This window comes from Dipteris shenzhenensis, chromosome 31 (assembly GCF_047967505.1).
Source record: "Dipteris shenzhenensis isolate YYH24624 ecotype China chromosome 31, Dip_SZ_1.0, whole genome shotgun sequence".
Taxonomy (NCBI): domain Eukaryota; kingdom Viridiplantae; phylum Streptophyta; class Polypodiopsida; order Gleicheniales; family Dipteridaceae; genus Dipteris; species Dipteris shenzhenensis.
In genome coordinates, this window is record NC_141626.1 from 46,167,977 (window position 1) to 46,240,065 (window position 72,089).

The following is a 72,089-nucleotide window of genomic DNA, read 5'->3' on the forward strand; positions in this document are numbered from 1 at the left end:
GAGCATATGCATCAACAAAATCTCATCCAAAAGATCATAGCACAACCTGTACATCCCACTGCAATATGTCAAAGCTGTCCCTCAGCATAAAATAGCATTTGTATGCTAAACGTCCATTAATAAAGCATCCTACAAGGCAACCTGGTCCTATTAGCACATCCAACAAGGATCACAATGCATCTAAATGGCCTTTAAAGCATCCACTGCAACCCAAAGCAAACCACAAATGAGAACACATGGCTCAGACTGGCAACCAAAGTGATTTGCATAAGGTATATCCAAAAATAACAACCCTATGGCAATGATTGCTAGAGAAAATAGAACCTGAGATGCCTCAAACATGGGTGTCACTGCATAATTGGACTCAACAAGACAATCTACAAATATCTCTCTTCTGTTGGAACTCCAAAATCCCAACCAATGAATGGGAAACAGAAAGTTAACCCTTGCAATTGACCTATAATCCAAAAATCAAAGGTTTGAACCTTTGAATGGACTTTTAATAGAGAAATAGACGATTTGGTGCCTAGAAAGACGAAACTTCTCCAAATCTCCATGGAATCGTGCAAGAACTGGTAGGTAGGGGTTTTTGGGCCTTCGAAATGCAATGGAATAAATGGTTTTGAAAACCGTGGTCCCAATCATCGGGTCCAACACACAGACCAAAAAATGTTTTTGCAAATAGAACTGTTTATAAATACCATGGAGTGCGAATGATGAGCAACGCAAAAGTTTTAGGACCTCTTGAGTCCACCGGAGCTGGCAGGTCTATGAATGGAACCGCTTCTAACCCGAGTTCTAACACAATGGTAGAAAAACGTTGAAGCACAGACAATGAGTCAAAAATCCAACAAAATGATGCCAAATTCAAGAATGAAGGTGTTTTCTAACTCCCAAAGTGCAATGGACACCAAAAGCAAGCAATGGTTGCCTCTACAGGTCATTCCAAACTCTCAATAGTCGAAAGGAACACGAGAATCATCAAAAAACGTCTTTTTTGCTATTAAACCACTCAGAGAACTTTCCAAAGGTTTCTGCACACCAAGATGCAGGTAAAGTCATCCAATAGACCTTCTCCTTCCTCCCACAGAGCTGCACCAACAGACTTCGGGCTCCAGGCTCACACCTGGGCTCAACTAGAACACCCACGCTCTAATACCAGATGAGAGATCTCAGCAACAATGGAAGTAGAATGGAAGAAGGTGAGAGAGAGGAGAGTTAGAAGAGAGAGCCACACAAGTTTTGGTGGGTGCAAAACACCCTAATCTTCTATGTCATCCATATATATATATATGTGTGTGTGTGTGTGTGTGTGTTTGAGTATTGTACATAGTCGAGGTTAAGGTGCAGTGGCCTTTAACCCCCACAATAGGGTCATCGTGTTGGGTAGCTCATCATAATGAGCAATGGGTGTATGCATGATTAGGTGGTACACTAGCTACCACTTTTTGTGGGGGTTGCAAGGATGGCTTGCTACCACACTTAGTGACTGGTAGTTAACTTGTCTTAATTTGAACATGATACTCTAATTTGAAAACTACTCTAGGATTCAATGCTGGTTGCCAGATTTAGTCTTATTCCCTACTGAAAATCCTATTGTGGGGGCTGGCAGAAGCTACATACAGCCAAGGCAAAATGAAGATGCACGGGAAGGAGGTTTCCTCCCCCATCCACTCTGCCTCTCCAAAGAAAGCAGGGAGCGGAAAACGGAAGGCAGCAACTCCCTCTTCATCTTCACCTTCATCGTCACCTTCTCCTCCGCAGAAAAAAAAGGAAAACCATTGAGGTTGCCCAAGGTTGATAGTCTAGCGTTTGCTTCTACTCCGCACAACAAAAAGAAAGGAACACCATCGAGAGTGCTTGAGGTTGATAGTCCAGCGACTCCGGTGAGGTTTCAAATTTAGATTGCAAGTTTGTCGATTTTCTTCGTGCATGATAACATCTTTCTTTAAGAGAAAATGCATGCACCTTCTCACAGCATGCCTTCTTCTCCCACTATGTGTTTGAGAAACTGAATTGGTGGCATCCTCTATACATGGCATTCGAGAGGAAAAAAGTATTCTGCATGACTAAAACCCAAGCGCATGAGGTATACAACCTCTGCGATAGCAGCCAAGATGCACGACTCCTTGGCGAGGACAATTTCACTGCGCAAGATTGGTTGGTTTCTTTCGACATTGTGTCCAAGAGAGGTGCCAAGGTTAAGTGCAAGACTGTGAGGCTAGAGTTTTGGGCAAAATTATATACTTTATTTACATCTATGTACCAAGAACCTCTTGGGAATTATGGTTTGGAGGTCACAAAATCATTTGCAATGGGGTTTCTCTTTGAACATCTAAAGGGGCCAGTTGATTGGGCATCTTTCTTTAAGAGTGTAATTGCAAATATGGAACCCGACAAGCTGAAGCGATAGAGGTGGGTAGCTTTCCACTCTGTGGAGGCACCTCCTAACTCTCGTTGAATGAAGGGTATGCCAGTTGAGGTAGGGGATACACCCACCTCATCAGATTTCCAAAGGTCGAAGAATAATTTTTTTGCTTCCCTATCTCTTGCAGACTTGGATAGTGTGTTGGTCCAAGTTTCCAAAATGCATTCCTCAGCATTATTAATGAAATCAGGTGGCAAAGGCACTTGAGGCACACAAGGCAGATATGCATCATGGTGAGGGTGCGAGAGCACTGGTAGATACTTTTATGGCACAACTGGAGCTGCCTTGCCAAAGCGGAGGAGAGTGCTATGACAGTTGATGTAATCAAGATGGACCAACTGAAGCACACAATTGGGCGGTTGACATTGATCATTGAGACACTTGACGATTCTTTGGTAGACGCAAAATCTGTTGATGCTATGGCTAGGGCTCAAGTAGAGTTCGACTTGAAAGACATAACAACAATAATGTGTGCAGAAGCCCAGATGGAGTTTGTAAAAAACATGCGGGAGAACAAAAGTCCTATTTTGTTGAGTGTTCCACCACCTAAGGTGCCATTTGCTGATGCTTACACATCTGATTCATGTTATATTTGTACAGCTTGTGGGTTGCTGATGTATGATGCCGAAGCATTAGGCATGTTTTGGCTTCCATGCAAGCATGCATACCACATCTATTGTTTTGTACACCTTGCTAGCTCGAACCGGTGTATGGACAAACAATGCAACCAGATAATTACACCAAAGATACGGTTCTTGGTGCTCTTCGATAGTTGTGATGCATCGTATAAAAGCTTTCATTAGGGTATGTTCACAAATCATCCAACTTGAATTTTTATTTTGTATCTTGCATGCTCTCATTATGTCTGTGGTACCTATCTACCTATGAAGTGCAAGGTGCATGCCCATGAAGTTGTAGCTATCTAATTATCCGACATGTGCTACCTAAAAGGCCTTTCCATTTTTATAGTAGCTTCCAAGCACTGGAGGGTCGCTACCTACCCACCAAATGATACCTACCAGGCCATACCACAAATGTTGAATTTCCCATACTAGGTGGTAGGTACTTAGCAATTTGTTGATGGCACCTAGTATGTGGAATTCAACATAGTACATGCTGGCACCTGTTGGCACCATGTGGAAGTTGCCAGACACAAATTGGTAGCTACAACATAGCTACCACTAGTACATGGTGCATAGATAGCTACAACACAATGTATGGTAGTAGCGAAGATCTGGGGGTTGGCTGCCCACCAAATGCTACCTACCAGGCCCTCCCACAAATGCTAGCTAACACATATTAGATGGCTACAACACAGGGGTAGCTACCTCATGCTCAATACATAGCTATGACTTGACGTATGATAAGTTCCATGGTGCATAGATAGCTACGACTTAATGATTGAGTAGTGGTCACCATGGTGGCTAAAACACCATGCTAGGTACTACTACATAGCTATGACAGTGGATAACTACTCCATGGAATAGGTAGCTACCTGTTGTCCACCACATGATGGACAACAGGTAGCTACCTATTGTCCACCACATGGTAGATAGATGGCTACAACACAATGGTAGCTACCTCGTGGTGGATACATAGCTATAACTTGATGTCTGGTACCTTCCACATGGTGCATAGATAGCTACGACTTAAGGAGTAGTGGTCACCATGCTAGCTACCTCATGGTGGTGACAACACTATGGTAGGTACTACATGGTGGATAGATAGCTATGACAGTGGATAGCTACTCCATGTAATAGGTAGCTACCTGCTGTCCACCACATGGTGGATAGATGGCTACAACATAGTGGTAGCTACCTCATGGTGGCTACAACACCATGGTAGGTACTACGTGGTGGATAGATAGCTATGTCACAGTGGTAGCTACTCCATGGAATAGGTAGCTACCTCTACTGTCCACCACATGGTGGATAGATGGCTACAACACAGTGGTAGCTACCTCATGGTGGATAGATAGCTATGACTTGACGTCTGGTACCTTCCACATGGTGCATAGATAGCTACAACTTAAGGAGTAGTGGTCACCATGGTAGCTACCTCATGGTGGCTACAACACCATGGTGGGTACTACATGGTGGATAGATAGCTACAACACAGTGGTAGCTACTCCATGGAATAGGTAGCTACTTGCTATCCACCACATGCTGGATAGATGGCTACAACATAGTGGTAGATACCTCATGGTGTATACATAGCTATGACTTAACATCTCGTACCTTCCACATGGTGCATAGATAGCTACGACTTAAGTAGTGGTCACCATGGTAGCTACCTCATGGTGGCTACAACACCATGGTAGGTACTACATGGTGGATAGATAGCTATGTCACAATGGTAGCTACCTATTGTCCACCACATGGTGGATAGATGGCTACAACATAGTGGTAGCTAAATTTTCTTTTGTAGGTACCTCTTCACGGTGTTGGATTCTGTATATAGCTATAGATGCCTATAATGACATTGTTACATTCATACTTTTGATTTGGTTGGCAAGTAGATTTGTGTCTGACTGGTACCTTGTGTGATACTTTGTCATTCCATATCTCACAACTATCTTTGTGATTGCTAAAAAAGAAAGTCGAGAGCCGAAACCAGCTACTGTTGATGAGGGTCCTCAAAATGGTATAAGACATGACTGGTTATTCCTTCTTTTTTGACAACATGATTGACTGTATACATATGTTACTTGAAGTAGTCCTTACATCTTTTGTTTTTGGCTGTTTGGCAGTGGGTGAATCGATCAATACTACTATTGTTAATTGAGATTTGCTTGATTTTCTCAAAAACTTGTGAAATGACATCCCTTCAATTGAGCCGGATTCTTTGGGCAAGGCAGATGGAAGTCGTACTTCTAGTGAAATGGAGCGAGTAGAAGCGGATGCACTTTCTCCTACCGATAGCATGGGGGTGTTGGGAGACAATGTGACAAAGACACTTGGTGGTTCAAATTTGGGAGATATAAGTGACAGGGTCCCTCAGCTTTTTGAGAAGACACCTGCTGGTTCAAAATCAAGAAATGGAAGCGAGGGGAGGCCGACACTTGCAGAGACACTGACGTTGTTGCAAAAAACAATGAAACGAAAGTTTGGAAGAGGTGAATTCAGTTGGCCTTTTACTTTCTTTGGTAATGATGGACGCATCTTCTGTCCATTTACTAATTAATTGTTCTTGTAGGAGAAACTACCATGACAATTGAACCTACCACAAAGAATGACATTGGTCAAGATGCAAGGGAAGTTGTTGCTATTTCCAAGGCCAAAAAACGCTTGCCTTCCTAGTTGTTTCTGTTGGAAGTTAGTGTTGTTTTAAAAAATCTCTATCAAAAGACTTTGGCTACTTTTGGCTTTGTAATATCCCACCGACAATCATTTTCAATGGAATTTTGTGTTCTTCAATGTCTTTTCTTCTAGCCAATTATCCAATAAAGTTGTCTTGTGCATTGTAATGTAGCACTTTGACATATGTTCCTCATACTCCCTGTAAAGTTATCTTGTACAAGTAGTTATAAAATAATGTCGTGTGTCCTGATACAAAGATTTATGTTACAGACTATTGCCGGAAATTGCCATGGGGAGTGAAGGGCATGGCACTGTTCCTAGATGCTTGCAAGGACAATGGTTTTGGCTTGGACTTGCATCGTGCAACTAGAGATGTATTGTGTGCCATAAAAGCTATAGCAGTAGGGTGTGATACACATGGCTCACGAGAGGAAGGCATGGATGCATATCAGCAAAGCAATGAACAAGAGGGGAGTGTTGAGGATTGCTCACAAGGCGTAAAGTCTTTTGCGCCATAATTTTCCTGGAAGTTGCCATGGGGATAGAGAGGCATGGCAGTGGTCCTAGACTCTTGCAAGGACCAAGGTTTTGGCTTACACATGCTGCATGAATGCAGGGATGTACTCAGTGCCATAAAAGGTGTGGTTGTTGGGTGTGATCCACCATGCACACAAGAGGAAGGCACAGCTGCATATCAGCCAAAGAATGAACTTGAAGCAATTATTGTGGATTCCCCAAAACTTTCACCAAAGAGTAAACGAGAAGCAAGTGATCAGGATTCCCCACAAGGCACACTTGCAGTTGTGGAAAGGAGACTTGCTCATATCGTGAATGCCGATGAAATTCAGGAGCAGAGTGTGGTAGCACTTACTTCTCTCAAAAAGGCTATTCACATTGCAGCCCCTAAAGTGCTAGTTCTAGATATGAATGTTTTACTTTTGCTAAGGTACATACAAATTTGGGGCGTGAAGGAGAATGTTGATTTCAAGGCAGTTGCACTTAAATACAGGGTTCACCATGTAGAAAAGTAATTATGCACAAGCCATTCCTTCACTTACATCGCCCGGCCTGACGGAGCAGTTTGTTCGTTCTTGCTCTAGCGAGTTTATTCTATGCTTATGGTCATCTGCATGAAAAATAATATTCAACACACACTGGAAGATTGCTTTGAGAACTTGCGTGCGAGTATTTGGAGTGATATCCTATCACAAGAGAATTGCATGGAGGCATCTTTCACACTCACGCAAGTGCCAGGCTTGGATCAAAAAGACCACAACAAGCCAATCTTCATGAAACATGTGAAGGACTTGATTGTGAGGCATCCTGAGTGGAGAACATACGAGGTGTTTCTAGTTGATGACACCAAGTACAAGAACATGCTGAATTTGTCTTGGTCAATGATTTGTCTGACATCGCTCGACCCAACAGATGATAAGCAGGACCCTTTCTTCCTCACTAATTCTCTATTGCCATGGTGGCTTAAATGGAAAGAAGTAGAATATCCAAGAGCATATGTGCAGCAAAATATGCTATGTAATGAAAAGGATATGGAATCCATGTATGTAATGAAGCATTGGAAGGACTTGGAGTCATGTCACAATGTAACAAAAAAGCTTGCAATCTATCGATACTTTTTGTAATTGCTTTTGATACACCCTTCTGGGGACTGTGTGATCCAAGGCAATGTATTTCAATTATACACGAATAAATGGTGCTTTTTTAGTATTCTATCAACATGTGGTATTTAATATTCTCTTGAAGAAAGTGTGTGTTGCATGGTTATGCACAACCGATTGAAAGATTGAGAATTCTAGAATCTTAGGATTGTTTGTGTATATGCTTTTTTTGGAAGGGGTTTGAGTTAGTCAATCAGTTAACTAACTAGTAGATACCATCATAACAGAGAGCTGAATTTATGCCAGGTGGTTGCTAGTGGTCTAGTTGTAGGTAGCTACCATCATAACAGTGAGCATAATCAAGGCAATGTATTTCACTTATACATGAATAAATGGTGCTTTTTTAGTATTCTATCAACATGTGGTATTTAATATTCTCTTGAAGAAAGTTTGTGTTGCATGGTTATGCACAACTGATTGAAAGATTAGACTCTTAGGATTGTTTGTGTACGTGCTTTTTTTGGAAGAGGTTTGAGTTAGTCAATCAGTTAATTAGCTAGTAGATACCATCATAACAGAGAGTTCCCAGGTGGTTGCTAGCGGTCGAGTTATAGGTAGCTACCATCATAACATGTGGTATTTAATATTCTCTTGAAGAAAGTTTGTGTTGCATGGTTATGCACAAGTGATTGAAAGATTAGAATCTTAGGATTGTTTGTGTACATGCTTTTTTTGGAAGAGGTTTTAGTTAGTCAATCAGTTAATTAGCTAGTAGATATCATCATAACAGAGAGTTCCCAGGTGGTTGCTAGTGGTCGAGTTGTAGGTAGCTACCATCATAACAGTGAGCATAATTTTTGCCAGGTGGTAGCTACCACCATAACAGAGAGCATAACTTTTGCCAGGTGGTAACTATCAACATAACAGGTGGTAGCTACGACCACACCTACACCACTTCCTTTGCACATTGGGGCTTTGCACCATTTGGCTATAGCTACTCATGAGTGAGATGCCTTTTAAGAATAGCCCCTACACCATCGTGTTCACCCTTTCCATGTCCTGAACCAAAAAAATTATGTGTCATTTTCATTCCTGTCATTGTGTCATATCGAGCAACGAAGTAAAAAGGCCTCTTTGCTTTGAACTGTGAGGTTGCTCCATCTGACCACACCCAATGTTCATTGACCTGAATGCCTTGACCTTTTAGCCATTTATAATGTTGCATAAAGCAGTGCTGAACAAAAAGAGTGGCATGCATCCTATCATCAGATATATAAAAATGATAGTATTTGTGGACGATGCCTACAATATGCACATGCGTAATTTGGACAAAGATTGTAACTTGGTTGGAGTGCCAATGCATTGATTGGATCTCATTTTGTTCTTTGAAAGTGTAGTTTTCTGCAAAATCCATGACAAATACCACCACTTCTTTGGGGAAGTGAACAAGACACTCCTTGAATTGCTCTGCCTACCATCTGGAGACAAAGTTATGCTTTATAAACTTGTTCAAGTGGTCCTTAAACATTACCAAAAGCTCCCTGCATTACATCTCTTTGAATGAAAGAACTTTCCTTTTTTTCTTTTTTCCATCAATTGTGGTTCCAACTTGGACATCCTCAAATATCTTTACGGACACTATACGTGAACTAAATGGTTCCTCCCTTTTTCCTGCTCCACATGAAGAGCATTGTCCCATCAAGCACTTAAGGGCATGGTAGCTGGCACAAATTGCTTTTGGGCAAAGGATAGATTCCTAAAGCAGAGTTATGCCTGCGAAAGTTTTCACACGTGCATTGCAACTATCACCTGAACCACAAATTTTAGTGAGAGCTAGGTGTGAAATTAGATTAATTATATAAATAAATGTATGAATGAGACAAAGATGAAACCTAAAGTATAAATAAAAGAGAACTCTGCAAGTGCACTCTGCTCCATGCACACCAAAAGAGACCTGTCGTAAGTGGTTTACAACATCCTTTAAAAAAGACATCTGCACATGTGTGATGCAGCAACAAGTGCACCGATCCTTAAGCTTGCGCACAAAGTAAGGCTTCAACTTCTCAAAGGCCTTTTGGTGAATCTGAACCTCTAGGTGGCTCTACTTGAAGGCAAGAAAGAACTCCACCAGATAGGGAAGTACCACTATGCTAGTGCCACCAACAAGCACACGAGTAGCTATTGTTCTATCATGCAAATTGAATATTTGTAACTTGAATTAAGTGCCATGTATTGAGTGAAAACGTGTACTCAATCAATGTAGCTGATGAAAGCATCTCGTAAGTTACATTTTTTAATAAGCGTTGAATCTTGAGTGCAGTGTGTTCCATCCAATGTTGTTTAATCTGGTCACCTTTGGAGATGTACAGATAAAACCTTTGGTCACCATACTTTAAAGCTTAATTTGTTCTTGATTACCAAATAAATTGTCTTTCTGAGTTATGGGTTCTCTCACTCAATGGTGGCAGCAAGTAGTAGCTTCCACTCAAATAATTGCCTGGCTTAATAGGGCAGCAAGTGGTAGCTTTTACTAAAATAATTGCCTTGCTTAGTGGAAGCAAGTGGTAGCTTCCACTCAAATAATCAATGTAGCTAATGAAAGCATCTCCAAATTTACATTTTTTTATAGGCTTTCAATCTTAAGCACAACATGTTCCCTCCGATGATGATTAATCTGGAAACCTTTGGAGATATACAGATAAACCCTTTAATCACCACACTTCAAAGGTGACTTTGTTTCTGATTGCCAACTAAATTGTATTCCTGAGTTATGGATGCTCTCGCTCTGTGGAAACCAGTGGTGGCTTCCACTGAAAAAATTACCTCGCTTAATGGCAGCAAGTGGTAGCTTCCACTCAAATAATTGCCTCGCTTAGGGGCAATAAGTGGTAGCTTCCACTAAAATAATTGCCTACTACATGGTAGCTACCACATAATCATTCAGTAGCTACCACATATGGGATTCAATGGACTAGTAGCTCTCTTCAAATTGTTGCTAGTGGTAGCAAACTGATAGCTACTTGTGGCAATTGGTAGCAAGTGCTACCAAGGGCTGCAGTTCTGTTGCTCTAGCTTAATGGTAGCAAGTGGTAGCAAGTGCTACGTTTCTGTTGCTCCCGCTAAGTGGCAGCAATTGGTAGCTTGAAGTTAAATAATTGCCTACTCTTTGTTTGTCTAGCACAGAATCTTCATGCAAAGACCAAACACATTGAGGTCAGGTACCATTTTATTAGGGAGATACTTGAGGACAAGCGCATAGAGCTTGTCAAGGTTCATGCAGATGATAACCCTTCAAATATGCTGATGAAGAATCTACCTAGTCAGTGGTTTGAGTATTGTCATGTATTGATGGGCATTAGATAGTATGTCCATTGGTTGTTCTCCCTTAAAGGCACATTGGCCTTTAAGTGGGAGGTTGTGGGGGTTAAAGGCCATTGCACCTTAGCCCTGATTATGTACAATACTCAAACACATATATATATGGATGACATAGAAGATTAGGGTGTCTGCACCCACCAAAACTTGTGTGGCTCTCTCTTCTGGCTCTCCCATGGCTCAACACATCATCAGTAAGGTAAACCACCATTGCCTATTGCAATGACTCTATCACCCAGTAAATGAGCCAGTTACTTGGAAATCATACCTAGACCCCAAAGACTCTCAAGGAAGGGTCAATTCTATGAGTTTTATAAATTTATGGAGAGGAAGCACATCGTGTCTCTCTATGTGGTCATACTTAGGTGCCTATTTAATTTTAAAAAATGAATGTGTGCAAGTACTTGCACGATAGGATTTGGGGGGGGGGGGAAGTTTAAACATAAGTAGTTTGTTATAAAAAGTGATTGAGGTTTTAAGAAGCAGCCCTATCTTTTGATGCATGTTCATGAGATCGCAAGGGAGATGACAACAGAAAGTCTACTTGATCATATATTACAAGTTCTATCAATGGTGAGTTTGATGTAATAAGCTCATGTGGGAAATGCAAAGTATGCAACTTAGGGAGCCGACATACAAAGTATGCCACTTAGGGAGCTAGTACATGTGCATTTTACAAAAGGTATTCCGATGTTTCCTAAGGGGTATTCCAAAAGGACAACTTGAAAGAATGCCCCCATGTATAACATGAAAACATCATCGATGTCAATAGGAGAAATAAATAAGATTGACAAATATAGTCCATGCATATTCAATTCCTATATATGACACACTTTGAAGTTATATGGGAAACTCCCATCCCATTGCTAGTGCTAGAGTAACAACATATGTATGTGGTGGTAATGCAAAGCCACCATCTTGTGTGTACTTGTTGATAATATGGAGATAACTCAGGTCTCAATCTAAGGAATCAAGAGATGAGGCCTAAAACAACTAAATATAGTACTAATGGCCTGAGCCTTTGTAGGCATGTACTAATACGTGCATGAGTTTCAATTGAACTATGTATATCCTCACAATGAGGGCGATAGAGGAAAAAGATGCAAACAAAAATAGATATGGAGGGTGAAGGAGAGATGGAGGAAAAGTGTGGAGATAGAGGACAAGGGTATAAACAGAGGTAGAGACAAGGGTGGAGATGATGACATTTAAGCCATAGGACAATGATGGGTGACTATAGTTTTGAATTTCTTGCATAGTCGATGTTAAGTAGAAGTGCATGTTTACTCTGTGTGCCAGCAACGATCAAGAGGGGGAGTGTGAGAGAATGTGGGGTGCATGGTCGATGGAAAAAAGAGAGAGGATGACAAGAAAATGAGAGGGGGGGAGGGGGGGGGTGTGATGGGAAGGAGAGGAGAAGAGAGGGGATGATATACCTTAAGAGCTTGATAGAATGGTCAAAGAAGTTGTCAAATGGAGGATGGAGGTTGATGGAAAATTGGGAGGTAGTGGGGATGGAAATGGACAAAAAAAGTGGTGTGGAGGGATGGAGAAGGTGGATGGAAACTGGGTAGTGGCAAACAGAAAGTGGAAGGTGAAAGGGAGGAGATGGATGGAAAAAGTGGTTGTGGGGACGTGGAGAGGGTGGACAGAAGGTGGGGGATGAAGGGAAGGAGCTTGATGGAAAAAGCGGTGGTGGGGGAATGGAGAAGGCGGTCGGAAGTTGGGGGAGGGAGGGGAGGAGCTTGATGAAAAAAGTGGTACTGGGCGAGATGGAGAAGGTGGACGAAAGGTGGGGGATGGAGGGGAGGAGCTTGATGGAAAAAGTGGTAGTGGAGATGGTAGACTAGAGGTTCACATATACCCAGACAAGAAGCATAAATGGATCACTATACCATGTTACATTCATAGATGACCATAACAAATGTGGTTGAGCGTATTTCATAAAAGAAAAGCTAGACTACTTGAGAAGTTTAGGTAGTTCAAAGAAATGGTAGCAAAGTAAACATGTAGAACCAAGATGTAGCTAAGATTAGAGAAGTAAATAGATGTCACCAATGTTTCTCGAATTTCATCAAGAGAAATAAATTAGAAGGTACTACACATGAAAACAAAACATAATATATTAATAGAAAGAAATAGTCAGATAGTAAGAGGAAGCACCATAGCAATGCTTTAATGACAAGAATCCATTTTTGTGTGGAACAAATTACTAACATTATTAATACATGGTACGACACCACAAGTTACCCATTGGATACAAACTAAATTTGGATATCCCAACAATTTTGGGTGCATGTCATACTAACATAACTCATGGTCATAGAATGGAATGGGATGTTAAACCAAGGGCATGCACTATGCTAGGTAATGAGCAAATTAAAGCATACACCCAATCAACACAAAGTTTCCAAAGATATAGTTTTTGATGAGGATGCAAAACGGAAGGCACCATTATCAATGTCATAGCAAATGGTAAAGACTCAAAAGCAAATCATCTACGAGCCAACAATAGGAATAAGAACCGACACAAGGACAAGAACCAGCATCAATAAGAGCGAGGAAAGGAGCTTTAAAAATGATATATACAAGTTGAAATACCAATGTTGCTTTGATGACAATATTCATGTGAATATATGTATTGCTCTTTTTAAGAGACATAGTACAAAAACCAAGACAGCGGCAAGTAGCAATGGACGAAGAAATGAATGCGATGTACAAGAACAACACATGGGAAACATGTGAATTACCAACTGAGAAGAGGCTATCATACACAACTAGGTTGACAAACTAAAGTAACAATAATGATCAAGCGTGAGACTCTTCATCTTGACGCAAGGCCACCTTCATGATGTTGACCATGAGGGAAGGTGCTAAGAGTACAAATTGAGGTCATTCTATAAGAATAATACTATAGACCTGCTTAAAGAGGCACAAGGTTGGAGGTCTTGACCGTAACCCCGGGGAGCAACCAGATACTCAAACGGATTAATTCCTCTATAAACCCAGTGCCGCCTCCTTCTCTCTCTCTTCCTTTGTTTTGTCAACTGCCTTAGCAAACACTATGCAAGGGAAATTCGTGGCCCCTGGTCTCATCCACTTGAAACCTTTCAAGGCTGCACAACAAGGAGCGGAAGTTAATCTTTTCATCTGGCCGTTTGACTGAATTTTGGGCAGCTTTGTAGCTCATATTCCACGAATAAATGTAGCTCATATCCACAAATTAGTGGAGCATATATTGAGGTTAAGGTTTACATACAAATACACATGTATGACTGGAGAAACTGAGAGAGGTAGCATCCTCCTCATACATCTCATCTACAAGGTGGAGCTGTCCCCCAATTAGGGCTAATAGTTTTCTTATTTGAACATTCCCACGACAGACTCTGATGTCTCACCTCAAAATCCAACCTTCTGTTGCAGCTTGGTTGGTTCTGCAGTAGCTAAACGAGTCTTGCACAACTCTGCTCCCTGATGGACAAAGTGCCCATCTACTTATATGGTCATCAAGATGGCAATGGTGTCAAAATAGCCACAGACGTAACTATGCGCATCAATCTGTTTGTTCCCAAGCTTAAGATGACACCATTGCTGGAACATCAAGTTGAGCAGCATTCCATGATCCCCATGGTTGTTCGAAAGAATGTCCAGCATCTCCCCTTAAGCCCAATTCCATTAACCCTTAATGTCTCAATGTGAGAATTGAAAGATTGTCCAGCATCTCAACTGAATTCTCCTGAAGCCCAATTCCATTAACCCTTAAGGTCTCAATGTGAGAATTGAAAGAATGTCCAGCCTCTAGTATTTAAACCTCGTATTCCCATGCATTGCCTCTGAAGACCCAAGATTCTGGTTCATCGTCCAAATTCCACTAGTCTCCGATCCTGGGGTCACGGATACTGACTCCATATCACAGATTTCTTCCCTCCTTGCTTTGGTAATCGTGGCGTTGTGAAAACCTGACAGCCATTCCATCTTCCATAAGAGAAACGCAAATCGTACTCTGTAAAAACTGCATATCAAAAAATTCCAACTCCTGTGAACGATATATCAAAGAAGCTCTCCTGTGGTGACTGGCCATGTTTTCGCTCATAGACGAGGCACCGGTGTTGAAGTACCCAATTGAAACGAGAAAAAGAGGCCATTAGCCTCCACGAGTTCAAGCTTTACATCCTTGAGTCATCCCTCGTTACCGAGCAACTAAAAGCTGCATCAAGGCACTTACCTTGTTTTTTGCCCTGTCGGATCCCGTACTTAGAAGGACGGAGAGTGCCGACATACACGAACTTATTTCCGCAACCTCCTCGATAACGCCTTCCCCGCCGCTCCTGCAGAGGTTGAGCAGAACAGAGGCTGCATTTTCTTGGGTCCTTGTGCTCCCAGAATCTAGGAGATCGACTAGAATCGGGATGACGGAGGCCCTTTGGCACGCATCTACGCTTTCAGTGCAACCTGCAACCTGTGCTAGAACAGCTAGGGAATCCTCCACGACTCCTGATTTGCTCTGAAGAAGAAGGGAGACGAGGACAGGAACAGCACCTGAAACTACCATACTCGGCCTGTTGTCAGGGCAGATAGCTATGTGAAAGAGGGCCTTCAGAGCGTCCTTCCTAGCCCGCACCGATCCTGTGCGAACCAAATCGAGCAGCGCCTGGATGAGGCCTGCCTTTTGTCCAATGATGACTCGGTGATCTTCCGCCACCATGAGGCTGAATAACAAAGCTGCAGCGTTCTCCTTGGCCTCCATGGCCTTTCCCGTAATAAGGACTTCCAGGACGGCATCCAGAGAGCCCGGAGACTGCATGATGAGGTCCTTATTGGTCGGACAAATGGAGAGATTCAACAGCGTAGTAACGGCGTTCGCCTGGATCATGGCATCTGGAGAAGACAAGAGGCGGATGAGGAGAGGGACAGCACCGACGTGGGCGACGGCGAGGCGGTTATCGACGTCGTGTTTGGCGAAGAGGCGGAGCTCACAGACGCCTTGTTTTTGGAGGTCGAGGGAGGGGGAAGCGAGTTTGGAGACGAGGGAGAGGGAAGTGCGACGCTTAACTTCCATGAAAAGGGTTGAATGAGGGAGCATGGGAAGCAAAAGCAGGAAGAAGCGATGCAGAAGAAGCTATGGAACTGAGAGCAGGTTGAAGACGAAAGAAGAAGAAGAAGAAGAAGAAGAAAGTATTACGTGTGTGATTGTGTGTACAACTATTTTTACTTTGAGCACGTGCTCTTTCTTTCTTCAAAGGGCGGCCTCCACGATAAACGAAATTGTCGTGGGGTTCAGGTTTTATGCCATTTAATTACACCAAAATGTTTGATTGGGCATGGGATCATCGATGCCACTACATCAACACACCTTCTCACCGCTTTTGTAGTTTGGCCGCTCCGGTGGTGTGAACCCAGCATCACATTGGGTTCAAACAGGCGACAACCATCTCCTAAACTACTCTCCCTGTGTCATGCTCAAACAGTCTCCCTGTTCATTTAGCTTTTCGTGGTCCCCTTAGAAGGCAGTTCGTTGTTGCAGATCACCAAGGTTTGTTATTGGCTTTTCATTTCTTGATGCTTGGGTGCAGGACAAACTCTTCATCCACGGATAGGCCCTAGCTCCAATGCTCTTCTCCCAAGTCAAGCAATCCATCCCATCTAATCCATCCTTACGACAAACACATTTTTAAGGCCTTGCTAAGGCACTATATGGGATGATGGTTGGTTTTTTGGTCCAAAGGGCCTTCCATCTTATTAGAGCAGGTTCCCGTGCCATCGCTAGCACTCAGTTCCCAGCGGTTCAATGCCAGGCCAGTAGATGTTCCCGTGTGTCTGATTCTCGCCTCCACGCCAGCTGTAACCCTGTCAATGAAACCTGTGTCAGAACGAACAAACCAGTCCAGTCATTGGCTGCAAGCTCCTTTTTGCGATTGATTCCAGCGCCTGCAGTTCCATTGTGAGCACTGAAGCACCGTTGTGAGTAGTGAAGCATCGGCTAAGCAGGTAGTCCTCATCCCAGCACCGCAATGCCCAGCTAGAGAGCCTAAAATTTCGTCTCCAGCTGGGATGTGGGAAGCTTGGTTCGAGTGTGGCGGCTGGCATTTTCAAGAGTGGGAACGAGCATGGCGTCTGCAATTCTAAGCATTTTTTGGCGTTCCCGTCGGCGTGGGAATGCGCTCTTAGTTTGTTTGGTCACTAAGGAGGTCATTAGTGTTTTAGTCTTCTTGCTATCAAAGGCTATATTAAAAGAAGGCCATGGCTTGTAATTTTTTTCCCCACACATACCTATTCGCACACTCATGACCAACTAGGAGCCCATGGCCTATGCTTACATGCAGCTGAGGAGCATCCTGAGGGATTTGAACATGGGCAGCTAGCTCAACTAAGCAAATGCCCAAGTGCCTAAGCTACCCACTATTCCCGCAAAAGAACACATATTTGTGTGCACCCACATTTTTTGCCCTAATTTGGGCTAATGCCCTCTTTTCCTTCTTTTCTTTTCGTCAAGCTCACCCACTTAAAAATGTGGCTAACCAATAATGATATTTTAAACTGTCAATCATGTTTAAGCATTTCAGTGGTAGATCAACTACTCTTACTTTCATTAAAAGCAACGCCGTATTGGTTTTGTCACCTTGCTACATCGTAGCCACTATGCCCCAGTGTACCAACATGCATGTATCTACACACACACACATGCTTTTTTTTTGGGTGAAAACACACACACACACACACACACACACACATGAAGAGAGAGAGAGAGAGAGAGAGAGAGAGAGAGACTATATGAGGGTGTGTTTTCCTTGTAACCCTCTCATACTTGTTTGTGTTTGAGTGTGTAAGAGGAAATACCAGTGCATGAGCATGAGCACGAGCATGCATAAATGCACCTATCATGTGTGTATGCATGCACACACAGACATACATGCATGAATGCGTGCATGCATGGGTGGGTGCATGCATGCGTGAGTGTGCGTGTGTGCATGCGTGTGTGCGTGCATGCGTCCGTGCGTGCATGTGTGTGTGCGTGCATGCATGCGTGCGTGCATGTGTGTGTGTGTGTGAGAGAGAGAGAGAGAGAGAGAGAGGGGGGGGGGGCGGGGGGGGAGGGGGGGTAGAGACTTTGCATCATGATGATGTGCCCTCACCTAACCATCCCTTTCTACTTCCTCGCTTGACCTAACATTTAAGACCACCCCTCCTTTTCTACTGCCTCAATCAAGAATTAAATGGTTGTCTCTCTCACTCACTTAAACAATCAATTTTTCAATTTGTAAAGCATCCCCTCACTTGACTTTGCCTCTAAAGATACACTTCGTTTTTCCACACCACATTTGCATACCAACTCCACTCCTAAAAAGGACTTTCTTTTCAAAGCATTGACATCATGAATCATTTGAAAGAGCTCATTTGACTATGAGTATGTATTGAAAAAAATCCAAGCTCATGAAAAATAATACCTTATCCAAACTCCTCCAAAGCCATGCGCGTTAGTATCCACGTGTCGTAACTTGCTTTTGTAAAAAATATCTCTAGCCCCCAAAGCCTTATCATAAAGCAAAAAGTGTCAAAGGGAGAAGAGAAAGGCCAACTCATTACTACTTTAAATGCTCCACCTTATCCCCCTCAATGCAAAGGCCCTTTTTTAGTAGGTTTCGTTTTGTTTACCATTAAGCATTCTATACTTCTCCATGCCCACCTTCTAAGAGACATTCCACATCTTAGCATATGAGGTGGTTTTCTAAAGGCTTGGAGAGGAACTAAAAGGGGAGTCAAAGTTGCCTCATTCACAAAATAAAACATACATGTATCATTACCTATGCCCTTACTTTTCAAACAACATATCTTGCTTTAATATTGGCTCCTAGAGAGTCACACCCTCTGAATATGTCTCATAGGATTCAAATATTCTCTCAACATCTCAATCTAAAATACAACTCATATAGTTTGAACTCTATGAGACGTGTGCCTCCCATCGTGGCTTTAAACATCAAAAGGCCTTGTGCTTGTCTATTATCTTTTTTTCCAAAAATGTTAATAGTGCAAAACATGGAATACAGCGGTGCCAACGCTATGGATATAAGTAATTTCATAATCATTCATTCAATCAACTAATCAATTGACGTAGAAGGTGGAAGTGAGACAAACTCTCAATTCTTTTTCTTGGATATCTTCTCATCATCATGAGATCAATCCTCAAATCCATCATTGGGTCCGTAACATGATGGACATTGAGCTCATTTGATGACATTAGGACTTACACTATATCATTCTTGTATTCACCCCTCACCCCCCACCACCACCACCACTCTCGATTACTATGGCTTTGAATCAAGATTGTGCAAACAAGGTGAAGAATTATGTAGGGTCTTAGGGCCTTATGTCATCCAAGTGATATAGATCCAAATTTTCAAAGTAGGTTATTCCATGTACTGAGACCTTCCAAAATTCCCTCCCCTCATTTGAGAGAGGACTCCACCCTCCAAACCTCATTACTCTATCTCCCTTGCCCTCCTCTCCCTATTGTCCTTTACTTTTTTGCTTTCCCTTGCATTCTCCTGTCCACTTCCATTCCTCACTTCTTCTCAAGCCTTCCTTTGGTACTTGTCTCTTGCAACGCTTATCACAAGTCTCAAGATTGGATTCCTTGCCCACAAGCTATAGCTTTGATGATGACAATGACTCGAACCATCCCCCTCCCTCACAATTCCCTTCCTCTCCTCCCCCGTTCCCCAATCTTCGATCCCACCTTTCGACAATGATTTGGCAAAGCTATGGTAAAGCATGCCATGCTGAAATTGGAAAATTTGAAGATGAAATTCTTCAATTGAATGTATCCAAATGTTATCTCAAGCATCAAAGATGATATGTTGCTTGACCGCTACTAGCAATTTGATCTTCTTGTCTGCCATAGTCATGGGCGATTCCTATTGTTATAGCTCTCTCGATCGCAATTCCTCCATAATTTTGTATTGGGGTGATCTATTCGGCCAAGGGAAGTTCCTAATTGTTACCTTCCTTCTCACCATGTATGGCAATTTCAGCTATAGGAATTTCCATAGCTCCCACAACAGTCATTGTTTTGACACCCCCCCGCAATTGCTTTCCCCTCTTTGCTTCCCTCCCTATCCCAAGCTCTCAAATTATTCTATAACTTTGGTTCCTTCCCCATTCTTTTGACCAAGCCTCGCTTGACTGCATTGGAGTAAGAAACCACAAGAATAGACCAAGGTTGGCACCTCCTATGCAATTGAACGTGCCGAAAAGCAAGAGAACATCTCTTTTTAGTGCTCTCCCTCTCCCCAAAAGCACTAGATCGGTTGATCCTCCCAAAGTTTTGCATGTTATTTCAAGATCCAAGTGAGGGGTTGAGTTTAGACCTTTTGTGAACAAGGCCCTTGTTGAAGATCCCGAGGATGATGATGAAAAGAAGGCCAGTGAAGAATGTAGTTGTGTAGGGCAAGAAACCATTAGGAGTGGTAGCTATCTTACCCCAACCTAAAAACCTAGGAATGACTCTTGGAGGATGGTGAAGCACAAATATCTTATCAATGGGGGGTTTTATAGTGTTCCTCTAATCAGAATCATTCATTAGAATCTTTGCTATGAATATATGTGTCGATAGTTAAGTAGCATTGGATGAAGCTCAATGTTTCCCTAGTTTGAAGATAGATTAGTGAGTGCTTTATGGGTAGAATATTTTTTCCTTTTCTATTCAAACTAGCTATATGGATGAAGGGTGGATGGTATTCTTACTAAAGGGATATTTTAATTAGGGTATTGAAAAAAATTGTAAGTTTGTATAATAGAAAAAGGGGGGCATTTTAAAGCCTTATGATTTACACATAAGGGTTTTTAAAATACCCCTTATGCAATATATAGGCTTTTCAAGTTGTGACCCCCTGAGCCCCTCTTTTTGGTGGGGCCTAGGGGGGAAAGATTCATCGCTCTTAGAAAAGCATTGTGTTTATGGGAAAGATTAAATTTCAATAGCAAATTTGAGGACTAGTATTTCTATGCCATGGACCATCATTGGAAAAAAATTGATATATTGTATCCATGGTGACTCCTCTAGCTACATCTATGCTCCTCAAATTTCCCTACCCTATCAATATAGAGTTGTATGCTAATCCTCGAAACAAGAATAATTATGGACCTGATTTATGCCCAAAAGTTCCCATGTGTCCTAATAGCAAGAAGAATTATGGATAGGACTTCTACGACCTAGCAATTTTCCCATCAAGCAGGGAGCATATATTTACATAATCACATGCATGATTTACATACATGAATAGCTTGCATCATCATCATCATGATGAAAACCGTTTGTTAAGAATAACTTAATAGTCTACCACTTACCAGCAATAATAGACTAATTATCACCAACAAAAGGCCGGTAATCCCTAAGGATGATACCAAAGTTGCATATGGTTTTGGGTATTTGTTGGTATTAGTATCCAAATGTCCATTACTCTAGGGAATGTGAATATATAGGGTTTTGGGGCTTGGGTATTTATATGTAGATAGCCAACTATTATATGACTTATAAAATATAAGCAAAATGGCTTTAAGCATATCCAGACATCACCTTATGAATCATTGGTTTCTTTATGATGAATAACTATGTACAAAAGCATTTCCATCTATGCATCATTTTAAATAAAAATAAGAATATTGAAATACACTCCTTTGCATCGTGAATCATTCAATCTAGCACACTAGATACATGAGCTATGGACTACAATCTTGTCAAAAGAAATCAATACAACTTTTGAAGAAAAACATATAGCGGAAACCTACCATTGGATAGACTATAAAATTTTGTGAAACTTCCATTTTTACAGCTCCAATCTGAGCTAAGATGCAAAAGTTATGACCCCTTCTTTGTAGGCTCTCCAAGCTAGTTTCACCAAGGAAACATGGTGGGGACAAGCACTCCAATACTATTTTGCAAATGAAACATGGTTGATACAAGGTAACCTCACACATTATTCCCTATTTATATCTTTAAATTAAGCTTTAATCCCACCATTGGATAGATCATGAAATTTTAAGCAACTTTTCTTTTAATAGCTTCTTGATTTGAGTTAAGGTGCAAAAGTTATGATCCCTTGTTTATAGGCCCTCTAAGGTAGTTTCACTATCGAATCATGATTAGGAAAAGTTCTCCAATGGTGGTTTTTCAGCCAAACATATTTGGGAAAGCTATGTAACCATATTCCATTGAGCATCACCCATTACTACATGTTCAAAGTGGCATTCATTATCTTGTAGTTGTGGTAATACATTACCCCCATCTGCAAAACATTGGTGCAATCAACCACTTCTTTTGCAAGCACAATAAACACTACCTATCTCATTCTTTACCTCTTAGATTCCTATGACTCAATTTTGGTCAGCTTACCCCACCACACTAGGCACATGAGCTATGTACTGCAACCTTGCCAAAAGAAACCAAAAGAACTGTTGCACGTGAAGCCTGATGTTTTTGAGGCTTTTTTTTTAATGTTCTTTGAACCCAGGCATGTTTATGTTTATACCCATTCTATGAAGGGGGTGTGTGGGGGGAAATTCCCCCCTAGGACTGTTGTCCGGGGGTTCCACGGGGGACGACAATAGCTATTAGGCCCCCCTTGGCAAGGGTCTGGAGGCAACACCCCCAAGGCCAAAAATACAAGAACATTGATACATGAGTTGTGTGGTCAAAATTGTAAGATAAGGGTGTGGCTCACATAGCAGCAGAGCATTTGATATTCTGCTTTTATCTTGTATCTTCTCACTTCCTAGATAAGAAAAACGTAGGACTAGTTTTTTCTCTATGGACGTAGGGCTGGCTGTTTCTCTATGGACATAGCCCACAATGCGTGAACCATGTATATCGGTGTCTCTCTTTCTCTTCCATCCTGTGTGCTTTCTATCTTGTGTATTTTATGCATTCCACTTCTAACATTGTTGCTCCATTATCACATTGCTCCTAACAAGAACAATAAACACACTCTCTCCCTCTCTTAGATTCTTGTGAATTGTGGTTCACCTTACCCCACCACACTAGATGCAAGAGGTATGGATTCCAATTAACACTCATGCTCTTAATCTCTCAATCTTGCCAAAAGAAACCAAAAGAACTACTGATACTTATGCTCTTAATCAACCCATGATGCTCTAAACTTCTTTAGCCATAGTCCTCTCATTTTAGGGGTGTGTATGGTGTATTATTGGAATCCTCTCGATTTGATGACTCGGACAATTAAAGCTCTAGATCGCCGCAATACTTGACTGAATGATGGTCCACCTTACCCCACCACACTAATTAACTACAATCTTGTGAATGAAAAGTGCTTGTGGCTCTTGCAAGTTATTTTATACGTTATAAAAAAGCAAGAATTAGGAAATATTACCATTGGTAGTGGCCATATCAACACTGGTAGTGGGCTCTTATGGTTGATAGTGGACATATTATCATCATTAGTAGGCCTGATACAATTGATAATAAGCCATGGCTTGCTATGGCCAATAATAGGCCTTGTACTACTGGTAGTAGGCTTACTACCACCAATAATCATCCTTTTACTACCAATAATAGGCTTATTACCACCAATAATAGGTCCATTACTCACGGTAGCATTTTGTGGTTCACCAATTATTTTGTTCGGGTAACTAATGTGATGGGGGGGAAGGTGCACTCGACTAACCAATCCTATTATGCCACCATACATGGTCTAGGGGCATGTGCAATAATTGATTAGGGACTCCCATATCCTAGTAAACTCATCTTTATAGCACCATTAGTCCAAGTATGGCTTTGTCTTTTCCAGCGTAGGGGCAAACTTCATGTTTGTCAGCTCCATCTTTCTAAGGTAGCAAGTGTGAAAGCTCAAATTCATTTAGAATGGGTTTGTGGACTTCATATGAATGCTTGTATAGAGGATCCTCTAATGTAAGTTCTAGAGAGCCCTATGGTGTGCCAAGGTTGAACAATTTTGTAGGAACTATTTTGACCTTCTAATACTCTTGCTACTACACTATGATGCTGGTTTGTCCCATGGTATTATAAATATTTTCCATCCTTTGATTGCAACATTAACATCTATATCTTATCTTCAAAGGGTCCTATATGGGTATCATCAGAAACAACACACTCGCAAGCATTTGATGTGCATGATTAAGTGATGGCATTGAATGATAGATTAGAGGATAGAGAGTTCTATCAATCTATGCAGTAGATTGGCTATGTGCTTAGGTTTCTCATAGGCTAGAAAGGTCACACTCAAAAGTTTTAGCGGTAAATATTTTCCCATTTTTCATTATGGCATGATATGGATCCATTTGCCTCCTCATTGGCTTTTGCAGATGTCTTTAGGTTTAAGAAGGTTTGTCTTGTTCGATAAAAGAATTTGGAAAAGAGAAGTAAGGAAGCTCAAATTGAGGATCATCCTTCGAGGATGAATCTTTGTGATATTACAATGTGGGAAGGGAAAGAGGAGTACAATCTCTATCTCTACAAAGAGAGAGAGAGAGAGAGAGATTATTAAAGTCTTCCAAAGACCAATGGGTCTATGAGACTATGAGAACATGATACCATAATCTAAAAGGGTGCAGCTACTACATGAGCATCATCACCCATGATAAATACTAAGTACTACATAGTCATAACATCATTATCATCATATCAAGCCAGATCCAATGCCAAGTGTTAGCCCCAGGTTCTAGGTTAGGCTAACTTGTGATCAGTGAGCATCGACCTCGGTTGTGGGCAAGAAGTGGTGGTGGTTGAGCACCCCTTTTGCAGCAAGAGGTATAGTTAATTCAGACAAATCGACCTATCTGGGAGTAGCGGTGGGCACATCGACTTCACACTCAATTAGAAGGCGGTTCTTTGGGTAGAAAAGTTGTAATAGGCAAGGAAGAGAATATACAAAGCAATGTGCCAAGTTCTCTTCCTCCACCCTTGAGTAATAGGTTAAGGAGTATTCATTGCAAGCTTAGGCAGCTTGGTTGTAAAAAGTGACTTTGATTCTATGAATGAGCAATTGATTGTCTCCTTGGATTCACATGTGATTTTCCACTAAGCATTAAGTGTGGGTTCTAACTCGGTATTCTCCCATCATCACACGGTTCTTTCCCATTAGCTAGGCTCGACCTCCGAGGGTTAATTTTAAGATTGAACACCAAGTTCTAAACAAGGCACTAATAGACCATCATCAGAAGAGATGTGGTAACCCTCCCTGAGATTGAGTCTATACTATGGAGCTCCAGGGTTGACCCAAAAAATACATGGCTTCTCTCGGGGTAAAGAATCTTAGTCAGCCCTTGAAAAAATTCTAATCAGGTTGCCCCCAATTCAATTCAACCTACTTGTAGTGTCTGTCAAAACTGAGGATTTAGAACTCCTTCATCGCTTCTCAATAACTCGGAAGCGGTACAAAGACTCTAAAACAAGCTGTTTACATTTAGAACAACATGAGCCTTCTTCAATATATTTTTGATACTGAGGGGTTTTATAGTAGTGAAGAGCTGCCCAGAGTTCATGCATCAAGGAATCCATCTCTCGTAGCAAGTCATGAAGTCTACGAGGAATAATCTTCGATGTAGCCTCGTCCTCCATCTCAATTTAGAAATTGTCCTGCGATGGAGTTTGATTGCTTTGATGGCCTTCCATAGGAATAGCGAACCAGGTGTGGAGCAATGAATGAGGAAAGATAACGAAGAGGGTGAAGGGGAAATCAAGGTAAACAGAGCAAGGGTGGGAGTCTTATAATGGTGAGAATCCAAAAAGCCTAATGCTTTGAATCAAAAAACACATGGGCTTTTAGGAAAAGCTCATCCACACTTTTCCAAAAGCATGATGCCAAAAACAGCGTTGCTTTTCTATTCTTGGCCGAATCAAAAAAATAGTAAAGCGTTGTGCAATGATCTCAAAGGCCACGATCCCCTAAACGCTAGGCTCGCATCGCCCATCTCCTACGCAATAGTCCACGCAGGCCCATGCATGTCCATGTTGTTGTGCTAATGCATCGAAGAAGAAAGGTGCTCCTGGCGCATCAAATAGAGACTATCAACACAAGACGTTTGGACGAGATTTGCACCATGCAATTATTGTTGGAAAGCGTTGCTTTTCATACCCAATCCTTGCATTTAGCCCAAACAAGGAAATCAAAGCTATGCTGTGGTAGATCGTCAGAAAAACATCGCAGCCTGCAACAATCAGCAGCGAATTACTCCTTCATCCCAGTTCATAAGCCCAATCCAGCCCTGGATAATCGTATCCGCTTCTTCAATCCTATACAGCCTAATCCTCACCTTTTATCATCCCCATCGCAAGAGCTTACCAAGCGCTCATGTAATCGCATCATCCATCAACCTCATCGAATCTGCTACGTTAGGAACCCTCCTCAAACAAGTAGCTGATGACACAGCACGCACAAAATTACTTCAAATGATGAACAAGTTTAAGGACTTAAAAATTGCAACTCTTTCTTCTGAACAATGTGATCATCACTTTCGCTCCTATTGTTATTTGTTGTATGAAGTGGAAATCTAGATCCATTATCCATTCTTGTAATTCTAAGATTTGATATGCATTGGATGTCATACTGATGATTTTAATTTGATGCTCATTGAATTTCTTATGTAATATGAGCTCATTATAATATCGTGTGTCTTTTTTATGGGTGCACAGTATAGTCATGTCCTTGTCAATGAAATCGTTTGCTTCACTATCACTTATAATTAAATTACCTAGGTAATACTAAATCTCTTCTACCATTGGTTGTCTTATCTTGATTATGTTTAAGAATTCTATGTATGTTGGATCTTCTAGGTGACGTATTAATGTGTGAAGGAATGAAAAGGTTGCAGTCCAGAAACCCGAGTTTCCAATATAGCATTTTCTACAAAATTCATTTTCCTCGTTTCATTTGGACAGACAATGCTTGCATGTGCCATGAATGCACAAAATTAACAATGTGCTATAAAAATGAGTAGGCTTCATTCAACAACTCAAAAAGAGTCCTTACAAGCATCTCCAAATTTACACTATTTGCATCACTAACGGATTCTCTTAATGATTAGATGCAATTGCATTCTCAAATAATTTAAATTCTAGGAGATCTAATTAATGCAAATATTTGTTGCTACATCCACCATTGCACAACACTATTAACATGTCACTAATTGATGCATAGAACTTGCATTCTTAGGGGTTTTGCCATAGTGTAGTACTTAGACACAACTGTTAAGAACCCTCTCTACTTTGGGCTTCACTCTTAAATAATCTAAAAGAGTTTTTAGACTTGGATGCTATTGTCAATTGCCTTCCAAAACATGCCCCCAATCATCTACAAACCATCTTCATTGATAGGCCTTACTTATATGGTTTCCAAATGCTCATTTGTGTCTCTCAAAGACTTTCCGCTTGGATGCTTGGCATTGCCTTGGTATCGACTACTCGAGTCGACTAGTCAAAGCTTACTAGGGGTTAACACGATGTGAGGAAGATGGTGTGGCTTGGTAATCTTGAGAATGCGTGCCAAGACTATACTAGTAAAGAATACCAATTTGCATTGCAAAAAAAGTACATGGCCTCCAAAGGACATTAACATGATCATCACCATCATAATCATCTCTCTAGAAAAACTTATCAATGGTCCTAAAGTGTGCATCTTGACCTGCAATCAAATTTATAGTTCGCCACCTAGTAGTTGTCCACTCCTCTCCTCTCTCCCTCTTTTCCATTTTTATAAATAGCATCCAGTATGGCACTCTTTGACACCTTATTATTGCCACCTTAGTAGTGTCGCATCCCCTATGCATAGGATACCAAGGTTAGGTTATACACTTTGTGAACCCTTTTTTTGCTACACTCTGCACACTTTTTGTGCTTGTTTTAAAATTTTGATGCACTTGTTTTTTATTTTTGGTTTTTCACATTTGTTGCCATGACTACATTTGTACTCCCAAAAATAAAAAAATATTTTTTTGTAAAGCACCCTCTTCTTATCTAGTGCAATTTAAGAGAGGGTTTCATTCACAAGACAAACCTTACCCTAATGCTAAGGGGTGAGATGTAAATATTCTAGTTTTATTCATTCTGATGTAGTGTATCATCAATCATCTCAGATGTACACTCGTCTTTCACTCATCCCCATTTTTTCTAGATCAGTAGTGTTGCTTTAGACCCATGTGAGATTGAATTCATTCAATATTTTCTCATGGTAAATGATTAGCATCCTATGGATGAAAGGCAATATTTCTAAAATATTTTCTCCTTACCATGAGTGGTCATTAGGCCTAAGTCCTCCTTAAAGGTAGCAATGGTAGATTGCTTTGCATAAAAGTGGCTGATGCCCTTTTAGGGCCACCTTGGTAGGGGTAAATCCTTCTACCTTAATTTGTCACCTTCTCATCCATAACTCTTTGGATGGTTTCTTTCTCTTCCATCTTGAATTGTAGTGCTGCAAGAGCCTTTTGGCCAATTCATTGTCTTCTTCCATAGTGCAACTAAGTTTGGCTTATAGTCCTTGTTGATGAGCAACTTGTTCTCTTCTAGGTATCCAATCCATTTCTCCATGTTTATCACCCTCAATTAAAAACTTCCTAGATGCTAGGTCATCCATACCCAGGCTTGAGTTAAGATGACAAAAGGTCGATTCATCTCTTTAGGGGTTCCTCACATTGTCTATGCTATTTGATGTTGTTCTCCCTTTAAGGATCGAGCAACCTCTTGTGCAACTTAGATTCTTAAGTTGATTGCACCCAAGAAGCATGCCATGGTCAACATTGACCTTACCATTTTGGGTATAGCCAAGGTAGCTAGGGCAAAATGGGTGGTTCTCTTTTTGTTTATCAGTATCTTCTTGCTCTACTGTGTGGGCACTTTGGGGGAGGTTCCGCCCCTTTGTCTCATAGATGGTCTTGTGCTAGTAGATTTGCATGTCATCAAAGTCAAAGACTTTTTTCTATGCGTTGTTGTTGGTGACTTCTTCTTACCTATTAATTAATGGGTGGAATTGTTTGCCAGAGCTTTTTGGGAAGCGTTTATGTGCCTCTTGGTTGACATCAAATTATAGATCATCATGATAAGAGCATTTATTAGATATTACTACATGCTATATTGTTCTCATATTATTACTGCATTGATTAGATATTACTACATGCTATATTGTTCTCACATTGATAAGGTCATCATGAATTTGCCTTTGGAAGACTTTGAGGAAGGAAGAAATTATGTTTGATGTCAACAAGGACTCAATAATAAACTTAGCTTACACTCCATATATACTTATTGGAGGTGAATTTCATTTTGAGGCTAAAATGGAACTTCTTATTTCAAGACCAATGAGTCTTGATCATCATGGTTACCACATAGACCAACATCTTATTGCTGATCTCAACCTAGTTGTTTGCTAGTGTATATACGGTCTATTTTTTAAGCAACTAATGTCAACAAAATTTTAGGTTGCTCTTCCATTGGCTCATTCATGATGTAGGTCCCGTTGATTTGGCATGATAGGCCAAGGCACAACCAAATTCAAAGATTGGGTTTCCAAGATGAAGGTTCCATCTGCACGATCATTTTTTGAACTACCTTTTCCTCAAGCCTTTTAATGAAGTAGAATGAGGCCACAATCATGTATAACATGTTAATTTAAGATATGGTTTTGATTGGTACCACAAAACCCCCCCATTTCTCAAAGCATGATCATCATAGTGGATGGTAGAGATTTAGCAAATAATTCAAGTTTTCACTTTCTCTCACTTTCTAGCCTACATTGCACATCTTGATATTACTATCACAGTCCTCCATAAGGGTGGACCACTAGTAGCTCCTTGCAATATTCCATGAGATGTGGCTAGCCAAATGACCCCTGTATTTTAACTTTTGAAAAACCTGTAGACTTGGTTGCACCTTTGGTAAAGGCAATGAGATAGATTTTCAATTCCTTACACCTCAGCCTTGAGCATTCATTTTTCTTGCACCCTTCTGGGATTTTGTGAACTATAAGTTAACTTTTCCTAGTTGATCATAAACATTTGTGGCCTCATCATCAGTGAGCATCCAACACTACAAAACATTTGTAACCTCATCATCAGTCGGCACTTAGTTGGCACTCAACAATGCAAACCATGCTACAAGTTTTGTAGTTTATTGTGCACTTCATAATGGAGCTCTTGAAGCACAAATGGTAAGGAAATTATCATAGTTCCAAGGAAAATGGGTCTAGGTCGTGTATATATCAAGGACATTCTATCTCATCCTTTGCGTATAAATTCTTCTCACTACATCACATGATTCCACCACTACAGAGATCCTCCCCACTTGCATCTCCCCATGCTCATGCAATAGTCTCTCAAGCAATGGCTAAAGACAATCATCGCATATATTATAGTATTGGCACTACAAGATGAGGTAGAGTACTTGATAGGTGAATGTGGGTGCCAACAAACTCACATCGAGTTGCAAATTTGATGGGATTATTTGGTGGACACACCTCAATCACTTAGTCTTTTCCTTGAGCATCACAAGAATTTAAGTTAAATCGGGATTGCGCATGCTCTTGATTGACTACCCTTGAATGGTTGACGAGTTTTGGTGATTGAAGGGGATGCAATGGCTTCCATCAATTATTACTTATTTATCACAAAGCGTAGATGCAAATTTCATTTCAAATTCCATATTCAATCCCATTGCAAGAAATAATGAAAGGAAATGATAAAACAGAACTGAGAGTGGGAGAGAGAAAAGTGCATACAAGATAGCTAACTATACACACGGTCATATTCCAAAGAACGAGGAATATATACGTGAACCCATTAGGGTTAGGGTTAGATTTAGGATTTGTCCTATGAACCCTATCTAGATAGTGCAATTTACACTATCCTCAACACCCCATCTTAAATTGCAATGGGTAAGGAGTGGGTACATGTACAAGATCTTTTTGTGGGATTTTGTTTGGTGCATATGGTAGCATCCAAATTTCAAAAAGAATACTGAAAAGAATCAGAGTAGTATCTGCATATGTGAGCACAGTGACTATGTAGTGGAAGCCTGTAAAATGAGTACAACTTACTAGATCTTGTACATAATGTACATTTCCCCTCTTAAGCTGTAAGCCATCCTTTGCCTTTGGGAACAAAAGCCAGAAGATAGATAAAAAGGATGAGAAAAGAAATCCAAAAAATAAGAAGTCCACTTGGATCAAAGAATGGTCGATCAAAAGATGACTACCTGAATGACTACATGTATGGCCACATCCTAAACATGTCAAAGTTGAACATGTCATAAGTCATCATGGACTATGCAGCTGCTCTATAGAAGAGCCATCTAGATATGAAGCTAGTTGGTGTAGTAGTTCATGAAGATGTGATCCAGTAGGTTATGACATACAAGAGTGTCACCAACCCAAAAGAGCTGATAGCAATTTTGGAGTATGCTGCAGTAGAGTAATCTCTGTCATATGATGCAAGTTTGTAGAAGACTACATAATCAGTGTGGGGACCAAAGGTGCAAGTATAATACAATGCTTTGCTGATGAAGAGGCTCGTACAAATGACAAGGTATAGGAACCTGTCCAACCTATATGCTCAATTGTCATGAGCTGAAGGTGATTTGATGTGTGCATGGCTAAATACCCATTGGCATGGGATGTAGCATCTATCAAAGATTCAAGGTGGACCTAATAGTATAAAGGCCTAGAAGCCTGAAATAAAGCTATAAATGCATAAGATAACCCTGAGGCATATGAGGTGCCGAAAGCTAATGGAGGGATTAATTAATGGAGGGATCCCAACCACCAATCTACATCAAGTTGAGATTTCCCAGGTTACACTATGGTTGAACCTGATGATGTTCACTACACTGGGGCAGGACTGCACTTATGCATAAAAATCCTCATGCTAAGAAATGTCTGTTGATTTGAGGTGGTGGGTGATAAGCGGATCCAAGCATGATGCAATGCGGCATGACTGAGCTGATGCTGGAATGTCTTGAAGAGTGATGTGTTCATTTGCATTGCTGATGGAAACTATGTCCAAGGTATGCTCCATCTTAAAAGAGAAAGCATCGATGATGGATGCTAGAATAGAATCACAAACGAGCTAGATGTACTATGACATTTATCACCACATGCTGTTGGAGATGTGAGAGCCTCATATTGAGGACTTACCTGCTAGAAATCTACTTGATCATAGTTGAACTCTTGTTGTGTATCTGCATCTAAGTGTGATAGTAGATGGATTTGGATCCATGCATGAAGGTGATGGATGTACATAATTGGAATGAAACTATGTTGATGTACATGGGAGTGCCTCACGCTAAGGGCTTACCATCAAATATGCTTCATGCTGAGGGTTTACTATCGAATGTGCCACATGCCGAGTGCTTAAAGTCAAATGTGCATGATCAAAAAGTGTAGGTTGATCCATACTAACACATCGATAAATCAGCATCTGATCTCTCAAGACCAATAATCGAGTCGGCATTATAAATCTCTACATATCCTTTGGCAATGAAGGGTTGAAGTAGATTCTCTTTCCACTCACGGATCTCATCAAGAGTCATGATTGGTGTATCATCAACTGTGTGATGTGGGTAACCCCATGCTGGAGGAGGCAGCCTAGTGCTCTATGCTATAGGCTTACCTGTGTATCAACGAGAGTGTCTACCCATGAGAGCACTATGTGAAAGCTGCCCCACTTGTGTCTTTTGCTAACCTTTCAAAACCAAGTCATGGTGGAAGAATTGCGTGTGTGCCAAAGAGCAAGCCTATTATACAATGATGACAACATTGTGTCATCCGTAGCTAAGAGGCTCTACAAGGTTGATGCATGAGTGCAAGAACCAATGCCAAAAATAGTTAATAAATATGACTATACATGGTGGCATGTGCAAGAACCAATGCCAAAAATTGTTAATAAATATGACTGTACATGGTGGGTGCTCGATGTGTGCAACAATTTTGAATTCAAGGAGGAGAACTCTGCCAAGTGTCATGCTCATGTGCTGAACTGCCAAATGCCAAGAGACTGAGTTGGTGTCAGATGTATGAACGTTGTGGGGGTTAAAGGTCACTGTGCCTTTACCCCAGTTATGTACAATACTCAAACACATATATAAATGAATGAAAAAGAAGATTAGGGTGGTTCTGCACCCACCAAAACTTGTGTGGCTCTCTGTCTCTCTCTCTCTCTCTCTCTCTCTCTCTCTCCTTCTTCCGTTCTTGCTTCCGTTGAGATCACTCTCAACTGGTATCAGAGCCCGAGTGATCTAGCTGAGCGTGCGTGAATTCAGCAGCTCTGTGGGAGGAAGGAGAAGCTCTATGGGAAGCTTTGTGGGTCACTTTACTTGCATATGAGTGTGCAGAGACCTTGGAGGAACCTTTGGAAAAGCCACTTTGGTTTTGCGAAGTGGTGTTGAGAGCCTGTTAACAATTTTCAAAGAAAAAGTCATTTTTTGAGCTTTTCCCTATTCCATTCGATGACAGAGACTCCGTATTGACTTGTAGAGGCAACTATTGCTTGCTTTTGGTGTCCACTTCACTTCAGGAGCTTGGAAACACTTTCATTCTTGAATCTGGGATCATTTCATTGGATTTCTGGCTCACTGTGTCAGTTTCTGCTTTTTTTGCCCGGGTGTTGGAACTCAAGTTTGGAGCAACCATTTGCAGATCTGTCAGTTCCGATGGACTTAGGAGGTCCTAAAACCTCTATGTTGCTCATCATTTGCACTCCGGTGGAGTTTACAAACAGCTCTGTTTCCAAAAACTTTTTTCAGTCCGTGTGTTGGACCCAGTGATTGAGACCACGGTTTCCAAAACCGTCTGTCCCATTGCGTTTCGGACGCCTAAAACCCCTACCTATCAGTTCTTGCGCGATTCGATGGAGGATTTTTAGAGTTATAGATCTCTGTGTATTCGATTTCGTCTCTCTATTATGCATTTTTCATTCTAAGGTTTTGAAACCTTAGATTTATGCCACATGGCAGTGGATAAGTATTGACTCCCATTTCTCACTCATCGATTGGGATTTTGGAGTTTTGGCAGAAGAGAGATATTTGCAGATTTTCTTGCTGAGTCCAATTATGGAATGGCGCCCGTGTTTTGAGGCATCTCAGGTTCTATTTTCACTAGCGGTCATTACCGTGGGACTATGATTTCTTGAGCATACCTTACGCAGATCACTCTGGTTGCATTTTGAGCAGTGTGCGCTCATTCGTGGTGTGCATTGGGTTGCAGTGGATGATTTATAGGCCATTTGGATGCATTACGGTCCTTATTGGATGCGCTGATAGACCCAAATTGCCTTGTGGGATGCTATTTTTTATGGACGCTTTGCACATGGATGCTATTTTAAGCTGAGGGACAGCTTTGACACATTGCAGGTGATGCAATGATAGTGCTATGCTCTCTTGGATGAGATATTATTGATGCATATGCCAGTGGACGGTGTTTATGCTTGAGTCATTTGGCACTTATTGGCATTTTCTTTTGGGCCAGATTTGCTCATATCGATGCATAGTATATGCACATGAGTCAGATGCATCTTTTGATGCTTTGAGCTTTGAGTTTTGGTGATATTTCACTCTATTGTGGCATACACATTTGGGTGCACCTGATATTTGGTGTGATTCTCTCTTGCAGGGACTAGCATTTGGGATTTTGTTTTATTTGCATCATGGCATTCTCTTCCATGTCTGAAAAGGAGTTTTTCAGCATTAAAAAGTTTGATGGGACAAACTTTTCTTTGTGGAAAGAACAAATAAGGGATGTGCTTATTCAAAAGAAGCAGATTAAACCCTTGGCAAGGATTGAAGCTAAGCCTGCAAATATGTCTGAAGATGATTGGAATGAGTTGGATGCATTAGCAAAGTCTACTATTAGACTTCATCTTGCAGAGTCAGTTTATTTCACAGTAGTAAATGAGCAGACTACGGAAGATTTGTGGAAGAAACTGTGTGCCACCTATGAGAAGGAAACTGCCTCTAATAAAGTTTACCTCATGAAGAGGTTGTTTGAGCTGCAGATGAAGGAAGGGGTCTCCATTGCTTCTCACTTGAATGAATTCGATATTATTTTCAGCCAGCTTCAGGCTCATAAAATGAATTTTGATGCGGAGACTAAGGCAATATTTCTCTTATGTTCATTGCCATCCTCATGGGATACCTTCCGTACAGCTGTCAGTAACTCTGCACCTGGTGGAGTACTGAAATTTGATGATGTTGTGGGTAGCTTGTTGGCTGAGGAGATTAGACGGAAGTCTATGGATGGCAACAAGCAGGATGCAGCCTTAAATGTGCAAAGGGGCAGATCACAGTTCAGGGGGAAGTCCCAAGAAAGAGGGAAGTCTCATAGCAAATCTAGGGCACGAAACATTGAGTGTTACCACTGTGGCAAGAAGGGCCATATGAAAAAGGATTGCTACAAGCTAAAAAGAGAGCAAAAGGATAAGAAAAAGAATGCAAATCGGGGTGCAAATCAAAAGAAAGAGAGTCCAAGGGAGGACAAAGGAAAAGTGAAGATCGAGGAGATCAATGCAGTCACACACGATAGTGACAATGACGTTCTCTTCATGTCTAGTTTATCTACAGAGTTGCTTGCCACTTCAGATGATGCATATTCCCAGGATTGGATTTGGATTCTGGTGCTTCATTCCATGTTACGTCCCATAGGGAATGGTTCTCCACTTATGACAGTGGAAAGACAAGTTGTGTGCATCTTGGAAATGACTATGCATGTGACATAGTAGGAGCAGGTGACATAAAGTTTTCTTTTGCAAATGGGTCTGCATTTGTTTTGAAACATGTGAGACATGTGCCTAAGCTGACCAAGAGTCTTATTTCAGTGGGTCAGCTAGATGATGCTGGTTTTCACACCACTTTTGGCTTTCAGAGTTGGAAAATTCAGAAGGGCTCTATGCTTTTGGCCAGGGGTGCCAAGTGTGGGACTTTGTATCCCTTACATGTATCAGGGGTATTTGATGATGTTGTTGCAATAACCGAGCAGCCAAGCACTTCTTTGTGGCATTGCAGGTTGGGGCACATGAGCCAGAATGGAATGAAACTCTTATGCCGTTTGGGTTATGTACCGCATTTGAGTTTCTCTGATTTTGAATTTTGTGAGCATTGTCTCTATGGGAAGCAGACTAAATCAGCCCATAAAAGAAGGGGAAAGAAAGAGTTTGAAATGCTTGATTTGGTGCATTCAGACGTATGTGTTCCCATGCCTACACGATCATTAGGCGGGGTTGAATACTATGTGACATTCATTGATGATGCAACTAGGAAAGTGTGGGCTTATGCTATAGCTTGGAAGAGTGGTGTTCCAGGTATTTCAGAAATGGCTGGCCTTGGTTGAGAATCAGTCAGGTAGAATGCTTAAATGCCTACGGACTGACAATGGTGGAGAGTATCTCTCTCATGACTTTCAGCATTTCTGTGATACACGTGGGATTAAGAGGGAGCTCACATCCCCTCATACTCCAGAGCAAAATCCAGTTGCAGAAAAGATGAACCGTACCATTCAAGAAAGGTTGTAATGCATGCTTTCCAATGCAAGTCTTTCTGGTGGTTTTTGGGCTGAGGCAATGAAAACTGCAGTGCATGTGATCAATAGATCACCTAGCAAGAGTTTGGATGGTGGTATTCCTGAAGAGGTATGGAGCAATCTAGACACAGACTCAAAATGATGCCAATAGTATGCAGTTAGGCTAGAAGAGCACCTACGTTGAGGTGAGAGAAGTTGGCAAAACCCAACCAATTTGAGAGCTGGAATGACTTTAGAGCTAGGGATGAATGATCAACAATAGAGAATGAGAATAGTAGATATCCCTTTATAGTGAGAATATGAGGAGCGAGAAGGCCCAGCCATGCTTAAAGAGAGATGGCATTTGACTATTACATTAAGTCCAAGTGTGAACTAGTCCTGGAACCTAAGTACGCTGAGGAGCTACCTACGGAAGGGCCCTCAAGTTGATTGCATGAAGACTTTGAGCATTCTTCCATGGAAATATAGGATTCAAAGTACTTCCATTAATCCATCTATGAATTGATCCATGAGTGCGACCATCACGAATTGATTAAGGATCAAGTCTAGAGGCAAGGTGTGCCTCGAAACAAAAGCCTATTATAGTTATGGATTCCCTAGCCACCATTCTAGTAGTTGATACCCAAATGGTTGATCCAAATTGGAAACCAGACATGAAAACATTAGTGCTTTCACTATTGCCATAAAGAAAAAATGGACACCAATATTTCACACTATAGAAGAGGTCCAAGTCGGACCCAATACAACTAGTCATGCAAGAACAATTCATAGAGTACAAAGGCTGACAATGGAAAAGTTAGCTTGACATACACACACAATGGGATAGAAATTTCCATAGCTCATATTTGAAGGCAAGTACAAATATACATTATTTTTAGCATATACACACCACAACAAAACATTATAACATTTCCATTACATAAATTCATAATCTACTAACTAAAATAGACAATGACATACACATTGTACTGTTAGGAGACTTCAATATTGGCATGTGTCAAAAAACACCACAATCAACAAAGCTACAAAAAACAATGGAAACTTCCAACTGCCACTTGCAATTCAAAGGTATAACTATAGTATATGCAGCTAACATACCCATAACAAATACAAACTCAGAAACACACTAAGCATATGGGACATGTCATTCAATAACTTACATACAGACATAATACAAAATAAATTTCACATACAAATGAAATTTAATCAACAAAACATAGTTACTTTCATCTTTAAATACAAGCAAGGGCCAGAGTGGTCCTGCCACCTTGTGAGTGGGGACACCACCGTGTGCCCCACAGATGAAGGATGGGCAAGATTGCCCACCCATGTCCAGCCCATGGGCTAGATGCATTCAATGCACCATGATAGTCTGTAAACACCCTAAGAGTGGTTTCCCACGGCCTGCCAACCAACGAAAATGCTATTGCGCCAATTGGGATGTTCCTATGAGCGAGCCTTCTATACAGGGTTTAGCACTTCTAGATGGTTTGCAAGGAAATCTTCAACAACATGAGAGCTTGACTTACAATAGCTCCAAGCCGAAGAGAAATAGACCGGTAACCATCCTAGTCTCATTGGTACCCCGGTCGTCCTCTGAGAGTGAGTTCTTACGTTAGCAAAACTGCTGAAATTGTTCCCTTGGAGAGCCCCTACAAACTCGGTGTTTGCTCCGATGGAGATGGTCTCGACTCAGGCATATAGGGGCTTGGGACATTTTGAGAGGTTTCAATTGGCAACCCTCAAGTTGATGGTCAGAGCTGCAGCTAAGAGGACCTCCCTGCGTTGCTTCTAGTGTTGCAATCTTTAGTAGGTTGCTGCCCAGCCAGCATTTCCAGAAATGCAGCCCTGTGAAGGTCCATTCTCTTCTTGAAGGTTTCTTTAATGTAGCTTATTGCAGGTTGCAGCCTGTCATAGCCAATCCCATAGCCAGTGGAGTTTTTGGGCCAATGAGAAGCTTTGGGCATTGCAAGGCTGAGCCAGAATCCTGAAATTTCAGGATACTGAGCTAGAGCTGCAATGCCAGCCTAGCATTCTCACACGCAGCCCTAACCCTCCATGGGGTTGTGAGACTTGCCTGCTAGTGGGATTAAGACAGCCACACTAGCATGCGCGGGGAACTCCTGTAAAATGGAGCCGCACTCTCCTGGTGTGGCAGGGGCATGGCGCAGCAGGCAAGGCACGGGAGGCCGAGGAGCGGATGCGATTCCGGCCGGGCTGGCGCAGTGCGAGAACAAGCTCTAATTCCACGTCCACGTCTCTTGCAATGTGGTCCAACACCTCTAAGGTGCGTGACAATTATAAAGGCCGTGCACAAATGCGGAATAGCGGCAGAAGAAGCTCTTGAGTCTTGTTCATTTTCTCCATAGCCAAGCTCCCAAGGGTTTAGCATGGGGAGCTTCTTGCGCCACCCTCAATCCTACCCTTCTTCTGCTGCAGCTGCCTCTGCTTACCCTGCCTATCCCTCCTACCATTCCTTCTATTCTCCGCTGCCTCAGCCCCTTTTCCCTCAGCCTCAGCCTTCCCATCTCTTCCTTTGGAGCCTCCCTGCCGGTGACTTGCCTCCCTTTTCCTCCCTTCCTCCGCCTTCGCTGGATCTTCACGAGACGTATCCTCAATCGCTTCCGCCTCCGCCTTCTGCTCTCCCACCATGGAGCTCTCTCCCCCTTGCCTCCGCCCCTTACTCCTCTCTTACTGCGCCTTCCCTGGATCTTCACACTCTCGTTGGAAGCAGGCTTGCCGCGCCTGGTCACCCTCGGCTGGATCTCGTGGGAAACGCTCCTCCCGCACATGCAAGCCGCCTGGGCGGGGTTGTGAATCGGCAATCGGTTTCCCAGGGTTTGGGGCCTAATAAGACGATATCCAAACAGAAGCAAGCGGCACACATGTCGGTGCCCAGTATGAAGAAATCTAGTAAGGACGAATTGAACGCGGAGTCTCTAATCAAGGAGGTCAGGGAACTACACGCATTGTGGCGAGCAGGAGTTGTTGAACCATCATTGAACAATGCAGCTAAGAAACGGAACGCCAGCAAGGCGAATGGAGGAGGAGGAAAGCCTAGTAACGAAGACTGGAAGAAGTCCAAGCTAAAGAAGAGGAGAAAGCTGCGCAATCGGGGAACAAAAGATCTAGGAAACGAGAAATCTTGGCCAGCTACTTTCTCGACAGAAGAAATGAAAGATTTGCGAACTGGTCACAAGCCTCTTGGTATTGACGCATGGGAAGAAAGTTCAATCGATCCCCAGCCTATGACATGGGGAGAAAGCACCCAGAACCTCACAATCGGCTCAATTCCATTGCCCAAGAAAAGCGTTATTACGTTAACTGACGAGGAGAAGCAAGCAGTGATTTCGTTGAACCTGCAGAAAGAGGCATCCAAGAGCGTGAGAGAATTTTTTAGGAGTGGATTTGACGACGAAGAATCAGACAACGAAGCCCTTTCCGACTCCGATGAAGAGGTGGAGTTGGAGGGACTGAAGGGCCGTGAAGAGAAAGCTTTTGATTTTTTCTCTAAGCTGTTCGAAGAAAACAAGCAGCTGCTCAAGCTGTACGTGGATGAATGCAATTGTGGGAAGTTTGAGTGCCTCGTGTGCTCTGGCATTGATTCTGGAAAATTGACGAAAAATTTTGAAAGCTTGGTGAGTCTTGTTATGCATGCAAGCACAATCTTGAAAACCAAGAAACGCCCAGAGCATCGTGCCTACGGGCGTGTTGTGTGTTCTGTTCTTGGCTGGGATCCTCTGAGGACCCCAACATTACCCAAAGGTAAAGGCATTCATCCCAGAGGATGTATTCCACCAAATGAGGATGCTGCTGATGCGACAACTCAGCTGGTCGGTATAAGAAAACCTGAGATGTGTTCCTGTACGCTTATTTTGAGAGAGTTAGTGAGAGACTTCTTGTGGGCTAACTTTGAAAGCTTGTGCAGGACGATGATTGCAATCCTGAGGGTGTCATCGCCAGTCAAGTTGTCGAGGATACCGCAGCTTGAATTGCAGGTTGAGATTGGTGCTCATCTATATACTGATCTTTCAACTGCTTTTCACTGAAAGCTGACTTTGGAAATCTTGAATTGATAAAATAGGCCTATTAAGTTCGTTTTCATCTCTATATATATATGTAAACAGTGTGGATGGAATCTGGATCGATGATTGATATTTTTTTGGCCTTGTAGGTACAAGAAATTTGGTTAAAGTCACATTTTGGCCAGTAGCAGGGTGCAGTTCAAAACACATGTTTGAGGGTGCGTGCCCCTTTTGTCATGGGCATAGCATTGGGGGGCTGTTTTGCACGATAGCCGGCATGATGCACATAGGAATCTGCAGGATCACAGTGATGAACATGCATGCATGGCTTCACTCGAGGTCCCTCATCGACTGACTGCGAATCAAGCCTTAATGAACTTACATCGACGGCAGTTCTCATCCTTTCTGAGATATCCTTAATGGAATTATAAAAGTGTGCTCCAAATTTGATGAACTTGTGTCGGGTATACTCTCTTGATACCAATCATCTCTCTCAAAGGGGGTTGAATCTTTGCTTGGATAACTATGCTGATGTAACATCGTGGAGGCATATGTAAAGGATGATGAAGTGAATCTGCCATTGCCTAGCATTTTACTACAAGCTTAGATTAAATGTGATTTTGGGCAAGTGGAACGTTGGGTCAAGGATCATTGTTTAGTCGTGACCCATGATAGGGCATATTGCATGCATGTTTTCTTGTTAAGCTAGTCTAGTTCAACTTGTATTAGAGGTTGACTAAAAGGAAGGTGGAAAGGGATGGAGGGGGTTGGTATGGAAAGGGATGGAGGGGTGAATGTTAGGATGCCTGATTTTGATTAAAGGTTGTTTCAATATTAATCTTGTCACCCTAAGCTGCGCTGTGATTGAAGCATAAGGGCATGCAAAGGTATGCAGGTTGGAAGATCTCGTTCCCCTTGTCGGACTGCTTTCTTTTAGCTAGTGAGCCATAGTTGGAAGTCTGCAGTCACAACCCCCCCCCCCCCCCCCTCTCCCCACCCCTTTTCTCGCCCCAATCCCAACCCATAAGGAAGAATTCCAGGTATGTAGAGCTGTAGAGCTACCAAGGACAAATATTTGTTCAGAGAGATTGGCACAGTCATTTTCTTGTCTTATCTCAGAACGACAATGTATGATGGTGGGTCTGGATTTCCTTATGGTATTAATGGCAAAAAGCCATATCCATTTCTTTGCATTGACTACTCTTTTTAACCCTCTCGAGATAATTGAGCTCATTTTTTGCCTTACAACCTTGGCAATGGCGGGGTCTTTCCCTAATCCCTTCCGTTTGCTGTTTGCAGAGAACACCTTTTGCAGATACAATGTCTTCCAATGAACTTAATTCTCTTTTAAGTTGGATACTAGGGTTTTTGGGTGTTCTCTATGTATTCCTTGTAACAAGCATAAAGAAGGCATTCTTCACATACATACACCTGAATGCTGAGTGTGTTTTAAACACCCAAAAGGTTGAAGTACAAAAGTCCAAGGCTTCTCCCTCACTCTGAGGAGAGTGTTTCCCTAATTGTAAACGCCAATAGGTTGAAGCCAAAAGTCCAAGTCCAAGGGGCAGATCAAGTGCGTCTGTGTATATCGGTTCTCCTCTCATTTCTCTATACAATATAATGGAATTGCCATTGAAATGCCTATACATTCTTATTCTTTCTGCATTTCTATTTGTGATGTTTCTGCCGTTTAAGTTGTCCCAGGAATTAATAATGGTCTGTTACATCCTGCAACTTTTTTCATTGAATGTGTGTGGTATGTATGATGAATTCTGAGGGGGGTGAGTGAGATCTAATTTGTAACTATGAAGAAGGCATAGAGTTCTGACACCATAGTTGCTGCTTTCTGAAGTTTGGGGAGGAAAAGTACCAAAAGGGGGGACTGAATGGCTCCCTGCCTTGCCTCAATGGTTGAGCTGCAGCAGTCTGCCCTCGACTCCAAATAGGGTGTAGACTACAACCATTGAAATAGGCTGCCTTTGGCGGTTTTTACTGCCAATTGGCATCCCATTGATTGCCTTTGGTCTCAAAGTGTCTCACCGCACCTGCCCTGTGGCTTGCCTGGCTATTAGGTGGTCCTTGTGGCTGTTCCATGTGCCACGTGGCTGTGTGATCCATTGGTGACCCCTTCAACTGCTTGGCTGCTCACATCCATTTCGAATGGAAGCCGAAGCATTCTAGTGATCTTCCTACCAGTCTGCAGCGAATAGGGGCTCACAAACCAGGCCTGCTTTGCATATATTGTACAAGAAGTATGTGCATGCACCCCAAGAGAGGATACATGTGGGCACATTGCTTGGCCTGCTTGCAGAGTTTTGGAAAATCATTTTGGAATGTTTGGTCCATTCATGGGTCTCTTGGTGCTTGAACCTAGTGAAAAGATTCATTTTTCAATTTGTGAAAACGAATTTTCTTTGGTGCAAAAACTTCCTTCCAACGTCATCTTTGATCTTTGGCAGGCCCTTATATTGGATAGTCCCCAATGGTGGGTCAATGCAGGGTTCAACCCTTGTGAATTGAATTACCGAATGCATGTCATATGCTCCTTGATGGTGTGGAAAGGTCCAAATGAAAGGCTTGGGTAGTTTTGTTAACCTTGAGCACTAAAACACCCATTCCACACGGTCCAAAACATGATTAGCAAACCAAAATAAAGATCAGCAGGGGACTCACCTCCTTGACACACACAAGCACGTGGGCTAGATAGACTCTCACAACATAATGTCCGTAGCTTTGGCATCCCATACCATTGGAACTTGTCCAGTAGGAACTTTTAGCATACTATCTCATGATTTGCCATATAGAAGGTAGGACTCTAGGCTCGTCAATCAGTGGTGTCAACACATTGAATGCCATCCCAATAGCCTTGGCCACTCTTATATAGAAAATGATATTGCCTTCTAGAAAAGCGTCTAAGTCTTCTAGCTCGGCGTTAGCTTGCTTCCCGTAATCTTGACGCTCCCTAACCTTGGTGGATTAAGTCAACCAGGTATAGAACATCTTCCCCTCTACAAAACATTCACTCTTAAACAAAATTGGGAAAGTTCTTTTGCAAACCAACAATTGACTTCAAGGTTGAATCTTCCTCAGAACTATCCTTCCATTAGACCTTAAACTTCGGAATTAACTTATTTCTAAGATTCCTCTCCTTGAAATCGATGACTCTTTCAAGTGCATGTGGAACATAGTTTACGTCCTCAACTTCTACTAGTTCTTGGGGTGAGACTAGACTATCTCCAGCCCCAATGCCTCTTTCAGTTTACTAACGTGAAAAGATTCGGTGAACTTTTACATAGGGAGGCAATTCTAGGTTGTAGGCAACCTTGTTGATCTTTTCAAGATCAAGAAAGGTCCATAGTACCTAGAAGATAATTTTTCTACCAACCCTGTCTATAACATTTTTGAATCCTTTGGTATTCTCTAGTATACCCGCATTTCCTCAAAGAACTCTTTGGGCAACACTATTTATCAACATAAAATGTGCTCTATCTTGAGCACTCTTAATAGATTCTTGTGGAGTTACGAGCATTTCTTGTATATCTGGCAAGAAATTCTTAGTTGCATCTAGTTGAATATCCTTCGATCCAACCATCATTCATGGGAGACTTGGGTTGATGTCTATACATAAATAGATTGAAACCAGTGGTGGTATGCTGAGCACTATTGTGGGCAATTCCATCATTGGGATGTACTTCTCCCAATTTGATGGCCTCTTAGAAACATATACTCGAAACACGTTTTCCAATTCTTGATTCACCCGTTTTGTTTTCCCATCCGACTTAGGATGATTACTGGAACTCATACTCAAGGTAGTTCCTAACTTAATAAACACTTCTTACCAAAACTGTCTAGAGAACTTCGGATCTTTGTCACTGAATATATCACAAGGCAACCCATACAACTTGAACAATTGCTCAATAAATTGATGAGCTAGGTTTGGGGCCTTTACAGTTGTCTTTGTGGGTAAAATCTTGGCCATTTTCGTCAATGCTTTCCCATTTACTTCTAGGGATTTCTAGAGGATGCAACAATCCTCCAGTCTTAAAGTGTTGTGCCTTATTTATTTGGCACTGTTGGCATTTTACCACATAGTCCAGCTTCATTTTAACATCTCTTTTACTAACTCATGGGTTTGTTGAATCCCTAGATGACCTTGCGGTTGGAGAGTCATTGACATTCATATAGGATCCTCATTCTAACCTCCGTGTCATTGGGAACACAACCTTCCCATTTCTTAACAGCAAGCCATTTCGAATGAGAACTGACGGCCTGCCACCTATATAGATGGTATGACCCTTGAATCTTGGTCTATTGTCTGGAGCTCCTTGTCTGGACCTACTGCCAATACTGATCGAAATGACTGTCAGTCCTACATAACCCTGTCAAGGAGTCATAGAGGTCAGCTCCATTTTTTATAAAACTCAAAAAGTTTACCTCACCAATGCGACTCAAAGCATCGATAATCATATTTGGACTACTCTTTCAGTACCTAATTTCTATATCAAATTCTTGCATTAGTTCAACCCAACGAGCCTTCCTCCCCCTCTATCACATATGCATTTGATATACACATGATTCGTTAATACAATAAACTTGGCTCCTTATAAATAATGTTTCCAAGTCTTTAATGTGTATATAACGCCATATAATTCCTTCTCTTGAGTCCCTGGGCATCATCTAGCATATTAGTCTCAAAAGCTATAGGTCAGGTCCTCTTGGAATACAGCCACGCTTATCATGAAGTCCCTAGCATTAACCTTGACCATGAATACAAGCTAGGATCCACGGTAAGGTCAATAGAGGTGCTTGCTTCACCTTAAACCCGAGAATCTAAAAAACCTCTTCAAGTTTATCATTCTAGGACATAGGACAGTTGGATCGAAGTCCATGTCCCTTAAGGAGGCTCGTTTAAGGAAACACTAAACTTTGAATAATCCCTCATTGACTTCTTGAGAAAGGCAATGAATCCCAGGCATGCCCAAAATTTCCAAACTGTCTAAGGATCATACTTTTATGGTTGAGGATATAGAGTCAACACACCAAGTGCCTCGCTTCTCGGTGCTCGAATGAGTATTGGACCATCCTCCATTCCATTGGTCGAGCTTTTGGAATAGTGTTGGAGTTGCACCTGTTGTCTCTGTGCTAACATGGACTTAGGTAGTACAGAATGTGTGTGTAGAGTAGCGGCAAAGCTCCGCTTGTACTTGCATAAGGCTAGGAATAATCTCTCTTAGGAATCCTCAACATGCAAGTTCTACTTGCGATTCCTACATATCATTTCTACATGCAACTCCTACATGCAAGTCCTACATGTGATTCGTACATGCATGTTCTACTTGCAACTTCTATATGCAACTTCTATATGCGCAAGTTTTACATGCAGAGAGACAATGTCTTACAATTCCTACATGCAGAGAGAGAAGCTCTCCAACTTGTATAAATACCCCATAATGGAATGAAGCCCACACTCTTTGGGGCATTGTATTGAGTTCTACTTTGGTATTCCAAGCAATTGTCTCAAGTGTCCATGCTACCTTGCACTCCATGTCCAAAAGCATGTCCTAACCTTGCAACTTCTCCTCCCCTCTCCTCCAACCTTGCAACTCATCCTCTCCTCCTCCTCCTCCTTCTCCCTTCTCCTCCCTTCTCCTCCTACTCCTCCTCCTTCTCCTCCCTCCTTCTCTCCCTCCTTTCCCCCATGCTCTTACACCTTCTTCTCAACCCTTAACCTCCATGATCTACGAGGGAGACTAGTTCTCCACCATGTACTCTACCCTGAACATTGGATCATCCTCCTAACCTTGGAACCTCTTCTAAACTCTCGAACCTCTCTCTAAATCTTGGAACCTCCTTCTAACCCTGAAACCTCTTCTAAACTCTGGAACCTCTTTCTAAACCCTGGAACCTCTCTCCAACCCTTAAACTCCTCCTAAACCCTTCAATCCCCAATGAGGGCGAAATCCTTTATTACCTCAACCATGATGATGCACGTTCCTTTCACACATGCATGCACTGTGTTAGCTTACCATACTTAAGCCTACGTCTCTTACTGGAATACGACTCGAGGTCCTAAGCTACATGTATACTACAAACGATAACCTCGATATATCTGTAGGTGACAAAAAGCCTCGGAATCCTGCATAATGAGAATACCCTACTCTTCCTACGGAAGCCATGTGAAAGAGCCAAGATTTGGTGCCGTTGTCAGGGAGACTAGCATCTCAAGTAATGAGTAAACATACGCAGGTATGTGTACAAAACAAACTACTACGAATTTTCACGAACATAACACTCGAGGGCAAGGAGAGTAAATTTTTTTCCAACTCTAGCCAAACATATCAACCCCAAGCATCAACTTTGGGTTACTACCTTAAGAAATTTTCTTTATTTCGTAAAAAGAAGCCATTGATAAATAAATCAGGCTAGCTAGTGGACACGAATGCGTAAAGCTTGTAATTTCGATCATCACCTTTTTGTAGAAGAGCAAACCAAGCTAACCATGAAAAGTTATGACTCAAGAAGAGTTTAGGGTTTAATCCTAAAACTACACCCATTTCCTATAAAAACCCACTCCACCCCCTCATTCTTCTTCTTTCACATCTTGCCTCCATCCTCTTCCCCAATTTGAGCCCTACGCAAGACACTCCTCCCTCTCCATCGATCGCCACCCTACTCCCATCCTCACATGGCGAGTTACTTTGAGCCCATCTTGTAGTGATAACTAGCCATTCACCCACCGTCCATTCGTTCTCAACAATCCTGTTACATCGAGAAAGACTTGGAGAGTGTTCAGGTGACCATCTCTTCCTCCCTTTGGATTTCCGTTAGTTTTCTGTCCATCAAGTTTTTTTCCCCCCCACCCCTTTCTGCCCCCCTCCTCCATCTTCCCCCCCCTCCACCCTCCACCCCCCTCCTCCCCCCCCCCCCCCCCCCCCCCCCCCCTCCATCTCCACCACCCTCCCTCTCCACCAACCCCCCCTCTCCACCACCACCCCCTTTCCCCCCCCTGTCCTCCATCTCCAACCCCCCCCCCCTCTAGCACCACCCCCTTCCCCCCCGCACTATCTCCACCCCCCGCCTCTCTCTCTCTCTCCCTCCCTCCCCCCCCCCTCTCTCTCTCTCTCTCTCTCTCTCTCTCTCTCTCTCTCTCTACCCCCTCTCTCTCTCTCTCTCTCTCTCTCTCTCTCTCTCTCTCTCTTTCCCCCCTCTCTCTTTCTCTCTCTTCCCCCCTCTCTCACTCTCTTTCTCTCTCTTCTCCCCCCCCCCTCTCTCTCTCTCTCTCTCTCTCTCTCTCTCTCTCTCTCTCTTCCCCCTCCCTCCTCTCTCTCTCTCTCTCTCTCTCTCTCTCTCTCTCTCTCCCCCTCCCACCCCCTCGTCGGCCGCTCCTACAAACTAATCTAAGGGCCTAAGGCCCATCCTAATTAATAAGGGCTTATAAGCCGTTAGTAGTGCAAGGCGCTTGGCGCGCGCAGAGCCACCAACTCAGCACATGCCCGCAGCGATGCAACTAACTGCCAGCAACGGCGCACACAGAGCCGCCACCCTGCCTCGCCTCCTATCGACTCCTCCGCCCACAACTGCGCCTCCTCCCCGCTCTGTCGCCCATAGCTGTGCCTTCGCCCCGTGTCCTACTCCGTCCTCCCTCCTATCATACACCCTCTCATCCTCCATCTCCTCCTTCCCCTCCACTCCACACTCCCCTCCCACCCGTTCGTGGAAAACGCCCCCCCCCCTCACACATTGCCGTCGCCAGTCGCACGGTGCCCCCCCCCCAATTTTTTTAAAAAATATTTTTTATTTAAAAATATTATTATTTAAATAAAGTTAAAAAAACCCTAACCTAACCATCTAGCTAACTCTAGTTAGGTTAGTATTAACTTAGGTTAGTTTTAACTTAGGCTAGGTTAGATTTAACCTAGGTTAGTTAGTCTGACTCTAGGTTAGTTACTTGCGATTAGGTTAGTTACTTGCAATTAGGTTAGTTTAATAGTTAGTTAGTTAGAATAACTGGATAGTTAGGTTAGTTTGATTGTACTAGGTTAGCTCAACTAACTGTGGTTAGTTTAGTTAGCTATAGTCAGTTTATACCATAGTCAAGTTAGGTTAGACTAACTGTTAGGCATCTAACTAGACAATTAGGTTAGTTAGACTATTTGGGCCAATTAGGTCAACTAAGCTAGGTGAGTTACTACCCCTTAGTTAGACTTAAAGCCCATTCACACCAAACCTTAAGACCAAGCCCCCCCCCCCCACACACACAAAAAAGGCCAAATTTACCCCTACTTTAACACTTCGTGTCGTGCCCGTCTGGAACCCAAAATGGACCCCGTTTGAACTAAAAATTCACACACAAAAACACCACGGTATGGGGCATTTTTCCAACCCATTGAACACCATTTTGGCATCCCTAGCACTCGCTCATTTGCGCCCCCGTGTGGGCATCGTTTTGCACTAATTCGCTCATATCTTTACGCCGTGACCTCCGATTAACGATCCATCTGCACCGGCACATTTCCCTATACATGCGGGACAATCTTAGGCACATTATTAACATGACGGTCCCTATAACACTAACACAACTCGAACCCTCCAAACACAACTACATCAACACCCGCACTTGTGGCAGAGACACCCTTTGCAACTCTCGCCCAATCTGCATGCAGCTACGTTCCGGCCAATGCCTCCGACTCCAATGCTCGCCAAATCTGCATACAACTCCGCTGCAACCATTGCCTCCAACAATCCTCTACCCCGATAAGAAATCCCTTTAACTCCAAAACGCCACAACATGGTTGGGCGCCGTCGCAACGATGATGGGGATATTGATCTCGATGCGAGGCTAAGAATTTATTTAATCACAGAAATAATAACAATCAAGGCAGGCGCCCCCTGGAAAAACTGAAACTTCCCAAATGTAATGGTAGGGGAGATCCAGTTCGTTTCCTCCAGCATTTTGATGCCGCATGCCGAGCAGGTGGAGATCAATCCAATGAAACCAAGGTGGCCTGGTTTCCCATGGACTTTTAACAGATGAAGCATCTGAATGGTACCTAGACCTCCTAGTGGAAGAGCGAGCCACATGGGACCTGCTTCAAACAGAATTCAAAAGGCGCTTTCAAATGGAAAGACTACAAGATGATCCCGCTCTCCAACTAAGCAAGATCGAACAAGGCCGTCGAGAAGATGTACGCACATATCTGGGCAAGATGATTAGATTAATCGCCAAATGTGACCCACATCCCGATGCAAAGTACCTCACGGCCTGGTTCATTGCGAGCCTAAGGAAGAAAATCCGAAAGGATATGAAAAAGATTAGCAGGTATGAAATGTTCAGTGCTGCTCATGTGGCAGCCATTGACATCGAGGATGGCATGACCGACTCCCAATAGTGATGATGGCAGATCCAGTGCATGAGATAAGCACTCTAAAAAGAACAAATCCAAGTCCACTGTTGAAACATCAAATGAAGATCACCTAGAGGCCATGACCATGAAGCTGAAAGAAGACATGATGCAGGCCATGGAACAAAAGCTTCACTTGTCTCAGCCGCCACCTCATACTTATCCATGGTAAGAAAATGTCCAGTGTCCACACTGCATAGTCAATCATGCTGCACAAGCAAATCCACTGCCAAGGTTATGGTGCCATATCTGTGTTGTCGGTGGCCATGATGAAAAGAGTTGCATCTTCAATATGCGCAACAATCCGCCTCAACCTCAACAATACCAACCGGCACCCATGCTAGTGTACAAGCAACTGGCACTTGCACAAGCGGCCCTAGCTCCAAGGTTGAATCATGTTCCCATTCAGAGACAAGTCCTGCAATTACTTAGGAATCCGAATCCACGACCATATCCAAGAGCACCAAATCCAGCTCCTCAGGCAGTTCCAATACATCAACTGCAAGCAAAGGAAGTAGACTCGCCATTCGAATATGAAGCAGAGTGCCCAATGTACTATGTAGAAGGCGCAGAGGGTGCCAATCAAGTGCTACGGGTGTGGAGAAAATCACCAAATCATAGAGTGTCCTCATCGTGGTAGCCCCGCTACTTTCCAACCACTCTGCAGAGATTGTGGCATAGGACATGACTGTATGGATTGTCCCATGAAAAATAAGGTCCCACAACAAACAAAGGTTAAGCTTGACGTCCCAATCGGCATAATTGGGGTGGACCATCAAAGTCTAGGGCCGGCAAGCATAATATCACAACCTATGAATGTAATTACATGCCAAAAGAAAGATGCCACCAAGGACCCTAACATTCAGATCCAACCTAGACGACTTCTTAAAAAGAAAGCACAAGTGCCTCCACCTCTGCCAAGCAATGAGCAGCCGAGCTCATCCACATCAACTCCTGAGCCTCAAATAAAAGAAGCTCCATACCCAAATGCAGAGGTGGAGAAGGCTCGTTTTCAAGCACTTCAACAATAGGTTCAAAAGGAACAAGCTTAATTTGAGGCTGAGAAACAAGCTCAATTTGAGGCTGAGAGACAAGCTCAAGATCCAATCCATGACTTAGCCCCACAAAGTATTGATACTATACTTGAGCCTCGATTCCAAAAACAGACTCCACAACATAATATACCACCACATCAACTTGAAGGAGCAGCACTCTCTAGCATCCTGAGTTGCCCTGCGTCAATTCCCATCGGAATCCTCCTATGGAATTGTCCCAATCTCCGGGAGAGTTTCAAAGGATGGATTGAACTCCCAAATCCCCCTCCACCTATGAACGACATTAAAGATATCCCTGTGCGGATGGGTGAGAGAGATGACATATGCAACATTATTGTGCCTTTGATCCACAAGGCATATAATGAAGTCCAAGCCATAGTGGATGGTGGAGCAAGTGTAAATGTCCTATCAAAGGAGCTCTATGATGAATGGGGTCTCCTACTAATGCAAAAGGCTAATTTCAACCAGAGGAGTCTGCTTTTCCCTTCAATTCACAATCTTGGATCTCCCAAAAAATCCTATCAAATATTACTGGGACGTCCTTGGTTACGGGCAGCCCTCCATGATTGGGGAGCTAACAGACTGACAATTCAAAACCACGACACCGTAGTCAGGGTGAATGTGGGGACAGGAGCTATAAAACCAATTGTGCCTAGAGCATTGGATGACACATCTTCAACGATGGTCTCAAGCAAATCAGCTCCCTTGCAATAGCATGCCATAGCGGGCGATTCCCAAAGCAATGTCAATAACTGGATACAAACATTGGCAACCATTGACAACTGCCATTCATTAGACCCCATTTTCTTGCAAATAGATGCTAAGGTGCTACAGGTAGATCCTACACTCACACATGAAGAACCAATCGATCTAGAGGTGCCATTCTTTATGGCCGAGTGGGATAATGAACGTGAAGCAAGTACCCATACCAATGATGACTCTGATTTCCCTTGGGACCTTGAAATTGAGGCTGAGAATGCTGAAATTGAAGATCAAATGTTTGACAATGACCTAGCCATTCTTCATGCCCTAATGGCAGTCGAGCTCCCAAAAATTGAACCTCCAAAGTTGAATAATAGTAGAAGATCCCGCAAGAAAGCTGAAGGAGGAAATCATAGAAAAGCCAAGGCCGAACACTTCAATGAATTTGAATGAGTCCAAACAAGGATTGTTGAATTATATCTAGCAAAGCCAACTCCCTCAAAATCAAAACCACCGCCTCTTGAATGGTCCCCTGAGGGACTGGAAGGAGTATGTTACTTGGGAACACCTTACTAGTGGAAAAGTTACCCCACAGTTCCCAATGTAAGAAATTTTGGAAGTATAAGCCACATGTGCGGATGAAGCTCGATCAAGAGACTTCAAAAAAAGAAAGTAAAAAAGAGCCTAACAAATTGGTTAATGAAACTATGCCACCTAGTAAACATGGCACATGTCAGGCTCGTTTAACACCATGAGAGGCCGATCTTCAAGAAGTGCCGAAGTACTTCAAGAATTACACAAGTGGCAATGTCCTAATAGCATTGCCAAGACCACTAAGAGAATATGAAGTTTAAAAAATAGATAGCATTGGAGAAACTCCAATCTATGAGGGATCGGCAAAAACTCGCACAATAAACCTCGCCCTTGAAGGGAAGGAAGAAAAACTGGTTTTCATTGGGAAGCAACTTCGACAAGAAGATGAAACCAAACTCAAAGCACTCCTAATGGAATACCGTGACTGCCTAGCATGGTCATACAAAGAGATGAAAGGAATTTCACCAGACATGGCAGTACACATGATACCTATAAGGGAAGGTGCCCACCCTAAGGTATGTGGAGCTTATCGCACAAATCCTAAGTATGGCACCATGGTTTATGACGAGCTCGAGAAACTCCTAGATGCCGAATTCATCTACGAGATAGAGCACACTAATTGGGTTTCACCCATTGTCATTGTGCCTAAATGCGACAAGAAGCTCATACTTTTAAAGTGGCAACAAGAACACTATACACCATTGCTAGGGCTTCTCTGATGGATCTAAGTATGCAATTGGGAGTGTGCTTTGTCAACTTGGTGAACATAAGAAAGACTACCCATTCTACTTCGCCAGTTGACAACTCAATGATGCAGAGATCAACTATACCACCACAGAAAGAGAAGCCCTAGCAATGGTGTATAGTGCTAAGAAATTTCGGTACTATCTACTGGCAAATGATTTTGTCTTTTGCACCGGCCATCAAGCATTGCTTTATCTTGTGAACCATCCATGTACAACAGGAAGAATAACCAAATGGCTCCTTTTGCTTTAAGAATTCAACTTCAAAATAGTGGTATGCAAAGGTGCCCAACACTACATTGCCGATCGCATGTCTTGTGTCAAGTTGGGAGAAGAAGCCATTGGAGTAGAAGACGACTTGCCAGATGCCACACTAGTTCAGATGGATGTTGTTCAAGATTGGTGTGGAGATATCATTGGGTACTTAATGTAGGAAGACCACGCCCTGAAATGAAAGCAGTAGATGCCAAAAAACTAATTCTAAAGGACGCACCCTATCAACTCATTTGTAGGACAACTATACAAGATGGACAAGGACCAAGTATTAAGAAGATGTGTAATGCCTCATGAGATCATGCCAATCCTGAGTGAATTCCATGAAGGCATTGCAGGAGGACACTTCCAAGGGGAAGCCACAACAAGAAAAGTCCTCCTCGCAGGCTACTAGCGGCCAACACTTTGGGCAGATGCTTATGAATATGTAAAAGGCTATGATGTATGCCAATGGACTACTAAACCACAACACAAAGACTTCAATCCCCTAACAACAGTTGTTGCACAAAAACCATTTGAAAAATGGGGGATTGACTATGTGGGTCCCATCCATCCAGTAGCAAAGGGAACACAGGCATGCTACATCATTGTGGCCACAGATTACTTTACAAAATGGGCTGAAGGTAGATGCCAGAAGCATAGCAAGATTCTTATACGAGAATGTGATCACCCGATTTGGATCTTTTTTGGCTTTATGGTAATCCATAGAAAAAGCACACCCTACTACCTCCAAGGGAATGGACAGGCCGAATCCACCAACAAAATATTATGCATTATCCTTACCAAGGTAGTAGAACCACAACGTTTTGATTGGGTAGAGAAACTGAATGCAGCCTTATGGGCATACATAACCACACTCAAGGTCAGTACAGGGAATACACCTTTTCAATTGGTGTACGGCCTTGAAGTTGTGGTATACCAAGCCTATGCATAGCAGTACAGGAACGCATGGGAGATAATGAATCCTTGAAAGAAAGACTCTATCAATTGGAGAAGCATACAGAGACAAGACTAGTCACCTACCGTGCCATGACAATAGAAAAACATAGAAGAAAGGCATGGTTTGACATAAATCTTAGAAATAAAGCCATCAAGGGAGGTGACTTAGTCTTGTTATACACAATGCCAAAGTACACAAGGGGAAACAGAAGTATCTAGGTCAAGGACCTAGATACTGAATGCAGCCTTATGGGCATACATAACCACACTCAAGGTCAGTACAGGGAATACACCTTTTCAATTGGTGTACGGCCTTGAAGTTGTGGTATACCAAGCCTATGCATAGCAGTACAGGAATGCATGGGAGATAATGAATCCTTGAAAGAAAGACTCTATCAATTGGAGAAGCATACAGAGACAAGACTAGTCACCTACCATGCCATGACAATAGAAAAACACAGAAGAAAGGCATGGTTTGACATAAATCTTAGAAATAAAGCCATCAAGGGAGGTGACTTAGTCTTGTTATACACAATGCCAAAGTACACAAGGGGAAACAGAAGTATCTAGGTCAAGGACCCTACCGAGTAAGAAAGATGAATCCCATTGGAGTTGTGCTACTAGAAAAATCAGATGGAGTCTAATTCAACACAATAATAAACGAGAGCCGACTGAAGCACTGCTACTTCAACACGCAAGCCATCCCCGACAAAAACAAAGATTTGGGAAATCCAAGTCTTCCTTAGTTAGGATTAGATTGTATCATGAGCACTCACTTGCATATGTACGTCTTCGCACATATAGGTAGCATCAATCGATTTTAACCTAGGACTCAGAAGTGATGCCTGAGTTCTAGCTACCCTATGAAATCCAACAAAAACAAAAAGCATATAGTTAGTCCCTACCTAGCTACTAGGTCATGTGCACTCACAGGCTTTTACTTAGACACATAGATGATTGCATGAATAATTTTGCCACACACTTTCATTCCACACTCTCAAAGCATGTATTAAAATAAGATCTCTCACAAACACACACAAAGCTCATACCTACATGCCAACTAATCTAATGATCAATGGTACATCACATGCACATGGATGCAAGTTCATAAAAAATGCTGCCACTAAAGAGGATGCACAGAAAGAGCCCATCGCCTCAACCACGAGACCCCCTCCAAAGTTCGTAGCCATCTACATCCTCTCAACCACGGTGACCACATGCACTTGTGGTCCAGAGCGATAGCTCCGAGGAGGATTCAATGCATGACCAAGAAGAACAAATGCCACCCCAGTCACCATCAGCCTACACAACCATTGATGGGGCCGAGTCACTGGAACTTGTTTGGCCAACTACATCGACTTATGTTCTTTCCAAGGAAGCAACATCTTACTTAGAGTAAAGGGGTCTAGGTAGTTTGCATGAGAGCCTAAAATCCTTGAAGGACAGTCCTACAATGACCACATACATCAGGGACTTTCTCCATTCTTACCACTCCAGCAATGCACAGGTTGGCAAGTACGGTACCATAACTGTACATTAGAGCCCACTAAGCATTATCCTCGGCAGTACAATCATTCAAAGGGCTTTCTCACTCCCAACACAAGGTGCCAAATACCCTACATGGCCTACCGATGCTAAATTTCTCGAAGTATAGCCTCTCCTTGCCAAGGGCACACGGATCCATAGGGATGTCATATTACTTCACACTATCCTTAACCATCGTCTCAAGAAAGTAGCACAATTCCTATCCACAATCCTGGGGGTTAAGTGCGGTAAGAATAGATCCCTTCCACTCCACACATTTGTTTTGCTGAGTAGGAAACTAGCACTTAGTCATCTTCTTCATAAAAAACCTAGATGGTTCATCAGGCCAAAAATGTAAAATTCCACACTTATTGGCTATAATCATAAAAAAAGAGCTACAGGAACGAGAAATGACTCTGCCCTAGTCACCAAAACCCCATCTACCAGAAATACAAAGAAAAAATGGATGAGATGCACTCCCAAAAGATAATCATCTCCAAGCTTGAACTCCAATTGCTAGTGCACAACAATAGGCAATGGAAGACAACACCAATGAGGCCCCACTATGACGCACAATAGTGGTGTACCGAGAGCTTGTGCTTGCCCTACAAGTGGAAGATCACCTCAATGCACGCGTGCTTATCCAATGGCAACAACTCCAAATCAGGATCATATCCGCTCATCCAACAATCAAATGGGAACATTCCATAGGGACCAAAACTCTGTGCATAATTTGCCAAGACTTGTCCAAAGATGAGAAAAATATCTTCTGCCTGTCTACACATGCCAGGTTTATAGCACTCAGGATGGATGCTTTCATTACATATGTCTGCCTCATGGGTAGTCCTCCCCTTAGGGTTATTGCTGGTTTGTTGCCATTGCTACAAAGGCCATTACTCTATTATTTGCAAGGCATGACATAACCGACATCCCACCCATGCAACTGATGATCCCATCGCACTAGCAAAAAGAAATATCAAAAGATGACAGGGCCTATCTCACATCCAACTTCCCATATCTAACCACTCTCTTTGCCAACCTCATAACCTCACTTACCCTTGTTGCTACCACCCTCTTAACCTTCCCCGAGCTCCATCCTAATATCTATTCCCTCCATCGTCTCTTTGCTCATGCCTCTCACCATTTTCAACTAACCCAACGGTCACAAGCTTACGAACCCCTCACACCTAGCTTCTTCCCTTCCCTTGCTAATCCTACCCTCGAGGATTACCAAGCTACTCAAACCATTTGCCTAGTTCTTCCCCCCTCCCCTCTGCTCCCCCTTCCACAATTAATACTCTTCCATTTTTCTCTCCCATGTCCCTAGATTCTCTCCCTGCCTCGTCATCACCTCCGACACTACTTGTGCTTCCATTAGCAAAAATTGACATAGGAGATGATTGTGGAGCTCAGAGGTCATCAGTGATGCCAGTGATCATGTAAGAGGTGCCTACATAAGGACCTGAACTTTCTTCATTCCATAAGCAAGAATTCTCATTTTGTGTTCACTCCATTTTCCTTTCAGTTCCCCAACATGGTATCAGAGCCCTTTAATCCTCCTTGCCACATCATCTTCTTCTTCTCCATCTTCTTCTTCTTCTTCATCTTCACCATTTCTTCCCCTTCTTCCCAAAACTTGCTAGAGCTTGTTCTCCCTTGTCGCTTCACCATTCTCCAAGTCCTTCTGGTTGGAGATACCCCTCATATGGGCGAACTTTCACCTGCAAGGAATTGAAGAAAGGTCGTCACTGCTGGTCGCCATTTCCCAAAAATCATTGAAACTCTCTTCTACGTATCCTCTGTTTCTGCTCCACCTTTCTCTAATTCCTTTTAGGGGAAGCTTCTCCATCCTTGGGCTATCTTGTGTTGAAATTTGAGCAGCAATGGCTGCATATTCAAGGAGAAAACAAGGAAAAACCAGTCGACTTTCAAGTAGCTAGCTATGGTGACGTGATGTGAAATTGCACCTCTCCTCCTCAGTGGCTCTTCTCTGGTATATGACCTTTGTTTCTACCTAGAAAGCCCTTTTTTCTTTGCTTTGAAGAGTGAGATACAAGCCCTCCAAATTCAGGCCTCCGTTTTGGATAGTTCTAACAAGGTTGTGAGTTTGATGCTACATTAGATGCTACTTTAGCAATTCTGATGTTTTAAAGTGATGAATAGCATCAGTACAACTGTGACTACAGCTTTGTTTTAAGTTGCTATACCTAGATTTGCTTGGAATACTTTCATTTAGTCACCTCTATGAAGCATGCAAGTGAAAGCATCATTGATTTGTAGTATAGAATTTGGTTACAAGTCTTTACTACTCTAAATGCTTGTACTTTGAAGCCCTTCAACTCTTTCTAGCCTTGTAAGAGAGCAGACACTGCCCATTCTGGGTTAGACCCTCTCATGGCTACCTTCTTGAATATGGATAAGTTCAATGGTAAAGGCTTTCACACATGGCAGATGAAGGTTAAGTTTGCATTAATGAGGGAAAACCTCTGGGGGCTTGTCAAACCTGCTTCAACTTCTTCTTTAATAGCCTCTAATGTTGGAGAATCCTTAGCTCCGACATGCCCGGCAAGAGATCCTGCTAGAGAGGAGAAAGCCTATGGCATCATTGCTCTTGGCTTAGGAGATGACTATATTCATCACATTTCTGATTTGGAGTCTCCTTCTGAAGCTTGGCAGAAGCTTGATATTATTTTTGGTGCTAGCTCTCACATCTCAAAATTGTCAGTTAAGATTGCTTTCTTTGAATTGAAAATGGCTAGTGGCACTCCTTTGGCTGCCCATGTCAATCATATGCGGGGTCTCATGACTCAACTTGCTTCTATCAACTCTCCAATCACTACAGATGATGCAATGGCAGTGTTGCTCAAAAGTATGCCTGAAGATTATGATCATGTTGTCACCACTTTGAAAAATCTTCCTAATCCTACTCTTAAAGGTCTTATTACTGCTCTTCAAGAAGAAGAAAGGCACATGGAACTCCGGAGAGGCAATGACACAGCCTATGCCATAAAATTTCAAAAGGGCAAGTTTTCACCTTGCAAACATTGTGGGAAGACTAATCACCTCTCAAAAGATTGCTTCAAGATCAATCCTTGCAAACATTGTGGCAAAAACAATCACCATGAAAAGTATTGTAGGCCAAAAAGGAAGCAACTTCAAAACTAGAGACTGCCAATCTACTTTCAGTTGATGTGCCAAGATGAGGTATCCTATGAAGATTATGCTTTTTGAACCATCTCCATATATGCTCCAGATCTCTCTTTTTATGTTGAGTCAATGTACTTAGCTTGGATAGTCCTCCAAAATGAATGAAATAAACTATTGTGTTTTGTAAACACCTCTGGTCACCATATGATGTAGGCCATGTGTATGTGTTTTGCTCCATGGTACCTCCTGCAGACATTGTGTACATGCAGGGGAGATAACCATTGGAAGGTCTTATGTATCCCTTTTGTTTACTTCACACCCTTGGGAACCCCTTGCTAGCATGAGAACCTAGCCATAGATTTATCCTTGACCACCATGAGATGGCATGAGAAACTATGAGACTAGATGTATCCTTGACATAGCGTGAGGCATTCCCTTGAGGGGGGGTATGATGGGATATCTCAAGGTGTATGCCCTAGGCACACCTTGGTTTCTATGTGTGTGGTAGAGGCATAGTTAGGTGCCCATAAGCACTGCTAGGTGGTGGTAGATGCCACATAGGATGATTGAGAGAATCTAGGAGCTGATTGAGGAGATGATTGTGGAGCTCAGAGGTCATCAATGATGTCAGTGATCATGTAAGAGGTGCCTACATAAGGGCCTCACCTTTCTTCATTCCATAAGCAAGAATTCTCATTTTGTGTTCACTCCATGCTTTCCTTTCAGTTCCCCAACACATATCTCTGTTCGAACAAATGGTGGATACAGGCTACCTGAAAACTGAGCCAAAATTGTATGGTGCAAAGGCTTTACAGTCGGATCGATTGGCACAACATAAGTTCCACAACCACTGGACTGCACGCATGGCAAAGGTAGTACAGAATGTGTGTGTAAAGTAGCGGCAATGCTCCGCTTGTACTTGCATAAGGCTAGGAATAATCTCTCTTAGGAATCCTCAACATGCAAGTTCTACTTGCGATTCCTACATATGAGTTCTACATGCAACTCCTACATGCAACTCCTACATGCGATTCCTACATGCATGTTCTACTTGCAACTTCTACATGCAAGTCCTACATGCGATTCCTACATGCGAGTTCTACATGCAACTCCTACATGCAACATGCAACATGCAACATGCAACATGCGAGTTCTACATGCAATTCCTACATGCAACATGCAACATGCGAGTTCTACATGCAGCTCCTACATGCAACATGCAACTCCTACATGCAACTTGCAACTTCTATATGCAAGTTCTACATGTAGAGAGAGAATGTCTTACAATTCCTACATGCAGAGAGAGAAGCTCTCCAACTTGTATAAATACCCCATAATGGAATGAAGCCCACACTCTTTGGGGCATTGTGTTGAGTTCTACTTTGGTATTCTAAGCAATTGTCTCAAGTATCCATGCTACCTTGCATTCCACATCCAAAAGCATGTCCTAACCTTGCAACTCCTCCTCCCCTCTCCTCCAACCTTGTAACCCATCCTCTCCTCCTTCTCCACCCTCCTCCTCCCTCCTCCTCCTACATGCAACTTGCAACTTCTATATGCAAGTTCTACATGTAGAGAGAGAATGTCTTACAATTCCTACATGCAGAGAGAGAAGCTCTCCAACTTGTATAAATACCCCATAATGGAATGAAGCCCACACTCTTTGGGGCATTGTGTTGAGTTCTACTTTGGTATTCTAAGCAATTGTCTCAAGTATCCATGCTACCTTGCATTCCACATCCAAAAGCATGTCCTAACCTTGCAACTCCTCCTCCCCTCTCCTCCAACCTTGTAACCCATCCTCTCCTCCTCCTCCTCCCTCCTCCTCCCTTCCCCTCGTCCTCCTCCCTCCTCCTCCCTCCTCCCTCCTCCCTTCTCCTCCTCCTCCTCTTCCTTCCTCCTCCTCCTCCTCCTCCTTCCTCCTCCTCCTCCTCCCTCCTCCTCCTCCCTCCTTTCCCCCATACTCTTACACCTTCTTCCTCTCCCACTCCTATACTCCCCCTAAACCCTTAGTTCCTCAACCCTTAACCTCCTTGGTCTATGAGGGAGACGAGTTCTCCACCATGTACTCTACCCTAAACATTGGATCCTCCTTCTAACCCTGGAACCTCTTCTAAACTCTGGAACCTCTTTCTAAACCTTGGAACCTCTCTTTAAACCTTGGAACCTCCTTCTAACCCTTAAACCTCTTCTAAACTCTGGAACCTCTTTCTAAACCTTGGAACCTCTCTCTAACCCTTAAACTCCTCCTAAACCCTTCAACCTCCAATGAAGGTGAAAGCCTTCATTACCTCAACCATGATGATGCACGTTCCTTTCACACATGCATGCACTATGTTTGCTTACCACACTTAAGCCTACGCCTCTCATCGGAATACGATTTGAGGTCCTAAGCTACACGTATACTACAAACGACAACCTTGATATATCTGTAGGTGACAAAAGGCCTTGGAACCCTATATATTAAGAATACCCTGCTCTTCCTGCAGGAGCCATGGGAAAGAGCCAGCAACCCACATGACATCATCAGTGGTAGCCTAGGATGGGGTCCCCTAGCTCGGTTTTGCATGTTAGCTAGCATGATGCATATACAAATGTGAAGGATCACACTAATGAGCATGTGTTATACCAATTTTTTTGCATACATGGCTTCACTTGACGTCCTCATCGACTCACTTTGAATCAAACCTTAATGAACTTACATAGTCTTTGATCCTTTCTAAGATAACCTTAATGGAGTTATGAAAGTGTGCACCTAATGTGATGAACTGCCACCCCTGCATATACTCTCTTTGATATCTACCATCTCTTTTAAATGGGTTGTAGCTTTTGACACATAATGGAAGCAAGGAGAAAGTTGGAAGCTTGGAGCACATAGTTGGAAGCAAGTAGTCAAAAGTCACACTCATAAGGGATGCAAAGCAGATGCATTCAAAAGCACCCAAAAGACTTCCTATATTAATTTCTATCACTAATCCCACAATCACTTTTCTTACCTAGTTAACACCCCCTTTGCATTGCAACTTAATCCTCTTGTTAATGGGTTGAACATTTATCGTGGGCTTTTCATTATATGGTTAATCATATGTGGGGAGGCTTCCCACTATATTTTGTTCGAGGCATTGGTGGGTCAATACCTTGTGCTTCATGAATGTTTCATTTGAAGCAATCTTTTATATTGTTGACATGAACTCTTTGAACCTAATGTTCAAAATGGCAGGTAAGTTAGAGGGTTGCTTTTTTAAAACCAAGTTGTTTCCCCCACAGTGAAGTAGAATGAAAACTTTCAATCTTCAATTCAATAGTGAGATCATTGAAGACCCCATTCTCATCTTTAGACCTTGAGATGTTGCTATAATGAGCTCCTGGAATCAAACTCAACTACATTGTAGGCCTTTATATTCCATGGCATACTACCTCATTCCTAGTCCATTGAACCCTTCACCCATCTATAAAGCCCCATGCCTATACACACAAAGTGTTGTGCATGCATAAGTAGAGTGAAATCCCACACTCATGGTTGCAAAGCTTACACAAACCTCACACCATATATATATGATTCACAGAATTGCTTCAAGGTGGAGAGAACTACAATGGGTAAGTAAAACAACTTGAAAAAAATAATGTAGAAGGGGATCACACATATTAGCATCACATTTGGGAAATCATGAAGGTCTATTTTAATCGGTTCACTAGAATCCTTTGAGCTCTCCATGAGTGTACTTCAAAAACCTCAAAGAGAATTTCCTTTTACTAAAAACATCCTACACTTTGGACAACCCAAGCAAAGTGTGTCCCACATATTAATTTGATATTACTAGAACATTTTGTGTGTTTCTTTGTTTACTACGCATAACATTAGCATGCAATTATGTTTATTTTAATGTAAAACATGAAAGATAATAGAATGCCTAGGCTCACAATGCAAAGATGTGTGGTCAATATTGATAAAGTGAAAAGTTCAATTGTTGCTCATCTAGTGTAAGAGGAGTGCCTTTATTTTCTTGCTCGAGGCTTAGGATTATACCCATAGAAAACATAAAATCAACAATAGTGGGGTAGGAGCTAGGTAAGAAAGTGGTTGTCAGGTTGGCAAGATCTAAAAATGAATTGAAAAATGCTCCTCAACGGTGCCATTCAAAGCACGCCCTTTCTCTTCATGAGATAGCAGTGTTTACTTCCAACACGTACTAGAAGGGGGTTGGAGCCTCTCCTAATTATAAGGGCCCCTCACTCATCTACAAAGCTCTCCTAAATATAAGGGCCCCTCACTCATCTACACCTTAAGGCACACAAGTCAGCAACCATTCCCCCAAGTTCTCCCAATCACAAGGCCTCTTGACAATTCCTCCTTTTGCATGTCGCCTTTGGCTTGTCTTAGTATGCATCATTATCATCTTAGATGTTTCATACATTGTTGCTCCTAGGTACTACCAAAATAGAAGGTTCAACCACTTTAGACCATTGTTGATCCCTCCCTCTCAAGATACTACCAACCGTAATAAAAAACCTAATATTCACATTGAGAGGGTTAAGCCACCCAAGGTAAGGGTGGGGTTGGTGAGGCTTCTTTTTCCTTTTAGGTGAATCTTCGGAATTAGGCTTTCCTCTAAGGTAGGCTATAGTTATCACACGTGTATGTCGACATGATAGTGGTTCACTCAATGTAAGCCTCTTCTTGTAAAATTCCTTGGGGAACAAGGATTGAATATGACATGCCAAAATGTTGTAATCATTGTGAGAATATAACTTTTTCCCAATAATTTAGTACTTTGCAAGAATTTAATGATTTGGGATATAACTTTTTCCCAAAAATTCCCCAAAAGTCATACTAGCTCCTCCCCCAAGGTTTCCACTTTCTAATAAGTCATAATCAATCCTCTTGTGATTTCAATATTTAGATGGAAGTAGGTCACATCTTTGGCCTCACACAAAGATAGAGATACGAGTGTTGTGGGGAGTGCAGTGCATTTGCATGAGAGATGGGTTGGTGGAAGGAGAAGAGGGCAATGGAGAAGGGGAAAGGGAGGTGAAGGGACTTGGGGGACCTAGGTCATCCTCAAATGGTGATATGTGATAGTAGGTAGGGAGCCATGTGATTGTGACTCTGGGAGCCATGTTCTCTCCCTCACGTGGAAGATTTGGAATTAAGCAAAACTAGAGAGTGTTTTGGACTTTGTGTTCCCATGTTTGCACATCAAAAGTTTATAGAGCATGATGCACATTATAGCCTTGTTCCAAAGAGTCTTTAGGGGCACATATTTGGAGATTATGGTTGAATTTAGCTTGACATGACCTTTTATTGAAGCAACCTTATAGTCTCCACCATGGCACAACCTTTTAAGACTTGTCTGGACGTGTGTGCAGCCAGTGGAGTGATTACTCCTATTTTGGTGGGGATCCTTTACACATGAAGTTTGGACGGATCACCATTTTTCGCAATTGTGTAAAAAGAAAGGAACTTGTCAAATTTCGCAGCATTCGCTCATCTGACGACCCATAAGCCTTGAACGTGGAGGGTAGTTGCATTTTTTTATTAATGAGGCAAACTGAGGAACTGCTGCAAGCAAAAGGTACATAATACAAAGCATTATGGGAAAAATCTATAGGCTGTTACATGCAAAGCATACCTTGAGCAGTGACTCATGCATACAATGAAACCTTCCTCAGCCTTGGACAACCAACAACTCCAACTATGACCATACACCTAGGCAAGCAACAACCTTGATGAAAGAGGAGCACAACCATGGAAGACACACCTAGCTTCACTTTGTATGCTATACCACGCTAACATTTCCAAGCAAGATCAAATTTGCGTGCATTTGCACTGTTGAATTACTCCAAATGAATAATGCGACCTTATGGCTTTCTTACCATCTCCACAACAAGTCACTATGCGCTATTTGTGCATACCAAGAAAACAAACACTTGGTGCTAACCTTCTCATGTAAGAATGCAAGGATGGCCCCCCATTGCAAATCACAACTGCATTGAAGATATTGCAACACGCCTTCTTTAAATAAGAGTCCCTTTTGTGTAGATCAAAGAGTTGACATACGTTGGACAATTTGAAATACACGGCAGTGTCATCAATGTCTTCACAGATGTTGACCAAGCTAAAATGTTCTACTGAGGTTCTACAGTGCTAGTTGCAAAATGAAGTAGATAATTAAGCCAGAAGTGCAGTCTAGGACAACAACTATGAGAGCATTGTGTGTAGAGTAGCGGCAAAGCTCTGCTTGTAATATCTTGAGCCTGAAAGATGGTATGATATATATGAAAGGATGAGGATAGTCAAAATCCTCTCTAGAAAAGATCCAATCATACTTGCAAAATCAGGATCTAGAGAGAGAGACTGAATCTAGAGAGAGAAAGACTACAAGCCTACACTTTTTGAGGTCCCTCCACTTTGTGTAGAGACCCAAAAGATCCCTTCACTTTGTGTAGAGACCCAAAAAGTCCCCCCACTTTGTGTAGAGACCCAAAAGGTCCCTCCACTTTATGTAGAGACCTAAAAGGTCCCCCCCAAAAGTGGAGGGACTCCTGTCCAAAAGGTCTCCTACAAAAGAGGTCCCACCATAAAGGTACCTACGGATTGTGTAGAGACCAACATGTATAAATATATCTCAATGGAATGAAGCTCCCACTCTTTGGGGTTCAGTGTTCAAGCTCACTATTGTGTTCATGTGATTGATCTCCATTGCATGCATGCTCTCTTACACTATCGCGTTCTAGCATGCCCTTACCCTTGCACTCTCTACCCTTGTACTCCCTCCTCCTCTTCCTTCATCCTCCTTCCTCCCTCCTTCTCCTCCTCCTCCTCCTCCTCCTCCTCCTCCCTCAGCCTTCTCCTCCCTCCTCCTCCTCCTCCCTCCTCTTCCTCCTCCTCCTTCCTCCTCCTCCCATCCCCTGCTCCTTCCTCCTCCTTCCTCCCTCCTCCTCCTCCTCCTCCTCCTCCTCCTCCTCCTCCTTCATCCCCTTCTCCTTCTCCTCCCCTCCTCCCTCCTCCTCCTCCCATCCCTTGCTCCTTCCTCCTCCTTCCTCCCTCCTCCTCCTCCTCCTCCTCCTCCTTTATCCCCTTCTCCTTCTCCTCCCCTCCTCCCTCCTACTCCTCCTCCATCCTCCTCCTCCCTCCTCCCTCCTCCTCCTCCTCCTCCTCCTCCTCCTCCTCCTCCTTCTTCCTCCTTCTTCCTCCTTCTCCTCCCAACCCCTTCTCCTTCCTCCTCCTTCCTCCTTCCTCCTCCTCCTCCTCCCATCCCCTTCTCCTTCCTCCTCCTTCCTCCTCCTCCCATCCCCCTTCTTCTTCCTCCTCCCTTCTCCTCCTCCTCCTCTTCCTCCTCCTCCTCCTCCTCCTCCTCCTTCCTCCCTCCTTCCTTCCTCCTCCTTCCTCCCTCCTCCTCCTCCTCCTCCTCCTTCCTCCCTCCTTCCTTCCTCCTCCTTCCTCCCTCCTCCTCCTCCTCCTCCTCCTCCTCCCACCAACAGCAATCATAGGAGATTTCAACATCAACTTCAATTATTCAAACAATAGCACAACACAACGTTGTACACTTGTGACACACAAAATATTCACAAAGCTGATTCATCAACCAACAACTACACATGGATCCATTATTAACCACATATGGACAAATGCGCAAAAATGACATAAAATATTTGAAACTAACTTCATTTATTGGTCCAACCACTGTCTTATTTACACAAACCTAGACCTCCCTGAAGGCAGGCCTTCTGAATGTAATTCACCTTGTTAGTTTAAGATTCCGATTTCCTCATAACATTAACCTTTTCCTTCTTCGATTTGCTTTTAGTTTAACAAATGGCAACTTCAAAGCACCCTGCCCTCCTTTGTTAGCACTCTCTTGACACTTTTTACAAAAAGTGTCCCTCCACTTGTTTTAGGCCACGTTTGGCCACTTTCTATTCTCATGAGTTCTCTCTCTCTCTCTCTCTCTCTCTCTCTCTCTCTCTTTCCTCCCCCTTCCCAACTAGTGCTAGGAAAATATATTTTCCCAGCCAGTCAAATTAAGGGCAATCTCCAAGTCAGCCAGTTTTTAAGTCTCAAAACATATACATTTGCTGGTTTTTACACTAAAATACATCTCTCTCTCTCTCTCCCTCGTAGATCATGAGGTTAAGGGTTGAGGAACTAAGGGTTTAGGGGGAGCGTAGGAGTGGGAGAGGAAGAAGGTGTAAGAGCATGGGGGGAAATAAGAGAGAGGAGGAGGGAGGAGGAGGAGGAGGAGGGAGGAGGAGAAGGGAGAAGGAGGGAGGAGGAGGAGGAGAAGGGAGGAGGAGGAGAGAGGAGGAGAATGAGAGGATGGGTTGCAAGGTTGGAGGAGAGGGGAGGAGGAGTTGCAAGGTTAGGACATGCTCTCTCTCTCTCTCTCTCTCTCTCTCTCTCTCTCTCTCTCTCTTCCCAAATCAACTCGTCCTGCTAAGGGCAGTACTCACGAGTACTTGTACTCGCTTGTTCCTTTTCTTTTTACTTTAATTTGAATCGAGGTGCATCTACCACCACGAAGCTGGGAGAGGAGAAGAAGGCAAAGAAAACTTGCTACGCTCATCTCTAGCATCAGATTATAACCATCATAACACATGACAGATTGTTTGGGTAATATTTCGACCTTAGAAGAAACATTTGGAATCTTTGAAAGATTTTGCACAAAAAGGGGCCCTTTTTAAACAAATCTCAAATGGAAAGGTAATTGTGCTATTATTGAAAGTAATCATCGGCATTTTTAAAATAAAACAAATCATTGAAAAGTGATCTTTAATAAGTAACAACAAAATATCTTTCAATATATTTTTAAAATTGATTACTCTTTATCAATTTCTAGAGCCTCCATATAATTGATTACATTGGTTGCATTCCCAGATGAAGTGAAAGAAGCATCTTTCTCTGTAATTTTTGGCATAACATTACATCTTCATGAAGACCATGGGTTCAGGTGTGTAAGCCATCTACACAACTGACATCATTGCTACCATTGTAAAAACGTCATGTCGGGGAAGGTTCATTGCAAATGAACTAAACATTTGGTCAAGATTAGCATGTGTGTACGTAAGAAGTAGACAATTTACTCAAAATTTATTGAGTATGACGTTGAGCATCAAGTATAAGCTTCAACTCGATGTCCAACATCGTAAAAGCTTGATCTTGATGTCAGACATGGGGTTCAAGCTTTAACTCAATGTTGGGCATCCTGTTGAAGCTTTAAAAATGTTTGATATCATACAAAATTAATTCATCACATAGAAGAAGGGTCTACTAGAGAATGCTATTTGGCAAGCACAAGAAAATTTCTTTGCTGTAGCAAAGAAAGAAGAGGTTGTCTCCACTCCTTGCATGATCAAATTCAATTCAAGAAGTTCACATATAAACGTCAATATCTTGCTAATTTGGACGTTGTCTCGTGGATGAAGACAACATTAATTTCCATGATTAGCAGAGTATAGCCAATTTGGAGTCAAGAAGGTGGATTATCTTCCTTCACATAGAATTCTAACCTTAAAGAAGTATAGCCAATTTGGAGTCAAGAAGGTGGATCATCTTCCTTCACATAGACTTCTAACCTCAAAGAAGCATGAGGCCATGGAGCCCACCCTGCCACTGCCATCCGCTAGAGCAGAATGTTCTTGTGGATTAATGCTTGAACAAATCCGTAGTGTTCTTGGATAGAAATAGAGTTCTCCCGAGAAGGAAGAACACCACAAGGCAAAGAGTTCCTATCTCCAGTGTAGCTATTCCACCAAGAATTGTGGCTTTGCGGAAACCACTAAGCGAATTTGCAGGTTAGTGAACGTATTGGCTGATCCCAAGTCTCTGCCCATATTGATCGCAAGCTCGAGTGATCCAGGTCTTAAGATGCTATTTGAGATGATGAAAAGAACTCAAAGAAGCACAAATTTCCAAGGTCTACTCTGTAGCTACCATCATTGCCTCCTCCCATTGGTTGATCTCAATTAGGTCCCATCGACTGTCATTGCTTCTCCCAGGGCAATCAAGATTGCCTCAAATTTCTACAGTGGAGCGAGATGTAGTCATGGTTTCTGCAAGCGAGCCAACTTGATTTCTTTGCGACAATCCTGGCTTTGTTGAGACATTCCGCATTTCTGCTGCAGTTAAAAGCAAGAAAGTAGCAAAAGAATGGGAGTACATAGAGAAAGAGGAGGAATGAGACCTAATGGAAATGAGATGGAAACCTACACGCTAGAAAATTAATGGGGCTTTGTGTGATGATATAATGATGATGTGATGTCTCTTGGTTGATTTCGTGCACTCTTTGTCCAAATTTTCATGTTGGGTTGCGTGGGTGATCACAGTTTGTCTCCTGCTTGATGCTTCGAGTTTTCCTTTGGCAGTAGCTCGTGTGTGATCTTGCTTATTGGAGAGAAGGAAATAATTGGAAGAAAAAATCACTTGTATGGATTTCAACTTTGATTTCTTGTTGCACATCCTTTGAGCCTCTTGATGATTGTTGCATTTAATTCTTTAAGCACTACATTTTGGCACATCGGGTTGCAACTAGGTCCGCTTGCATGAGGTTCATTGTTGAGGATTTGGTGAGAGAGTTGAGGGATTTATGAGTGAGGAGTTGCAATCAACCAAAGCTTTATGGATGGTTAGATATGTTCCTAAGAATTTGCGCTTGTTGCTAGGGCTTTATAAAGTTTCTAGGTCATTAATGAGACAGCAGCACACTTTGCTATGGTCAAGATTGTGCAACCTTCCTTCCATCCTCATCCCTTAGCCTCCTTTCCACCCATGCTCAGTCCTTCCAGCTGCTCATTCCCTGCTCATGTTGGAAGAGCTCAAGGGATTTTGGTTGCTTATCTCTAAGCAAAACTTTGATTCTCACCTCCAAATATTCTTTGACATGTAAACCTTTAGATCCCACCAATCTGATGTTTTTGAGTTTTTCTATGTCAGGTTTGCATCACCTCTATGCTTCTTGGTTTTGAGCCTCTTTTCTAGTAGATCCATGGTCGATATTCCAGTCTCATAAGAATGCATGGTTGATATTCCAGTGTGACAAGAAGATAGATGGTCATATTTTGGAAGACGAGGTTAGAGATGTAAGAGTGCTGTGAGCTAGACACACATGGGACTCTTCCCTACTTAGGTGGAGAGCATCTAATGTTCGATCACATAGCATTTTTGTTATTGGAGCTTCAGTGCCTCCACCAAGTTATCAAAACTCATAGAGCAAGTAGAGGAATATGTTGCTCTGACCGTGGATGAGCTGGACCTTGATAACATGAGCTATATAGAGATAATTTAGTGAACAAAGATGATTAAGTATTTGGGACATCAAATAGCGTTCTAATTCATAAATATTTTTGCCCATGGATTTATGACATCGTTTCTACCTCTCTCATCTTGACAGCTTTGGAAGCTTGAAGTGTTAGTTCAAGGACAATGCGTACTCTAGAGATGCAACTAGTCTCTATTCAATTTGCTCCTTTGGCAGTGCATAGAAAATAACCCATCAGACGAAACGATCATGTTCTCCTATATTGCAAGAGCTTCCAGGTGAATAGTACAACCATGGCTGAGATTACCCAGTAGCATTGCTAATTTCAAGTAGATGCATTGCCTTCCACTCTCATACTTCTACCTATTTGTCAATATACCATAGCTTGGTTGCGAACAACAATGCTAGGATCCTTACTTCCCTTTTGACAACAACATAACTTCATAAGGTGCATTTCTTTTTGTTTTCCTTTTTCCCCAAAGTGGTTCTTCTGTCGAAGAGGCTCCCAATGTATTCATTTCAAAGCTAAAACATTTGTCTTTGGCACACTATTAATGTAGGTATAGTAGCTTATGTTCTTCTTTATGTTGGGAATCACTTGGCTTGTGATTTTTCTGTTCTAACAAACAACATATCGAACCTTGACTTTGGAATAAGGCAAGAGGCATTTTTTTCAAGAAAGTATAGTTCTATTGAATGCTTTTATTTGCCAAAACCCCAAATATAGTGATTCTTGTAATAATGCATTTCTCACATCTAGGAGAGATGTTTTAGTGGCACAAGGCATTTTTCTCAAGAAAGTATTGTTCTATTGAATGCATTTATTTGCTATAACCCCAAATATAATGATTCTTGTAATAAGGCATTTCTCACATCTAGGAGTGAGATGTTTGGGCGGCTAGTTTTAGAGTCTCTTTATTATTTTGTGCTCTTTTTTTAACAAAATTGAAAAGATGTGAAAATAAGCATTTTTTACAAAAGTCAATGTTGATTTTTAGCACATATTGAAAAACAATCCGTTTTTTCGAAAAATTTAAGGGAATCTTTAAGAGAAACATTTGCAATTATCGAAACAATCCCCAATAGTGTTTCAAATCGCTGCTACATAGCGATGCGCGAAGCAATTGGAATAACAAAGGGCAATTCAATCCAAAAGCCAAGGTGACTTTTACACTTTCATGGATAAGAAAAGCATCCCTTTCTTTTCTTGGTGAACTATGGGATGATCGACTCTAGTGTAGCAAAGAAGCAATGGGCTTCCCCAGGGAGAAGGAATGGTCCAATCGTGCCGTGGAAAGAATAGAGGCAGGATCAATAGCAGCAAATTAGCTGCCGCAGACCTGAAAGAATGAGGCTGTATAGCGACGCAAGTATTTTGAGTGTAAGAGCTTTTTAAAAGCCCCACAAAAAGTCTCTTTGTGAAGATGCGGAAATACAATGAGCTTGTAAAGCTGAGGGAACAAATGCTTGCGACATATAGCCGACTATAATTGGAGTTGCTGTAAGGACTAAGGAACGTAGGTGGCGGCAGTTTCCCAGTTCTGCAAGATTCTGAGCAGGGAGGCGGCCTTTCGTTGAGCGCGGGGGGTGCCGGTACTGAGCAAGGAGTGGAGAGAGGGAAGAACAGAATAAACGTCGAGGAGGCGACGGATGGCAGAGTGACCGGCGGATTTGCAGAGGGAGAGGAGGATGGCGACGCTGTTCTCTTTACCCTTGAGGCTGGCGACGCGGAGGAGGTGGGCGAGGGAAGGGATGGCGGAGGGGGAGTCATGGAGGGCGGAGCGGCCCTCGGGGGAACAGGAGAGGACAGCCAAGACGGCGAGGGCCTCGTCCATGAGACCAGGCCTTTCGGGGGATACGTACTCCAAGAGGATGGGGACGCAGCCGGCGTTGATAAGGGCAGGGCGGTTGGGGCGGAAGAGAGCGATGTTGAAGAGGGCCGAGGCGGCGTCTCGCTTACCACGCGGGGTTCCTGTGCTAAGGAGGCCCAGGAGGCCCTCGATAGCCTCGGGCTTCTGTCCCAGGAGGGCGGCGTTCTCGGAGACATGGGAGAGGCTGAAGAGAGCTGCTGCTGCGTTCTCCCGCGCGGCTTCCGAAATGCCCCCGCGGGATTCCTGCGGGTGCTCCCGCAGGACCCCTATCAACGGATCCAACGCCCCCGCTTCCACTATCAGCGCCTTGTTCGGTGCG

The 72,089-nt window shown here is 42.6% G+C and overlaps 2 protein-coding genes and 2 pseudogenes across 2 annotated transcripts; 1 reads left to right on the forward strand and 3 right to left on the reverse strand.

Moving 5' to 3' along the window:
- Positions 1-8,337: 8,337 nt before the first annotated feature.
- LOC147881531 (uncharacterized) lies at positions 8,338-9,732 on the reverse strand (annotated as a pseudogene).
- A 3,672-nt stretch (positions 9,733-13,404) lies between these two features.
- On the reverse strand, positions 13,405-15,855 carry LOC147881532 (U-box domain-containing protein 17-like). The gene is made up of 2 exons (XM_087402154.1): positions 14,944-15,855; positions 13,405-14,677 (listed from the first exon to the last, which is right to left on the reverse strand). Exons 1-2 carry the CDS (start codon positions 15,799-15,801, stop codon positions 14,609-14,611), a joined length of 927 nt encoding a protein of 308 aa, XP_087258280.1. The 5' UTR covers positions 15,802-15,855; the 3' UTR covers positions 13,405-14,608.
- Positions 15,856-38,577: 22,722 nt separating this feature from the next.
- Positions 38,578-40,936, forward strand: LOC147881533 (uncharacterized). The gene is made up of 3 exons (XM_087370288.1): positions 38,578-40,074; positions 40,170-40,239; positions 40,416-40,936. The coding sequence occupies exons 1-2, from the start codon at positions 38,632-38,634 to the stop codon at positions 40,230-40,232; spliced, it is 1,506 nt and encodes a 501-aa protein (XP_087226414.1). The 5' UTR covers positions 38,578-38,631; the 3' UTR covers positions 40,233-40,239; positions 40,416-40,936.
- A 30,094-nt stretch (positions 40,937-71,030) lies between these two features.
- Positions 71,031-72,089, reverse strand: part of LOC147881534 (U-box domain-containing protein 1 pseudogene) — a 2,759-nt pseudogene continuing 1,700 nt past the window's right edge.

What these genes read in the sequence shown, in the direction of transcription:
- LOC147881532 (XM_087402154.1), bottom strand. Translation starts at nt 15,801, where the DNA reads ATGCTCCCTCATTCAACCCTTTTCATGGAAGTTAAGCGTCGCACTTCC. An exon ending in CCGACAGGGCAAAAAACAAG is followed by an intron (nt 14,678 to 14,943) that starts GTAAGTGCCTTG and finishes AATGGCTGTCAG; the next exon opens with GTTTTCACAACGCCACGATT.
- LOC147881533 (XM_087370288.1), top strand. Translation starts at nt 38,632, where the DNA reads ATGGGGAGCTTCTTGCGCCACCCTCAATCCTACCCTTCTTCTGCTGCA. An exon ending in CTGATGCGACAACTCAGCTG is followed by an intron (nt 40,075 to 40,169) that starts GTCGGTATAAGA and finishes AAGCTTGTGCAG; the next exon opens with GACGATGATTGCAATCCTGA.